This window comes from Ricinus communis, chromosome 5 (assembly GCF_019578655.1).
Source record: "Ricinus communis isolate WT05 ecotype wild-type chromosome 5, ASM1957865v1, whole genome shotgun sequence".
Lineage (NCBI taxonomy): Eukaryota > Viridiplantae > Streptophyta > Magnoliopsida > Malpighiales > Euphorbiaceae > Ricinus > Ricinus communis.
In genome coordinates, this window is record NC_063260.1 from 5,043,772 (window position 1) to 5,114,909 (window position 71,138).

Below are 71,138 nucleotides of genomic sequence, written 5' to 3' on the forward strand. Positions count from 1 at the left end.
GCAGCATTACTGTTTTCCTCATTTGAATTGATAGCATTTGGTATAACCTTGTTACCATCCTCTTCAGTGTCACAATCTGAACTTCCACTACAGTTCTTCTTCTTCTTCTTCTTGCCTTTATTGCTGCCACCAGAAGCCTTCTTAGCCTTCTTGTTAGTTTTCTTGCACTTCTTCAAATGACTGCCACCAGTCATACTCACAACAGAATTATTAGAACCATCCACTTCCATTTCAGCAGCAATGGGAACCAAATCTGGCGCTTCATCATCAACATCCTCATTAACCTCAGGTACAGAAATATCCGTCCCTGATTTAGCAAAATCCTTCTCCAACTTCAAAAACCGTTCATACAAACCAAATAAAACTTTCCTATTCCCCTGAGGACACTCAACAGCAGAACCCAATTCATAAAATTTACTAGAAAATTCCAAATGCAGACCTATTGGACCTAACACAATAGCGTCATCTCCAGAATCAACATCACCCCCGCATTTCTTCACCTCCAACAACTTATCCCCCATTTTCAATAACAAATCAAACACATTACTCTTAATCTTACTCAACAATATCTTATCTTGAACTTTCCCCATGACATCAGCAAAACATCCCAAAACAACACAAACAACATCCTTACTCAGCGGAAGGAAAACCCTAAATTCCTCAATAAAAACAGAAGCAATGTGATAATTAACACCATTTCCAAGCAAATTATCATCATCCAGGAAAGTATAATCAACTAAAACGCCCATCAAACGTTTCACAATCTCCAAATCCCATGAGTTTTTCTTCAAAAGAAGAAAAAAGAAATGCAAAAATTTACGAATCAAGTAATAGAACTTATCTAATCTAAGCCCGTCTATTCCAGTCCATTCGCGACGCATAGTAACCAAGAAAACAGTAAAATACTGAACAGATAGAGAAAATTGAAGTTCAGGAAGTAACGAAGCGAGACGATTGCTGAGATTGGTCTGTGCCGGAATCTTATCGGCATGCCATACACAGTAAAATAGTCCTTTCCATAACTTCTTCATCTCCTCATCGGAGATTTTTGCGGATTGTGAAGGAAGCCAGGTGCTTAAGAGTAGGTTTAGGGTTTTATTCCGGGTTTTGTTGTCGCAAGCAGCTAGCTGCTTTATTAGCGACGGCCCTGCATCCATTTTGATCTCTACGTATCAAATTCGTGCTTTGGTAACACGAATTGGATTGTGGCTACGGAGGTGAATATTGAAATCTCTGGTTTTTTAGGGTTTGTTGCGCCAAAAAGGAAGTGTTTCCTGGATGCTGTTTATATATAACGGTATATATAAAGGCAAAACTCATTTAGTACCCTATTTTGTCGTAACTATGCAATTTCTATCAATTAGCTAAAATATTTTCTCAAATTAACCAAAAGGAGCCTTTTGTTATAATCTTTTCATATTTCATTTATTTTTTTAAATAAAGAAATAAAATGTGTTTGTATCATTCCTTTTCAACATTTTTTACCCACTGTTTTGAATTGAAATGTCTTTTAAAAATTTATTCTTTATTTTTTTGTAATTTCTAATTTTTATGTTCTCTCTTAGAGTCTTTTTTATTTTTTTATTTTATGTTGTTCTTCCATCCTATCTCTAATTCTTTTTCATTGTTTCTTATTTAAAATTAAAAAAAATTATTTTATTAAAAAATAAATTAAAAACATCAAATCGTTATTAATTTCTTATAAACAACAAAGAAAATATTATCAAACTAATTTTAAGAATGTGCTTGTTATTATTTTTATTTTTATTATTCTTATTTATCTTTAAACAAAAAATAAAATATGTTTATTATAATTATTTTATTTTTATTCTTTTTCAAAAAAATTTATATCGTTTAGAAAAATCTAAATTTAAAATGATTCAAATCCGATGCAAGAAAAAGAACTAAAAATATCGTAACTTTTTGTAGATTTATAAAATCTAATAACTATATTCATGTGTTTTTATGGATTCAATTTTTTTTATTCTTTTTAAAAGAAATTTTTATGAATACGAAGCTTTATAATTGATAAATTTTTAATTATTAATTACTTTAATTACTACTGCACTTTTTAGTTATTAATTACTTTATCGATTTAAGATATGCAATAATTATAATATACAATAACTTTTTAAGAAATATTTACATTAAAGAGATTATGAAATAGTATATTTTTAAAATTATTTATTTTTATATTTATTCACGATAAGATATAAACTTTATTACATGTTATTCTTTATTGAAAAGATTTTCAGAGCTTGGTTACCGCAACATTATAATATTTTAAACTAGATATTACCATTTTTTTACATAGATATTGTTCGGCTTCAAATACAATTATTATAGTAAATATATGAAAAGAGAGGCAGTAATCTTAATTTTCTCAAAAATAAGTATGAGTTGACAACATCATATTATATAGGGCTATAAATGAGATGAGCCGTTTGTGAGCTACTCGAACCTCGGCTTTGTAAAAGCTCGTTTGAGATTGTTCGTCAGAATAAATGAGCCGAGCTCGAGCTTAGTGGTGCTCGACTTGTGCTGGCTCGTTTAATAAACTCACGAGCTGACTCGTTAAAGAGCTAACGAGTTGGCTCGTTTAAGGAGCTCACGAGCTCGTATATTAGCTCAATAAATAAATAAATAAGTAGATCATAAAAATTCAACTTTATTATATTAAAGTAACAAGATATAACAAAAATTTAGGTCTGATTATAAATATTCTAATTGAATAATTTTAGTGTTACTTAAGCAAGAGCTAGTTTAATAACATTAAAAATTAAGTTGGCATTTAATTATGTATATTTAATTATTATTAATGCCTTACCAATTTATTTTTTTGTCATAAATTTATTTAAGTAGAATAATAAAATAAAAATTATGTATGAAAATAATGTAATTTTGTGTATAATATAATTAACTTAATTCAATATAAACTATGATATTTTACTATAAAATTACGTAATTTTAGTGTTGAGTAAATAAGTATATATTATGTAAATACTTAAAGATATAACTATAAAAATACGTAGTTTTAGTGTTAAATAAACAAGCATATATTATATAAATGCTTAAAAATATTTGAAAATTATAGTCTATACATTTGTAAATTGACGAAGCATGAGTTTGCAATAGGGATAATTATAAATTTAGTATCTGAATTTGTCAAAATTTGATAATTAAGTGTCTGAACTTTTTAAAATAACAATTGAGTGCGTCAACTTGTTAAAAATAAACGAACAAGTTTATTTTGTAGGTCACTAACCGGTTACTCTACAATAGTATCTAATGTGAATGAAAGATAATGTTTAACATACTTAGGTGGAAGAAAAAAGAAAATTTAGTATTGCTTAGTTAGACCAAAACATCCATTAAGATGAAAGATTAAATAAAATAGGTTAGAGTTAGGGTTTGTATTTTCATATATTGTTCCTTCTCCCTCTTTCATTAATCTCTTTACCTTTCTTATTTTCTGTTTAAAGACAATCTTATAAAGCACTAAAAAAGGGACGGGGTTGGTTCACTTTACTCGTGTGACAAGCAATGCATAATTAAAACCTCTTGGACAAACCGAAATCTAGGCACGAGATTCATGTCATCATAAATTAGTACTGCAAATGGAGGTTGTGATTATTTCAGATGGATTGATCCTCCAATACGTGAAAGAGCTAGGTAAATCATACCTAGATTGCTGCTGAAGGTCAATAACATAGAAGGTAAACTGGAAAGGAATTGGAGAAGGAAAAAGTAGTTATAAGCATGGACAATTTTCTCATTGCTGGTGATTATTCTAAAATGACAATATTAAATGGTTGGGTTAATGTTGATGGCCATAGGAAATAGAAAGTAATTTTTTTACTGTTACTCACCGCTACTTTATCTCCTAATTAAGTGTAGTGTTTATGGTATGTATTTTGAGGCTAGTTATGTAGAATAGAAGGAGAAAAATTATGTAATTTGTTGTTTGATGAATAAAAAATGATAAATTTATACTTTGAAAGAATGATTTGATATAATTTTATTTGTTAATAATATATTGATATAATTAGTGTTGTATTCATTACGAGTTTAATAAAATGCTCAAAGAAAATATAAGAATATATAGTAAGAAAGCAATGACTAGTTTTTACTAGTATGCTCATATATAAAGCAATGGTCAAAACATGTAGTAAGAGCTTCAAAAAGAAACAATAAAATTTAAGACATTTACTAGCCAACATTACCAAAAGAGTGAACAACTATTAATTTGCTAATAACCAGTTCCATTGATTCACATCATAAATTAGTGAGACAAATCAAAGGGATCCCAATTTGTCTACAACTAGTCCCAATTAACATTACATTATACTAAAATAGACACTAATATAAATTGTGCCAAAAATAGACAGAAATGAAAATATAAGTTTTAACAAAATAAACTTATGACATTTGGAGATTCTTTAATTTCGTCCCCTAGCAATGGATTCTTGTGTTCCCATTGAAGGTTCTTGAGTTGTAAAACTGGTACCAGTTTCTCCAGGCTTGCTTTCATTTCCTGTTTTGCATGATCATCATGATTGGTAAAAACATAATCATATGTTAGGTATTTGTGCATTATATTTTAACTAAAGAAATATTTTTACTAAAGATAATTTTACCTCTAATTGAGAAGTAGTAGTAAACTGTTTACCCCATTTCTTAAATTCTGCGTTTTTTATGTCATGAATGATGGCTCGTCCATTGCCTTCTCTTCTTATACCCTCCTTGTAAATGATTCTTTGAGAATTAGTCTTTGATTGCAAATAACTTATCCAACCAAAAAGTACATTATAAGCATATAACTTCTTAACATTTACAAATTACAAGTATTAAAATGAACTGGTATTACTACATTTATAGCCACATGGGCTGTCACTAGATCTGTGAGAACACCATAACCTCTCACTGGTTATACTGTAAATCTAGATATGTATTATTTTCAGGTTTTTCCTTTGATATGGCAATGCATCTCTAGATCTATCATTACTACCCAAGTTCATGTTAGAATTAAATACAACACCTGACGTACATTGATCTTCATTTGCTTAAGTATTAGTGACGGTGGACACTTCAACCTGAGCTGGAATACTTTGTGAACCATTGCATTTCCTTAGGACAACAGCTCCAATAACTCATTTACCACCTTTTATCTAAAATGTAGACAAATTATACAAGATAATATTTAATAACATCACATCTATTCTAAATTAGAAAATGAAATAGATAGACGCTTATTGCAAGTTTTAAAGGTCTGGTTTGGAAGCTTCTTTTAGTCTCTTGCCTTGGAGGTAATGGACCTTGTTAAGTTTTCAAGTTGTACTGCTTGTTATGTTTTCAATATGGGACATGTTTTCTTATTATATCCTTTCTCAAAACATACTTGGCATGTCATTTTCTTATCTCTTCTAGAAAGCTTATATCCACTACTATTTTTACCTTCTTCCTTTCTCCTATTCCTAGCAGGTCTTCCAGTATTTTTTTAAAGGGAGGTGGCTGTGGAAGATCATTTCCAGATTTCTCCTAAATTTTTTGACTATTCATTGGTTGCATCATATGTGCATAAGCCTCTAAATACTTTTCTTTCCTATACCAATTGTCAACATATTGCTCAGAACTGCAATCTATGTGCAAGATTGCACAAATTACATAGGGGGAAGGTGTGCCAGTCAATTGCCATTTTCGACAAGGATAAGTTCTATTTGTAAAATCAACTACATAGGTGTCTCCCTTATACCACACTTCAAAACCACTATCCCCATTCCATAACAAATGACAGTTTCCACTTTTTATATAACTGTCATGTAATTTTTTTCCTAATCCTATACCCAAAATCACCAATCCACTTGCTGGTCAGATCCCTATTGGTATGCAACCTTGTCATTACCAATTTCCTAATATCTTCTAATATTGAGATAATATTTTTAGTCCTAGCCTCAATAATTTTTCTATTAAATGCCTCAATTAGATTGTTATTTATGATGTCATATTTTACCTCAGTGTTGAAGTAAGCTTTGCACTAGTGTCGAGGGTGAGTGTTCAACATATCTTCATAACCTTTTGGTGACGGCCTCTTTAGCTCCTCCATATTCTTATCAAAATGAGGTATGTTTGTTGCCTTTGCACACATCCAGAATTGCTTTCTTTGAAGGTCTTTATTTTTTCCATGCATTTTTCTTCAATTTGCATATAGGTGTCTTGCACAACATCTATGCTCAGTATTAGGCAACATATTCCTCACAGAATCTAGAAGACCCTTTAAACACAAAACTATGAAAACATCATGAGTTGCATACAATATAAATTCAAACCTTACATACATATGCCTAAAATGAAATTAAAATTTTACCTTTTGTTGGTCAATAATGATTGTCCATCCATTACTATCTTTAAAGTGCAAATCATTTTTAAGCTACTGCAAAAACCTTGATAACCAGCTACCTTTTGGTGAATGGTTACGAGCTACGCCTCTAAAAAAAATTAAGTGTTAATGTTTCGAGCTCTAAGTTAGACTCTGCTTCGACAGCTAGAAGACTATTATTTATATCAAAGAACGTTAGGAAGTATACATAAATGGTTAATAAGGAAAGGGTTAATAATATAGAGAAGGTACATTAGCTTTGAGGGACATGCAATGTGAACGAAAAATGGCCTACATTGCTAAAGGGTTATAAGCTATTATTGTGCATGACACTGTTTACCAAATAAGTGTTATGGAAATGAGACAATAATAAAGCCAAGAAGCGAACAAAATTGATGTAATGCCTACCTTACCTGACCAAACAATGCAATATTGACCTTTACTCTAAGAACCAACTCTCTAAAGAAAACAAAATATAAAAACAAAATCATCCAGCCATATAACCAAATATACTGTAATACCAAAAATCCAAAATCATCAAGAACACCAAAAGTAACAGCATGCCAATTTTTGTTGAACCCTTTCCATCATTCATGAACACCTAGCCTAGAATAACATGTCATTCAAACAAGTCGACACACAGATTACACACCATCTCTCACCAAGTAAAGAAAAAGAATATAGCAGCTCATAAGGCAAAATACTATCCTAGGACCAACTTAATTCATGCAGGTAGGGGATACAGACCTAGTTACCTTTAAAGAAAGATTTTAGTATTAAAGAGCTTGATTTTTGAAGGTACTACTTGGCGAGTTGGAAATGGGTAGAGCATTTGAGTTTGGAATAATAATTGAATATGTGATGACATATTCATTATACCAGTCTTTGTTGCAAATTAGCTAGGTGTCGACGTTGTTGTAAGTAGTCTTATTGTTCTGATATTCAACAATGACATAAAGAATTGATTGAGCAAATTTTATCACTGCTGATGCACAACGAATTGTACCCCCTTGAGCATGACATTATCAAATGATAGAAGTGTGAAAAGGTACTAAAATGGTAATTTTTCTATTTGCACAGCTTATCATTTAGCAACTCAAATGTTGTCAATATTGGATAATAGTAATCCATCTCCCTCTATTTCAGATCCCCTTTGGAAAAGATTATGGCATTTGGATATACCTCATAAGGTTAAGTATTTTCTATGGAGGGCATGTACAGATTCCTTAGCAATAAAAGAGAAGCCATATTCTAGAGAAGTAATATTGATATTATGTGTGTTATGTGCAGTTACGATTAGAGTCCTTAAATCATTTGTTAATATCCTATTCATTAGCAGTAAAAGTGTGGTACTGCAGTCCCTTAAGAATTGACGTTCGTGCTATTGTTAATACTTAATTTAGATAATTTATGGGGGATACGATGAACTTATATCCAAAGGATTATATTGAGATTATGATGATGCTGGCTTGGGTTCTCTGGAATAGTAGAAATTAAGTGTGTTTCAAGGACAAACGCAGCACACCAATAGATATCGTTGATATGGCAAAACGTTCGTGGCTGGAATTCAAGGACTGTAAAATGCATCCACAGATAGTCAATAACCTTGCATCGCTGTCAAACTCTTGGCAGCCTTTGCTGAGTGGAACTCATAAAGTTAACTCGGATGTAGCAAAGTTTAAGGATGGGTCGGTGGGTCTAGGTTTTATGTGCAAAAATGAGAAAGGTAAGGTGATGATAGCTTGATCAAAATGAATGCAAGTGACAAACAATAGTACAATTGATGAGGAGGTGAGCTTTTGATGTGGTCCTACAAAGTGGTATAAATAATTGTGTATAGAATATCACAGTAAAGTGTTGGTCGATGGACTAAATGGTAAGAGTACTGTTGATATGTTGTATGAGCTTATTATTGATGACATATCAACATTGGCTCAATTTGTAGGAAATTTTTTAGTGCAGTATGTCCTAGATTGGCAAACAAAGTTGCCCATTTTTTGTCTCGCTTTCAACCAGCTATTGTTTAGAATTCATTTGGATGGATGATGTCCCTCCTAAGGTTTTTGTTCTTATTGCAGATGATGTAAGGTCCTTCTTCTTAGTAATAAGATTATTTCTTTTTTCTAATATGAGCACCTTGCATTGCCTTCTATTTTGCTCAATTTCTTCTTTATCCCTGGTTTCCTCTTCTCATTATTTTTCTATTTTTGATTTTTTTTTTCTCTTTTTCTAGCTTCACGCGTTAAGCACCTTAAGTCCAACAATTTAGTCCCATAAACAACATAAAGGTATTTTCATCGAAATAAAAAAAAAATCACCTTGCCTAATTAATAGTTTGGTCGAGGCAAATTGATTAGAATCACTGCTACTTTTACATAGATGAGGCACTAGTTGTAATAACAAATTCAGGTACCAAATCAGCAGAAATGGGAAAGTTCATACACTATTGGTGTAATTTTTCCAAAGTTTAACTTAAATACTTTGATTTATAAGATAAAAGTAATTATTAGAAACGAATAATTATTAATTTAGAATGATTATAATTTTTTTTTCTTTTTCTTACACCAATTTCGCTGTACTTCCTATGAAACAAACAATCCGTTAAAAGAAAATAAAAGAATCGAATTGGAGACCTCACCACCAAGTCTGAACCCTAGCCACTGAAAATCTCTAACCGCAATCCCCCAGTTCAATCACAGGTACCACCGTCAACAACCAATCTTTAGTTGTTTACAATGCTACCAACGCTGGCAATTTGACCGTCATCTGTCCCGCATGATTACCTTTTTTACCCCTTTTATTGAAAATCATCATCGCCGGTAGCCACCCCTTTCACCGCCGGTATAAAAATTTCACATCTTTCCATATTTTACAATTCTCTTTCTTTGCCTCAATTACAAAAAAAGTTATTATTTATTGGTGCGATCGCATCACTAGCTGAAGTAAGCTTCTCAATTTCCTTTTCCTTATTTTAGTTGTTGTTGTTGTTGTTGGTATTGTTGTGAATATTGTGTTTTGAGCAATTTGTGCTGTCCTTTAATAATTGGGTGCTTGTTCGCATAACCATTTCTGGAAACTTCATTTTTGAACACTAAACAGTGGAATTATATTTCTACCCTAATTTCATATTATGTTAGAATTATTTTTTGGAATTAAATTGCTCAGGTTGAACTCCTTAATCGAAGTTTCTCATTTTTGAATCCTACCTTGCTAATAACAATCAGACATTTTAATTCTTTTATGAAAAGTTATCATAGTGTTTCGAAAGTCTATAATAAATGCAAGAATTCAATTCAGCGAGTTCTGTTTTCGTCAGTTTCTCATATTTGGAAAGGTTATAGTTGCTAGAATTTAATTCTTTCAATTGTTTTTAAAAAAAAGACATTTTGAAAGAAGTTAAATTATGCCACAAATGACATGATTTTGCAACAACTTAATTGAATTGAGTTCTTGCACATGATTATAGGCCAAAGTTTCTTATTTATGAATTAAGGAATATAGAACTAAAAAGAAAAAGGAGGAGACTTTTCGTTGTAATCTTTTAGATAAGCAGAAATCCAACTAAAGCTTACTAAAATAATATGGGCCCTTTCGAATTTTGCAAGCTATTTTGTGGCAACGAACAGCAAATTCTTGACTGACAATTAGATGCTCCCCTTTTCTAATTTTGGTCAGAAGATAACTTTTATCTTAGTAAATTTGATACTGCCACGGTATGAGCTATTGAACTAGTTGCTTATTGTTGCAGTGGAGTTTGGGATTAATGGTGATGCCAATGGTGTCATGGTGGGAACAGTTGAGGTGGACTGTAGTAGGACAGGTGAAGAAAATGAAATTGGTGTAAGTTCTGGTGATGGGGAGTTTCAACAAGATGAGGATGATAAATTGGATATAGAATCATTCAACAAAGATACAATCTCAGATGTAGTTCCATCTGTAGATGTGGTTCCAGCAGATGAGCCCTATGTGGGACAGGAGTTTGAATCTGAAGCAGCTGCACATGCATTCTACAATGCTTATGCCACACGCGTGGGATTCATTATTCGTGTAAGTAAACTCTCTCGGTCAAGGCGTGATGGAACTGCTATTGGTAGGGCACTTGTTTGTAATAAAGAGGGCTTTAGAATGCCTGATAAGCGTGAAAAAATTGTAAGACAAAGGGCAGAAACGAGGGTTGGCTGCAGAGCAATGATTTTGGTGAGGAAAGTAAGCTCTGGTAAATGGGTTGTTACAAAGTTTGTTAAAGAGCACACTCATCCCTTGACACCTGGCAAAGGCCGTAGGGATTGCATTTATGATCAGTATCCGGTTAGATCTTGCTCTCTTGTTGTTCTTTGTTTTCTTGATAGATTATGCATGACTAGATCATATGATTATTTTATTATCATTATTTTTAATGTTTTTGAAAAGTTAAAGGAAAGTTACATGAACTTGACCTGCCTGAAAAATGTCGATTAATTTTGAAGAGTCACATAAGCTGTGCTATTATTTATGATCATTAGACTATATTTCCATGTAAGAAACTCTTTATAGGTATTTTATAGAATTTAGAATAGGATTTTGCTTGCAGAAACATCTAAAGAATCTGAAGAATGCCAAAGTAGCCCTAGGTTACGACAGTCACTGTTACTTAATGCATTCTGTATTTGTAGGTTAAACGCTTTGGCAACCACAAGATTTTAGAGCAGTTTTCATGTTTTCTATCACCAGTCTTTACTTTCTGGTCATTTGTTAGACAACTGTTAATTCAGTCTATAAAGGATTTATGTCGTCAATGATTATGAGACACTGCTTGTATGAATGCATTATCTTCTCTGTTATGCTTGCTGAGTTATGATTGAGTTAATAATTGGTGCTACTCCAATATCCAGTAACCTATGTAGTTCAAGCTTTAATTCCAGTGTTCAATTTAAGCTTTTGTGACTATATAATGGAGTGGATGATTGGGATGAACTGTCAGTTGATGTAAGTACTTGGAATTTTGATATTTTTGATATGGTTCCTTCCTGGTAGAAAAAGACGGAGTCAAAGCTAAAGCTAACAAGGGTTGTTGAATTTGGTATAACTGTGATGCTGAGAAAACTGTTGAATTTTGTCTAGATAAGAACAAGTTCTTCATTAATTTGTGTAGCATACTCATGGGATCATCAGAAGGTGTATAGAAGGTTTTTAAGAAATATGTTTTATTGAAGGTACAAGAAAATTGGCTGAATTAATTCATTTTCATGGGGTTTTTGGATTATAATATAATAATATTCCCAGTTCCTGGCAGTGGTTTTGAGCTTTTTGAGTTTTATTTAAATATTGTACTTCGTCTAGTCCAGCCATCGAATGAAAGATGGATCTTTCTTACATTCAGTAGCACAAATCTTTAACAGACTAGGAAACCAAGTGCTGATTTGTAATTCTCCATATCTATTAATTAGATTGACGATGGATTCCCGGGTCATGCTTTTGTTATCTGTGAGGTGTTCTTGTTAGGGGTGAGTCTGGTGCAAGGTCATCCTATTTTGTTTGCTTTTATTTTCTTTTGCAGTTATAACCTTGCTTAGATGCCTGTTATCTTTGGGCTCTAACCCTATGTTTAGACTAAACATGTTTTCCCCTTGGCATCATGTATCAATAGCTATCTTTTAACTAATTAGTTGTAGAGTTTTCACAAGGAAATTTCCATTGCATGTGGCATTTATCAAGCTGCATTGTGTGCAACTCAGTAACAAAAATTGATTGGGAACTGCCTTATAGTTATACATTGACATTTAAAGAATAAAGGGGCAAGTTTTATTTCCTATATTTCATCCAATTCTGGACTTGTAGTAGGTATTCGATTAGATATTGCAGCAAATTTTTTTATTTATTTATGCTATAATTGTGATTATTACTATAAATTTTCAATCCTGATTGTTAAAATTTTTTTATTGCACAAAATATAGGAGAGCTGCCTGAAGTACTTCCCTCCCCCCCTCCCCCCATATTTTGTTATGACCTTGAGGAAATGAAATGTGCCCTAAACAGGGGATCAGATGGTTTATGCTTTGCACTAATGAACTTAGGGTTTGCCAAGATCTTTTACTAGTTGGTGTTATTATAGTTTGGGATCAGATGGGACTAAAGGCATGTCTGATGATAATTTCTGTTTGATGAAACTGGAACAATCTTGCTCTATATAGCTACTTGGAAACTATCTTTAGTACTTCAGGCATATGGCATGTCTTACTTTCCTATAACATGTTAGTTATTTAGGCTTTTAGGATGATGGATGATGTTTTCGAGTGGCTATATAAATAAGGTGGAAAAAATTCAGAAACCTGCTTCTATGATTTTGTGATGAGCCTCATTTTGGGATTTAGGATTTAGGTTGACTTAAGTGCATATAAAGCCCATATGCGAAGTGGAAAAGGTAGGAGTAGCAGGTACTATTTATGATGTCCCTGGGATTGTAGCCAGGGATCATCAACAAACCTTAGCTATTCGTTGGATCCTTGAAGCAGCTTTCAAACGACATATAAGCTACAGGATAAGCTTAGCATTCATGGTTGTGTTGATTCTTTCTTTTCCTTTGAGGTGCTTATGTGTACTGCCCAGTGTTGTTGAGTTTAGTTTCTGCTTTCTGTACATTTTTTCTTTGTGCCCCCCAAAAAGATTAGTTGAGGTATTCTGTAAGAGAATAATCATCAAATAACCTATACAGAGATTCTTTTGACCCAGTGCTGATGCTAATGGAGTTCTTGCCTAGTTGTTTTGGCTTTCGATGTAGTGATGTCACCTCGTCAATGAGCGACAATGCTGTATAATTTTTGGAAAATGTTTCAAGTAATCCTCTTGGAGAATGGTGAGAGCTGATTTATTAGCTTTCATTTTGTTCACAAAGCTAAGTAATATTAATGTGAAAGGTTAATTTGGCACTACCTATTTAGTTAAAGGTCTTGAAGGAATTAATTAATCTTGGGCTTATTGGAATGATAATGCAAAATCCTTTTCTAATTAGTTCTCACTCTAATTTGTGAATATGCATGCGAGCATGCACTTCTGCATGCTTCTTTTGGATGCCACTTTTCATTATTCTATAGCTGCACTTAATTTTGTTTCTTTAATTTTAATTGCTTAGATAAATAAAAAACTGCACTGCAAATATTATTACAGGAGTACCTGGAAGCATACTGTTCTTCTCTTTATTGATAGATATTTCTCACTGTTTATTGGAACTCCAATCTTTTTATCTCCAGCCAATATGATTTATTTCCATGCCAGCTTAAAGATCTTTGCTGCAGCTTCTTTTTTGTTTACTTTTTCTACTTTTACTAGAATGACCATAAACAAATTTGTAGGCATTATAACTAACAGATGCAATGCAGTTGAGATTTTATATTACATGGTGTTTAATCGATGGTGTAGCTTCTATTAACCTAGCTTTCAGATAATTTTCCAGGTATCCAGTGTGGAAGAATTTAGGTCTAGGTTACAAACTGTGTATCTAAGTTTTGAAAATCAATCCCAACTTTTGTGCTATGCAATTTAAGTGGCCATGATACTGCTTCTGCCATCCCATAGTTGAAGTTCTTAATTCAGCTTCAAACATTCTGGTCTACAAATTAAGCGATGTCTCAGAAAATCTTGTATTATATTGCATCAATTGTTCATAAAAAATTTCATGGAGATCAAAATACAATACTAGAATGTATTAAAGATCGAGCTATCATTATTTGGTCCCTGTTCCCCCCACTCCTCTTTTGCATTGTCAGACATAACAAGGTTAGGGCTTCCAACTGAATAGGCAAAGGGATGTTCCTCCTTTATAAGCCTCCAATCCTCTCTGACCATTGCGGGATTTATGGTACTATGATGTACCGGTAGGCATATACACCAATAGACTTGGAGTGTTTTTGTCCCTTCTAGTTTACTTTTGATTGATGATTTTATCTCTGGTCAGGGTTCTAGGGCCTCTAATGATTCAAAAACTACTAATGTTTTACTCTACAAATAAGTTGCCAATCCATTCATGGTTGGATGACTATGCTTTGACAATCAGTGTCAATTTCTTTCTCATATAAGCTTGCTGGTGTTGATATCATGACATGCCATCTTCTTCTCTAATCCTTCTTTTGTGCCTTTCTTCCTATCATGACATCGGCCCCTCTTTTCTCCATGGCTAAAGTCGAGAAACATTTTGCTTTTTTAGTGGGATATCAACTCTTGTGTTGCCTAATTGAGATATTGATGGTATTGCGACTTATCTTTTAGTTTATTTATTGGCAGAATGAACATGATAAAATTCGGGAGCTATCACAGCAGCTGGCTATAGAGAAAAAGAGAGCTGCAACCTATAAAAGACATTTGGAATTGATATTTGAGCAAATTGAGGAGCACAATGAGAGTCTATCAAAGAAGATCCATCACATAGTAGACAGTGTGAGAGAGATGGAGACCCAAGAGCAACAGAATCGTGTATAGTTCCAGCAATTTTGGTTCTTTTTCACATTGCTGAAGTACAAAATCAACAATTGGTATACAGAATACTGTTGAATAGCAACAGATTCTCATGGTTTAGATGTCACATTCTGACTTGTTTAGTTCCTTAGATTTCCAGGTAGTTACACATTGTGAAAAATGTTCAGGTTAGCAGCATTCATTCGAGTATTAGGCAATACTATGCTCCTATTTATGGAGCCCGTGGTGGCTAGGAGATATAGAGAGGTGATGTATAGTTCTCCAATCCCATCTCTGCATGTTCGTGGCAAAATTGTGAAATTTATCTTACTGAATAGGGAGGCATCAAGTCCCTAGGAAGCCGAACATTACATTCTATTGCATTCTATGTAGAACTTGATTCCAGCTTCTTGTTTTGTATAGCATTAAAATGTTTTTCTTTTTTACTCCTTGTGCTATATTCTTTTCCTTTTTGACCTAATTGTATTTGCTTTTCCTTTTCCTTTGAGGCCATTTAATTTCTCCAGATATGGGTGGTATTTCTTTGTCATTTCTGTATGCAAAAAGTATTTTGTCTTGTAATTTAGCAGGATGGCATTTAGGTCATGTCCCTGTGCCTCTTGTAACTATCCTACTCTTTAAAGCTACATTTCTTGTGTAGAAAGTATGGACTCCCAAGCTTATTCTATTGGGGGGATACAGTCTTCGTAAATTATGTACATCTCCAAAAAGTGAACAACCTGATTGTTGTTATTATTTCTTTTTATAAAATTTTATTTCAACTAAATGTAATATTAAAAATGAGAAGGATATGAAAAGTAAAAAATTAATGTTTTCAAAACGGACCAATCTATAAGTTCAATCGGTCGGATCTGTCGGTTCAACCGATTTGATATGTTGAATCGCCTGTTAGATTAGTCTAATAAAAACTAATTATATTTTATTTATTATATTTTAAAATAGTTATTATAATAAACTAATGATAAATTCTTAATTTTTAATAATATTTAGTAAAGTTTAAATAATTAAATAATAAATTTAAATAAAAATATATTAATAGAATTATAATCTTTATTTTGGTTATCAAGCTTATAAGTACAATAATAAAATAAAAATATATTGTTAAAAGTATTATAAACATTAGATTTAAAAAATAATTACTTTTTTTTTTTTTTTTATATACAAGTTCTAATAATCTTAAATACAAAATTATTCAATCTTTGGTGTTATAATTTTTTATTTATTCTTTTAGTAATCTTCTTTTATGGATATATGGCAACACGCCGGTTGAACTGGTTTTTCCAATTTAGTTAGCTTATGCCGTTCAATTTAGTTAAACCATAAATTTAGTTATTTAGGGTTACTGGTTCTAGGTTGAACTGACTTGTTTGATTCAATTTTTAAAATACTGGTAAAAATGGTATTAATTACTCTGTTTATAGGTTAGTTTCAGTTTGCATAAACATTAAAAAATTTAGGTATTTTAACTAATTTTATTATTATTTTTAGAAATTTTTTACTAAAATACTTTTAATAGACTTTTTAATACATTGATAGGCTTTTTAATATGTTATCCAATTACCTAAATAATATTGGTATAAATTTTGACACTCAAATTAAAAAATTTTGCAATGGGACTAAAAAGATTTTGTATAATAATCAACAATTTCAAAGTTAAAGAAAGTAAGAATTAGTTATAAGTGTTAATATTTATATTAACTAATAAATGATATTATATAGACATTTAATCATTAAACTAACAATTACTAAAAAGAACACTTGTATTACTAAGAGTTAAATACTATTTAACCTCTGAGATTTGGTTTAATACATAAACTCGGTCCCTATATTCTTTTTATGACATTAAAATCCCTTTGAGTTTTAATAAAATTAACTATTACTATCTTTTATGTTAGTCGAATGGCTAAATTAGTAATTTAATATTACAATTTAATCATTGAATTTATTATTAAATATCAAATTCGTCCAAATTAGTTTTATTATTAAATTAGTTTAAAATCTTATTTTTAGCACAAGTTAGTTTTAGTGTCTAATTAAAATAATTTAAAATTTAATATTCTTTACTTGTTTATATCTTTTATTTTTTTAGCATAATTTAATCCTAAAAAGATATAAACTTATTAAAAACACTTATTTTTATTTAATATTATTAAATTATTATGTAGTTTAATTTTAAATTTTTAAATAAATTAAATAGTTAAAATATTTTATTTTTATTAGATACTAAAATCAAACTATATTAAAAATAAAAAATTTACTCGTATTAATTTCATTGAAATGGTTGATTAATAGCTTTATTTTCAACGTACAAGATTATCATGATCTTCTTCATTGATAATGGTGGATTTGTCAATTTCAACATTTGTTTTTGTGAAGCTAATTAGTGTCTAGACTATTTTGCTAGATTCAAACATTATTATTTAATTTAATTTATACTTTTAATATAGTTTAATTATAATGTATAATAAAAATAACAATAGAATGACATTTTTAATTATAAATATAAGTAGTTTTAAAATGTTTAAATTTACTTGGATTAAATTGTATTAAAATAAAATATTAGAGCAAAAGAAATTAATTAATTATTTTAATTAGACACTAAAACTAACTTTTGCTAAAAATAAAATTGTACTCTAATTTAATAATAAAAATAATTTTGGACGAGTTTGATATTTAATGATAAATTTAAGGATCAAATTATAATATTAAATCACTAATTTAGTCCTTCAACTAAAACTCAAAAAGATTTTAATATAATATAAAAATATAGAGACCGATTTATGCATTATACTAAACTTTAAAAATTAAATAGTATTTAATTCTATTACTAAATGGATAAAAAATTCACCTATTAAAATTCTACTTACAGAATGTGTCGTATAGACATCAAATATTTGATGATTTTTTTATTGATGAAATACTAAAATCTGACATAATTATATAACTTTCTATCAGTAAAATTTAAATATACTAAATTCTATTTGTCTCTATTCGCACTTCTTCACTATAAATACAAAAATTGTATACATATATTTCTTTTTGGATAGACAAAAATTGTATCTACTATTGATTATGAATACAAAACTTTTTTAGGAGTGAGTGACAATTCAAATATGGGGAAAAAGAGAAAAAAGAAAAAGAAAAAGGGGGAAATGATCAAAGAATGCAATTAAGAAATTCATATGCTAGAATAGGAATTGTCAACTTTAGAAAAATACAACATAATGTGAGAGGGTTGGAAGTAAATGAATTTTAGAAAATAATGGTAATACATTAATACTACTTCAAAAAAACCAGCAACAGAGCCCCTTGTATCAAGTGATTTAAAGCTCATAATATTCTCCCATAATTTCACTTTCAACCATATACAACATCAAGAAACATTCCTGTTGGCATTTATTGACCTTGAAATCAAGATTGAATACACTTAAATTTGATGCATTTAGGTGTTTAGGGTAGGTGAACAAACGCAATTAAAAAAGGTATATTTCATACATCATTTACTAGAAAAAGATATGTGAACGTAAATCAGTTGTTAGGATTTTTTTGATTATTCTGAATATATTAGGCTTTATCATTATATGAATAATTCGTATAAAAATGAATTATAAAATTTAAATTATGCGTCACTTTCTTCTTATTCGGATTAAAACATATCAATCCAAAACATTTTCCAACTGTTACTTCAATAGATTCCAAATACAATTTCTTGATTGATCCAATGGCTAAGAATACATAAACATTCTGTGAGTAACGTTTACAAGTGGTATTGCAACCTTTGTGCTAAATTCTTCCTCTTTTTGTCCAAATTTGATTCGTAAAAGAAAATATATATTTCGTCAGAAAAGGAATAAAGTTGTAAATTCTGTTCTGTTCCCTTTTAACTCTTTCTTTCTTTGTTCCTCTGATATATATATATATATATATATATTTGACAGATAGTTTGATACTAGCACCTTCAAGAAGCTCCTTTTTCTGGAGAATCCAAACCTAAAACGACTACAAGTACCATAGCGACTGGTTGAAGAAACACTGAAACAACAATTTCATCATTTTGAAAGAGAGAGAGAGATGGAAAAAGCATGTACAGTTGGAATCGCCATGGATTACTCTCCAACCAGCAAGGCAGCCCTCCGTTGGGCTGCAGAAAATCTGATAGATAGTGGAGATATGGTTGTGTTGATCCAAGTTCAGCCACCCAAAGCTGATCATACTAGGAAGCAGCTTTTTGAAGCCACCGGATCACGTATCTACCTACTTTATCTTACTTTACTCACAGGATCCTATACCAAAGAAAGACTCATTGACTTTATGTATATGTTCTTAGTTTCATGCACAGTTGATTTTGATTTTCTTGGTTTTGATGGGTGCAGCTTTAGTCCCTCTTGAAGAATTCAGAGAGATCAATTATTCGAAGCAGTATGGCCTCTCTCGGGATCCTGAGGTTCTTGATTTTCTTGATACTGTGTCCAGGACCAAAGGGGTATGTACATCATCATCCCCCTCTCTCTCTCTCTCTCTCTGAAATTTAGAAGCTATACATATGTATGAAAGTGGTCTACTGGCACAGGCTAAGGTGGTGGCAAAGGTTTACTGGGGAGATCCAAGGGAGAAGTTGTGTGATGCTGTGGATGATCTTAAGCTCGATTCACTTGTCATTGGAAGCAGAGGCTTAGGCCCTATTAAAAGGTAATAATTGCTTCTCATATTAATGACTCTTTTCTTAATTCTTTTCCAGTTACAAAAGAAAAAGAAGAGCTTGAATTTGAGAATTTATTCAAATTAAGACATGTAACTACCTACATACAAAATCAAACATTCAGGATCAAATTCTATAGAGATGAAATTTTATCAAATTCTCTGTTGACCCAGATACATATTGACATGACAGGGAATTACTTGGAAGTGTGAGCAACTATGTGGTGACAAATGCTTCATGCCCAGTTACTGTGGTTAAGGGTGCACAATCATCCAAGCCATAATACTATTTTAAGTGACAATCTCCATGGCAGAGACAGAATTATGCAGATTACTGCCAAATCACTGCATATGCTGTGAGGTTCATCAATGTGCGTTTGGTACAGATTTGGTCTATTTATTTCATGAAAACTCTGGCAATATTATGCTGCTAATGTACACGAAATGTTTAAACTATTTTATCATTAATTAAGGACTTGTCGTTGGCTAAAGTCTTCCATCTTACTTCGATCTTTGATTAATTCACCTGCATTTGAATGTATATGTGCATATATAATATATCGAAAATGATTGGTGCTTAAAATATGTCTATATTTTAAAAAAAAGAAACAGATTATATCTGTCATGTTATATATATATATATGTAATCTACTAACTAATATAATTTCTTTTCTAAATGACGCTCTCTCTATTCTTTAAGGTATTTATTTTTTTAAATTTAGATGTATTATTCTAATATATTATTTTTCTTTCTCTTAAAATGAAGTAATTCAAAGCTTTAGTTATTTAATATTTATATCTTCATTTTTTCCATTGCTCTTTTATCTAAATTTCTTCATTTTTTTTTCCATATCTCTCTCTTCCACATATAATTATTAATTTTCTCAATTCCTAATCTCTTATTTGCGTTTTTCTTTTTTATAAAAAAATCTGAAGCTCTAATTATTTATGTTTCTTTTCTTTATCATTATTTTATTTTATTCATAAGTGACTGTCATTTTTTAAATTCAATTTTTTTATTATTCTTATGTTCATTATAAATTTTTTTATGTGAATTTATTTTTGTTCTCTTCTATTTTTTCTATGTCAAGTTAGTTAAATTCAAATTTATAATCTCTTTTTTTATATACAACTAATATTTTAAGAGATGTTTTCTATTTGTAGATACATCTCTCTATTTTCTAAAATAGTTTTTATGTATTTTGTTTTTTTTTTTTAAGAAATTTAGTATATATTCTAGCATAGTTTTTTTTTTTTTTTTTTGTATATAGCACTCTTTCTAATTTTTTAATTTAATTGTTCTTCTAATATATTATTTTCTTTCCTCTCCTTTTCTCTTAATAATTTGATTAAAAATTTTATCGCATTTTCTATATTAGTCGTCTCCCTAACTTTTAATCATGCAAGTTTTAAATTTTTAAGTTCTTCATGATTTCTTTTAAATATTTTATAAAAGTGAATTAAAGTAAAAAGTATTGAATTTTAAAGTCACTAATAATATGTAAGGCACCGATCACGATGAAGCTTAGTAGCAAATGATTCATGTTATATAATTGTTTAATATGCTAATTTTTATTATATCTTCAAGGAGTTTCATTAGGGTTGAGCATGTATCTCGATGATTCTCGCCGGAACCGAATAATCGTACCGAAAAATACCAAAACTGAAATAACCGAAATTTTTTATAACCGAATTGAACTTATCTGAATTTTTTTTCTATTACGGTATGGTACTGGTTCTTTAGTAAAAATCGTACTATAACTGTACCAGAACCGATCCGTCTTGTACTGATCCAGACCAAAATATAGAACCAAATTTTTTACATATATTTATTAATAATTATTTATATTATATAAATAATACCTATTAAAAATAACTATAATATTAAAAATACTTTATACTCTATAAAAAAATTATTTTATATTTATCATTTTATATAATTCAAGCAAGTATTATTGAAATAATAAAAATACTACATATTAAAAATAACTATAATATTATAATGTACTTTATACTCTATAAAAAAATATAAGTTATATATTAATATATCATATAGTATACTGATACTAATATACATACTTTAACACTAAATTTATAATTTACTATCTACTAACTTAATCCTAATATCTTTTCTTACCACATACTACAAGCATACACCTAACAATTTGAACACACCGTCTTCCTCTTTAGAATACACCGCCGCACCTCCCATTTTGCAATTCAGAAAGACAAAATCTCTAAGGCAAATTTCTGAATAGAAAATCAAAAGGAAGAAGGAAGAAATTCGCTCGCATAGACGTCTTCCTCTTTAGAACACACCACTGCACCTCTCAATTTTCAATTCAGAAAGACAAAATCCCTAAGGCAAATTTCTAGACAGAAAATCAAAAGGAAGAAGGAAGAAATTAGCTCGCCTAGACGTCTTCCTCTTTAGCGCTCTCTCTTTCCATAATTGTACCGTCATTGTTCAGTCCCAAATATTTTTCTTTTTTTTTTATTTTTATTTTTGATGGGTAGATTGCCGGCTGCAACTGTGAAATTTTTTTTATTTTAATGATCACCATCTGTAAAATATTTTTATGCTAGTAGTAACATATATTTTAATAGTTTGTATTTGAACATTGAATGAATTGTTATACTTGCAAGTGACTGAATTGTAAAACAGGTTGTTAAGAATGTGATTGCAATTTTAATTCAGATTTTCATGCTACTTTTTTTAGGTTGGTAATCATATTTTCTCTAAATGTGTTTGATTAAAGATGAGATTAAAGTTGTATTTTTTAAAATTTTTTAGAACCGAAAATAGCACTGAACCGAACTATATTTAATCGTAAAAATTAGTACAATACGGTACGGACCCTTTTATGTTTGGTACGGTACTGGTACCTTCAATTTTAAAAGAACCGAGGTTTGGTATGGTACTGGGGATTTATAGATAACCGAATTGGACCAATCCATACTCAGCTCTAAGTTTCATATATAATACATATTATTAATGTTAATTTATTATTATCTTTGATAATATTTTAGCCCATCATATAGCAGACATTCATATAGTTATATAACAAAAGGAAGTTTGATTATTTGGGGTAATGGTAAATATTTTTAATTAAATGGATATAATTTAGTTTAAATGAATTTTTTAAGGTGATGTTTTACTAATATGGTTTATTCTTATTAGATGTGCTTACAATAATGTGGTAGCCACTATTTATCTAATAATATCTCCTTTTAATTATATATCAAATAATAAATGAACAATAAATATTTATCTGTTATAAAAAAATAAAATATGTATTGATTATTTAATGACTAAGAATAAAATATTTAATCTATAAACTTATTTATTAGTGTTCTATGTTAATGACAATTAGCTATTGTTGGAGTTTTTGGACTTAGTTTAGGGAGGAGATGAGATTTTTTTTTGGTCGTTGGAGAAAAGGCTTAAAGCTTCATTTTCATTCATATGTATCTATACTAAAAATACAAGTAAGTAGTTTATTTAAGAAGATATGTTTTCCTGGACTTAAGCTCTACCCCAAATTCTAAGTCTCTAAAACATTCTAGAGCTTTTGACAACTACAAATTACAAAATATCAAGACAAAAAGATTAAACTAACAACACTAGTATCACAACTATTTTACTGCTATTATCAACACTCCTCCTTGATGCTAGTGCTGCTGATGACTCCAAGTCTTTCTCTTAGCAAGTCAAATCTTCCTTTCTGCAATGCCTTGGTAAATTTGTAAGATAATAATTGCTCTTCAGTTTCACAATGCAGCAATTGAACTTCATTTTATTTTTCTACTTCTCTAATAGAATGATATTTGACTTTAATGTGCTTCATGTTTCCATGAAAAACTGGATTCTTAACCATGGTTATTGCTGATTTGTCGCACAATATTTCTGTAGCTTTATTCTGGTTGAACTTCAAGTTTCTAGAATTTTCCTCATCCATAAAGCTTGATTAACAGTAGCTGAAGGAGCAATGTAGTATGCTTCTGCAGTTGATTGAGCAACTGAATTCTACTTCTTTAAACTCCAACAAACGACACCTGAACCAAGTGTAAAGCAGTAACCAATGGTGCTTTTCATGTCATCCGATGATCCTACCCAGTCACTATTTGTAAAATAAGCAATTTTATGGTAGTGCTCCTCTTGTAAAGTATGCCAAAATCAAGAGTGCCCTGAATGTATCTCAGTACCCTTTTTGCACCCTTGAAATATAGCTTTGTTGGTAAGTTCATGAACCTTGACAACACACTTGTTGCATACATGAGGTCAGGTCTTGTTGCACATAAGAACAACAAACATCCAATAAGACTTTTATATACAGAGGCATCAACTGGTCTTCAATCATCTTCTTTCTTTAACTTATCTCCATGTACTGCAGGTATGCTCATAATTTTGCAATTTGTAAGACCAAACTTCTTTAGTATTTCACTAGCATATTTCTTTTGTTAGATGAATATTCCTTGCCGACATTGCTTGACCTGCATTCCAAGAAAATATACCATGTTGCCCAAGTCATTCATCTCAAATATCTCATTCATCTTAATTCTAAACTCCTTGACTGCTTCAACATTACTTCCTGTCACCAATATATCATCAACATAGATGGATAAAATAAGAATATCTTCATGACCAGCTTAATATATAATGTTGATTCATGCACCTCTTTGTAAATTCCAAATTAAGCAGAAACTCATTGATTCTTGCATACCATGCCCTTGGAGCTTGTTTCAAGCCATATAAGGCATTTTTCAACAAGTAGAACTTGTCAGGTGCTTTCTCTTTAACAAAACCATTAGGCTGTTCAACATAAATTTCTTTTTGAAGCACTCCATTTAAGAAAGCTAATTTCACATCTAGTTGGAATACCTCCCAATTTAGTTGAGCAGAGAGTGCAAAAAGAATTCTCACTGTGTTAAACCTTACTACAGGTGCAAAGGTTTCTGAAAAATCAACACCAATCTGTTGAGCATAGCCTCTCATAACCATCCTTGCTTTATGCTTTTTGATGGTCCTATCGATATTGAGTTTCAAATTAAATACCCATTTTACACCAATCACTTGTTTGTCAATGGGTTTATCCACAAGCACCTAGGTCTAAATTTTCTCTATCATCTTGAGCTCCTCCTCCATTGCTGCTTTTCGCTCTACAATTCTTAATACTTCATCAATGTCTACAGGTTCCAGCAGGGCTAAATTAAATCTGCTGTAGATGCCTTCTAATGTCTTGGTATCTCAAATAATATAATCTTCATCATTTGAATCACCTTCTAGTTTCGCAATTTGATCTTGAGGTGTTTTTTCAAGATTTGTAGGCTGCCTGAAAGTGCTTATTGACATCTTTTCCTAATTCTAACTGCCATCTTCATCGATCTTCATACTCCTGTCTAAAAACAATTGTTGTGTTGCAAGATTAAAATTTCTATACCCTTTTGAGTCACTGTTGTACCCCACCAGAATACCGACATCAGCTCTTTTATTTAGTTTGTCTCTTTTAACTTCAGGCACCAATGCATAAAATATGCTACCAAATATTCTCAATGAGCAACTGAAGGTTTAACACCAAATCAAGCTTCATAAGGTGTTTTATCTCCAAGAACTTTGCTCAACAATCTATTTTGCAGATATACTGCAATATTGGTTGCCTCACCCAAGAATTGCTTTGGAAGATCCTTCTCGAACATCAAGCATCTTGCCATGTTCATGATTGATATGTTCTTCCTTTCACTTACATCATTTTATTGAGGGGTGTAAGTGATAGTGAACTGATGATGAATCCCTGCATGCTGGAGAAATTCTTTAAACTAGAGAGATGTGTACTTAGTGCCATTGTCAGATCTTAGAGTTTTGATGGCACGAGCACATTGGTTTTTCACAATAGCTTTAAACATTTAAAAAATAGAAAACATCTCTGAATTTTGCTTCAAAAAATATATCTAACAAAATCTGGTGAGATCATCAATGAATAACAAAAAATATCTACTTCTATTATAAGAGAGAGTGCTCATAAGACCACAAACATCTATGTGTACTAATTGTAGCATTTCAGTCGCTTTAAAAGCTGGATTAGTTGAAATTGGAGATTGACTAAGCTTCCCTATATGGCATATGTTGCATACACTAGGCACATTAAAAAGCATTTTTCTTGTTTTGAAGCTATTTTAAAGAAGCATAATTTGTGTGTCCAAACCTCTTATGCCAAAGGCATGATTCATCTTCCAAACTAATGAAAGCTTGACTTGTGCAAGCTTCCATTCAAGATAAACGCTTTTATTATGCATTTTAATAGAGAAAAGGTTTTCACCAATTAGATCAATAATTTCACATCTTTTGTTTAAAAAAAATAGGGCCTGATCTCTATCAAGCAATTGCCCAACACTCAAGAGATTATGACTTATTTCAAGTACAAAGAGCACAACAGAAAGTAATTTAGTACCTGATGGAGTTTGGATCACAAAAGCTCCCTTGTCATGTACTTTAAGCCATCTCCCATCACCAATCTTTACTTTGGAGAAATATATTGTGTCTATTCTCTTGAAACTTTACAGATTTGAAGTCATATGGTGAGTGCAGCCATTATCTATAAGCCATCCACCTAAATTTATTGTTGCAGCAGCACACTTTTCTACTATTGTTGTAATAAATACATTTTCTTATTGTGTTTCAGCTCCTTCAATGACTTGAGCTGGTTGAGCTTGAGGTTGCTATTGCTTGGACATACTTTCTCAATGTGTCCAAACTGCTTAAAAGCCTTGCACTGAACACTTGGTCTGTACCAATAGTAGTTTTCAATATGATTTGTCTTTTTGCAATGAGAGCATGGAGGATTGATAGGCTATTTATGGTAGCTACAATCTAAGGCAGTGAATCTATCGATGCAGTCTAGCACTCATGGCGAGTATCAATGTCGTATTCCTCGGGAAAGTGAAAGCCCATAGTTACTTCTTTATTTTTTATTATATTAACCTAAAATGAATGATGAATAATCTCTAAACTAACTAATAGCTACAAGCTAAGTCTAAGGGAGATGCAGGAATGAATGGATAAATGAAATAACCAAGACAAGAAAGCAAACCTAAAGGGAACCTAAACTAGTTGGCAATCAAACAAAAGATAAAGGATTGATGAGTCTAATTATGCTACCCGTGGACGAATTCTTAACTGAATTCGGTTTCTCTCTCGAGATAACCGAATTCTTAAACCTAGTAACCTAAAGTTGGAATCTCTTCCTAACGATTGATTCTTAAATTAGTATTAAGCCTTAATCTGCCTCTATTAAGCTTTGTTAATTCTTATTCCGGCTAGTTAATTATCCTTATCTCTAAGTGATTATTAACCAGTTCTTGCTATTCAAAATTTCAATTGCCAAATGGACTTCTCAATCACATAAAGCAAACTAAAAACTTCAATTCACAACGTCTCATGAATAATGCATTATCTTATTAATACTAAAAGTAAGAAGAATACAAAACTAACTCAAACAATCCAACAATATAATATTAAGCCAACATAGTAAAGAAATCCCAATGGACTTAATCAATCTAGCTAAACATGTTCATGTTTAAAACAATTTAGGAAATCAATTACAATGGAAGAATAATGAAAATGAAACATGTACACCATTTTCTCTCGAATTGGATGAATAGCTCCAAATCTGGATCTGCACTATGATTAATCTCCCAAATTGCCTCTTGAATTGCTCCACTACTGTTTTGCATTTGGAACCTTGCGATTCCGGAATTTTTCCTCTCTGCAACTCTCTCCCGAACTCAGCATTATGCAAAAATTGAACTAGCCGCCAGGGCTCTCTCTTACTCCTTGCTTAGCTAACTCTAAAAGAAACAATTTTTCTTATATAATTGTCTCAGCACAACCTTTTAGTAATTTGTTGTTGCTTTGTGTTCTTGGTCAAGGCCATGCTGGTCAGCATGGCAGAAGTCCAGACCGTGCTGAACATTCGGATCTCAACAATTAGGGTTTCTTCATGGTTGTGCCCCCGCCAGTGCTGAGCCACCACGGGTCGTGCTGGAGGTCATGGTGGCTATGGAAACCGTGCCCAAAATGCCATGTTTTGAAGACCAAAAGCTCATGGTTGGTCACGGCTAGAGTCCAGGTTGTGGTGATCAGCACGACCTTGACCTAGGCCGTGCTCAATGTATGCACTGCGAGCTCTTGTCCGATCTTGATGAATTCCGGTCTGTTTTTGCATGTATTGATCTATAATTGCTCAAATACTGATGATAGTCCTATAAATTCTCTTGAAATGCAAAAGAACACAAAACACGGGTGATCTTGGAATAAAAGCACAATAATTGCTAAGAAAATACACAATAATATGCAAGCAAATATGTGTAAAACTATGCATATCAAGGATATTCTCCTCTTCTACTCTTCTCTCTAGACCCTTGTTGGTCCCTTTTTTCCTTACCTTTTTTTCCTATAAAAGTTCTTTTTGCTGCTCTCAGTTTGGAAACTTGATTTTTGAGATGTATCAAAAGCTTCATTTGCTACTTTTGCTTTCTTTCTAAATGCCTTCCTTTGCTTGACTGCTTGAAGAGCATTTACAAACTAAGTTAGTGTGAGCTGTGACATGTTTCAAATGTCTTCAAGAGATGAAATTTTTGACTCAAATCTCTCTAGAGGAGTCATCAGTACTTTCTCCACAATCCTCTTTTATGGCAAGTCTTCACCCAACAGCTTGACTTGATTGGCAACCTTCATAACTCTATCAATATATTCTTTCACATTCTTAGTGTCCTTCATTCTCAAAGTTCAAATTCTTTCCTCAAATTGAAGATCTGCATTTGTTTTATCTTGTCACTGCCTTGGAATTCAGTTTTCAACTTGTCCTAGACTTGTTTTCCAGTTTCACAAGCCATGATTTTTGTGAAAATGGTCTCATCTACAGCAGCATGAAGTGTACTAAGAGCTTTGAAATTCATGGAAACCTTTTCTTTGTACATTCTAAATTGATTCAAAGTTGGGTAGTCAGGCAGGTTGACCTCCATCTCCGTTTCAACAGCTACCCATAGCAGCAAACCTAATATATTGTTGTTGGTTGCCATCACAAAATTCTGATAAGGTGTTTTAAGTGTTTAAGATTTTATGTGAGTTTTTTTACTTATTTTCTCTCACACACAGAGTCCTACTAAGATAAATGAGAGCTCTGACACCAATTGTTGGAGTTTTTGGGCTTAGTTTAGAGAGGAGATGAGATTTTTTTTATTGTTGGAGAAAAGGCTTAAAAGCCTCACTTCCATTCATACATATTTATACTAGACATACAAGTAAGTAGTTTATTTACTCTCCATGATTTAAGGAGATTTTTTTCATGGACTTAAGCTCTACCACAAACTCTAAGTCTCTAAAACATTCTAGAGCTTTTGACAACTAAATTAAGAATTAAAAATTACAAAATATCAATGCAAAAAGATTAAACTAAACAACACTAGTATCACATTTATTTTGATGCTACTGTTAATAGTTATCCATATCTAACTTAAATTATAATAATTAAAATTATCATTTTCTCAGTTTGAATCTTTTAGCAACTACAATGTGTGATTGATTGTTGGGCATGCCTAAGGCTAATTACCTCAAATAAATATAATAGATGCAACTAGCTAAGTAACTCTTACGAGATCCTAGCTAAGTCTTACCTAGTAACTCTTACGAGAAGACCCTAGCTAAGATCCCCTTCCGATACTTGTAAGATTGCACTTGAAAAGACCTTTAGATCGAACGCTTTGCAAATGCGATTTCATAGACAGAAAGAACCAACCCGGCCAACCTACCAGGTTAGTTGCTCGGATGACTAAATCATACCCGCCCCCCGTGTTACCTAAATGGCAGTAGCATGTTGGCATGGAGCTGGTGATAGAATGCGTGATAACTTAACTTTTAATTTAGATGATTGTGTTGGTAATAAAAGGACCTAGATTACCCTGGGTTCTTAGTTAAGCTGATACAATTTTGCCAAATTACTACGCAGAGCTAATTAATGAGCTAAAAGGTAAGCAAATAATGAGTTAAAAGATGCAAAATTGAGTTGTGAGCATATAAATATGAGCAAGAAGTATGTGATTAATGAGTTGGAAATGTAAAAATGAGTTTAAGAAAAGCTAAAAGTTAAATTACTGTAGGTTAAAAACAGTAGCGTAAAATGTAAGCTAAGAATTTTTTTTTTTATAAACTATGAGAAATTTCATTAACAAAAGAAAATGAAAAAATTCACATATTACATGAAGAAGTGACACAGAGTAGAGAAAAGAAAAGAACTAAAATAAAATGAGGCATTAAGAAATCATATCCAAGCTATAAAATCACTTGAATGCCTAAACTGCAGGTTTTGCAAGGTTGTCTGCAAAACCATTAACTTCTCTAGAGATATGACAGAAACAACACTTCTTGATCTGAGATCGCAAATTGGTAATAGCATTGAACTCGTTGTTGATGTTCCAAGAGGGTTCTGAATTGATGCCATTGATCTAGTTACTGCTAATAATGAGTCTGATTCAATAGTGATTGAAACATCTTTTATTTTGTGGTTATCTGATGCAAGGCTCAGAGCCTTTTTATTGCCAAAACTTCAGCCGTATTTGAGAAAGAAAGTCTGATAGGACAAGAGAAAATGCATTTAACCATACCATTAGCATCTCTAAGTACTCCTTCGATGCTAGCTAATCTCGGGCTGCCAATGCATGAACCGTCAGTATTTCATTTGAGAATGTTTGGAGCTGTAAAAGCCCAACTTGCTTGGGGCGAAATTCTATAATGGAGTCAATTGAAATAAGTAGATCTTGGCTTGTGAAGGGGGAATCCAAATTTGACGTTTTAATCTAAGTTTCTGCTCTTGCCAATATCAAATAAAATAGGCTATCCCATTTGATTATTTGTGATTGAAAAATCCTTTTTGTTTCTCTCAAGCCAAACCGTCCATATATTTGCAAAGAAAATGATACCCTGTATTATTCTTTGATAAGATCCATTTACTAGGAAGTCCCAAGAATCGTATAAGCTCTTTATAGAAGAGGGCATACACCAGGTGATACGCTACCATCCCACTAATTTGTATCAAGAATCTATGATGAACGTGTAATAGGCAAGGAGATGGTATGTGGTTTCGACTGTGGTATGACAGAAGGAGCAAAGACTTTGATCAACATGTATTAAACCTCTATTAAGAAGAACAATTTTGGTATTTATTCTGTCTAACAGAGTAAACCATGCAAATTTGTCCACTTTTGGCGGGACCAAGACATTCTAGAGGCCTTTAATTTGACAGAGAATAGTGCCAAGAGGGGGAAGATTGAGGTGGTAGTATAGCTATAGTTAATGAATACTGACACGGTAAATATTAAATAATTAAATATTAAAGTACATGACTTACATTAAATAATTAAATATTAAGAAATATTTGAAAGCTTTAATCGAATTAGAAATCAAGAAGTCAAGAGTCGACTAGCGAGTTGCTGGGTATCTATTTGTATATCCCTCGGCCTATCTTGTTTTTCAAGAGGCACTCTTTTATTTATAAGCATCCATGGCTTGTAGAATAAGTATGGTATATTCTACATTTTTGGCTTGATCCTTAATTAACTCTCCATCTTAGGAGCATGTACTATTTTTTCCACATTTTGCACATAATGATAAGGATGTAACTTCCTTATTTACTTCGTTACTCTTCTCAACTTCTTGTCCATATTTCACTCAATTTCCTTCCTCTGGTCAGTTATCTTCTTTACATAATAAATGTACTTTTCTTTCTTGAATATGTTTCACTTTCATACCACTTTGTTCTTGGCTGACACTTATATTTCTTTTTTCGCATTTCATAAGAATGTGTTTCAAGCTTACAGAAGTGTTTGTAATCGATTTTTCAGCTTCATACTTTTTCATTTTTCACATACCAATAATTTTTAAAGATTATTAAATCTACTCCTGACTAGTGGACTGAGGATTTATATATGGGTCAGGAATTCAGATATGTGCTAAAATTTAAGGGCTTAAGAATTTAAATAAAAATTAAATAGGCTTTCTCTATAAGCCTGACCAGATTTATCAGACTTGAGCTAGTGCTAAATTTAAGTGTAAATAACTGTACGTTAAATTGTACCAACTCTTACATACTTTATATTTCATATAATACTTTTATAAAATTATTGTTAATGTTTTGAGGTTATTTTTTAGATTAAAAAATAAGTTTATAAAACTATTATATAACGCATCATATTGACAAAAATGGATACAAGTTAAGTTAGGAAGTTTTGACTTCTTTTCAGCAATTATATGTATCACATTAAAATCAAAATAAACCTTGGATCCGTGTGGCCTACTTTGTTGGCTGCTAATTCATAATTAGCCTTGGATCATCTACCACGTTAAGCAATCCTAAGTTTATCTTCTTGATAACTCTCATGTCACTTCATTTAGAAAATTGACATAACTGTCCTAACATTTATAATACTGTGAAGGTGAGGGGGCGATACATAGTGATAAAGACTTACTAAGTCTTCTACTATAGATTAATTTAAATATTAATATTAAAAATTTAATAAGTATATATTTTTAAAAAATAAAATATAAATATGATTTAATTTTAAGAGTTTAATTTTATTACTTTTTAATTATTATATATTAATTTAAATAATTTTTAATAAATTTATAAATATTTTTAGTGTTAAGATAATGATAAATTTTTTTTTCTACAATAATTTTTTTTTAAATAAACCTAAATAACTTTTACATTTTATATTGATTATTTGTATAACTATCAATAAATAAATCTAATATATTGTTAAGAATATATATTATAAAAGTATATTAATATAATTAAATAATCATACAATATATAATAATTATATTTAGCAACCACTTTCTTATTTTCTATTTATTTTAAACTTTTTATATAATCGAATGATTATGTTTATCTATGACGATGTTAATCAATTAATATTTAGTTAATATTTAGTTAATATTTAGTTAATTTGAAGATTTATGAGAATTATTTTCAGTTTTTTTTTTCTATTGATCTATTATTACTTGTTGAAGAATATTGAAAATACTATAAATTAAATTTTGTGCTGAAAAATTATGTTATGAATAAAAAAAAAGGAGGACTTAGTTAGATTTCACAAATTTATCTTTAGCACCATTAGATAAAATGCACTAAGATCTTCATCAAGCAAATTATAAGAAAAAAAGAATATCTCAAAAAATTATTATTAATATTATTTCTACATACACTATTACATACAAATATAAAAATTTAAATATTTTATTAGATGGTTTTATGATGTCATGCTTTTCATTAGATTTTAATAAATAGTCATGTTAATGTCATATTTTTTAAATAATAATAAGTGAGTAATATAAATAATAAGAAGCCAAGTAAAAGAATGAGAGGATATTAATATAGGACTTTGAAGACTACGTGGAACAGTCGAAGCTCATAAATTTAAAGAGAAAAAATGGAAAGAAAAGAAAGATGAAAGTTTTTATATCTAAAAGGCAAAGACCATTTCTTCAGGAAAAAAGTAAAAAGTAAAAACCATTATCATAATTTGTTTTATAATTTTCATCTCTTATTTACAGGTGTTATTGTGATACAAAATCGTTTTAAAGCCATGAATGTAATTTTATAAAAGATTTAAGCTTAAAAGGAAATGTTTGCGAGTTTTTGGAGATAAAAATATTATTAACTTACTAACTCTTTTTCTTTTTCAATAAGCTATAAAAGTTTTCGTGTAGGTTTACTATAACTTTAAAATTAGGTAGAATTTATATACAATACGTAAAATTTATAAAATACTTGAACTGTATTTTAATTAAAATTAAATATTAGATAAATTAAGTAAATTCGAGTTAATATAATTTAATTAGGGGACTAATATTATAATTACTTCTTCTTCATAATAATAATAATAATAATATACATTAACCTAATATTAATAGGAATAAAATTAATTTGATTCTAAGAATAAGAATAAGAGTACAAAGAGATAAAATCCTTCAAGAAAAGGTAATGAACAACCCAAAAAACCAAGAAACTGTGATTATTCAAAATTGTGCAAGTAAGCACTAATAATAATCAATATAAGGGTAAGCCTCACAACTTAAATTTCATCCAATATTAATCCCTTCTCTCCATATTTAAAAAATAAAAAGAAACTTGAAAATAAAAATGAAAGACTACAAATAGTTTCAACAGAAAAGCTTAATTCTGTGATGAGACATGAAAAGTCTTATTAACAAACACCATTCATTTTCTTCTTTTCCATGACAAACTTCTTCCAAACCATAGTCACTTCCCTTTGGGTCTCTAACGCAGTTTTCTTGACGACGACATTGTTATCATCATCTCCGCAAATGGAAACCTTACTCAGAAGTTTAGACGGTAAAGAATCAAGCTCATGCAACACTTTCTGGACGTCATTGAGAAGGCGTTCTGCTAGGGTGCGAGAGAAGTCTTCCCTTATCACCACCCGCAGCACGGTAACGTGTTGGGCATCTGGGGGCATGGTGTAGGCTGGAATGATCCAGCCATACCGCCTCAGTAAATCAGTAAGCTCGAACTCATTGTGTTGGCTGTTGTCTTTCAGAGAAAATGCTACCAGTGGTACCCCAATATCTTTTGACACGATGTTGAAACGTCCTGTCTGCTCCAATCCTTCTTTCAGGACTAGCATGTTGTCTCTACAGTTCTCCATTACGTTTTTGTATCCCTAAGAAATTACATTAATAGAGTATCCTATAGTTAGCGAATAGGTAAAGTGTAGAGTCCACTAATATGCTTGATCTGGGTCTAACCAATATCAAATGGACCTAATATCAGAACTAGCCACTTAGTTGGTTGGATCTTAACCATTATAAATTACTTATATTTCTTATTTTTCACCAGTATCTAGCAATATGTATATAATGTTGGACCTACCTCAAAACCCAAACGGATTAGTTGATAGTACTGAGCAATGACTTGACTAGAACCTGCAAAAGTACCAAGTGAGTTTTGAAAATTAATGGTTTTCTCAGTAGGTACTAACATTCTGATATTGATGGGAGTAACTGCTTTAGCTGAGCATACCTTTGGAGAAATTGAGGGTGAAAGTAGGCTGATCAGCTCCAAGATAATTAATATGGAAGATGAGCTCTTCAGGCAAGTCTTCTTTGCTCCTCCAAATGATCCAACCAATCCCAGCATAAACAAGTCCATATTTATGGCCACTAACATTAATGCTCTTCACTAATGGCAATCTAAAATCCCACTCAAGCTCTGGGTAAAGAAAAGGTGCAATAAACCCACCACTTGCTGCATCCACATGAATTGGAGTATTCCATCTGCACAACAGAATTGCATTAAATCATTAGACTCACATTGAAATTCTTACACATTGTAAAGATGTGTGGTCACAAGTACGTGCGGGGGCGCACATACACAGATATATGCAGAAAGAGAAAGAGTACCCAGTTTTCTTGTTCTTCTCAACCAAAAGATCATTCAAGAGCTTGACATCTTCAAATTCTCCATTTAAAGTAGAGCCAAGAATAGCAGCTACGCAGATTGTGTTTTCATCAACCATTTCCACTGCCTTTTCAGGGTCCATTACATAATAGTTCTCCCTTAGCTTCACCTCTTTCAGCTCCACCTCAAAGTACCTTGCAAATTTCTCCCAGCAGACCTTCATATAAAGGAAAATTATATATTAGGTTTTTCCTTTTACTTTCTCTTTTTTTTTTTGAAGATTAAGGAAAAGGAGGAATACTAACTTTAACCTTACTTTTAATGGTCTTTCTACATAAGAATTTAATTGCCATTTTTGTAACCATTAGGTTTTCAGACTATCAATTTCAGAAAGTAAGGACATGGAGTTCCAAATGAATATACGTGCCCCTATCTTTTCTTTTCATTTTTTCCCTATTAAAGTTTATGGTCATAATTTTTCAGGGTCATCAAGAAGAAACTTGAAAACATATCTTAGGCATTGCCTCAATACAAGTTCGAGACATATATAGATGCAAGTGGATAATACAAATTAAGGCCTAACACTAAGTGACAATATTCATACCTGAACATTGGCACCGGTTACAATGTTGGGACTATCATAAGGCTTTCCCTCGGCTTTTCTCCTGTTCTGCCACTTTCTCTTAAATGCTAATCCAGCAAGCATTATTGCCTCTGAAGATCCAACAGTCCCTACTCCAACTGCAGTCTCTGAGTCTCCAAGTGGTGCGTTAAAAAGATGTGCTATCATGTTGACACATCGATTCTGTACGTGCAGAAATTCACAATACAAGCTTCACTACCCAACGATACTTAACTAGCATCTTAACCATTATAAGGTAAAACTATAAAGTGAGACTCTCTAATATTAGACGTCAGGATTCAAATTTTATTAAAAGAATCCCTTCCCAAATACTAGAAAAGCAGAACACCAAGAAAAAGATACTTTAATTGAAAGTAGAGCTTATGGATTCAAAATGCAACAGGGACTTGCCTCCACCGTCTTCTGAACTTTTCATATATATTTTTCTCCTATTTGCTCTTATATGTATATTTGTGAAAAGATTAGCCTCCATTCAACATACATCCAATCTCCTCTTTTAATAGACATCAGGATCATCTATATTATGCAGGATTTCCACCTCTTATTTTTTAATTCTTTTATTAGTATTTAAAAAAGAAAATCCAGAATTTGTTTCCATGACATGAATCTTCCGATTAGTTCGTCAAGAATCACCCTCTTCATTTACCCTTCATATCATGCATGAAATCTTAATAATTGCATTTAAATAGAATTTAGAAGTAAAGATTTGCCTGCAATTCAGTGGTGACAGGATACTCATCCATGTCAACATAGTTCTTATTGACGGAAGACATGATAAGCTTATCGCACTCAGGCTCCATCCATGTAGTAACAAAGGATGCCAGGTTAAGCCTTGGATTTCCATCCAACATTAGCTCGTCATTAATGATTTGGTAAGCTGCCTCTTTAGGAATGGAATTTTGTGGCATCTTGAACCTGAAAAGAATCACATTAATTTCACTTATAACCAACTTCTAATTGGGTTAGTTTAACTTGTATAAATGCATGTTTTTACAAAGAGAGTTATGAATTCAACACATCATTTCCCTAATTATAAAAGACAAGCTAATTATGCCAATCAAACTTGGCCTGAAATTGAGATGATCAAATTCAGGAATTGCACACACTCTTATATTTGCATGTTTATTGTCTATAATTTGCATGTCATGAAATCGTAAAAAGTATAATGGATTTGGAGCATTAGTTATATAGTTTTTGTTCATTGGCAACAGGGTGATTTTCACAATCTACAAACCTGTAAACTTTTCAGTTCGAACTTCCGTTTTGAGCCCAACCAAAGAAAAAAAAGGATGATTGGATATGTCTCTTACCATTCTTTTTCTGCAATAAAAAAAAAAATGGAAATGCATGCAAGAAATAACCTGGGAAGACAAGTTCGGACATATCGAGAGGCGAATGTAGAATGAATAGAGACATCTGTGTCTAAACCAGCCTTAGAGAGAGCCATGGTGTGTGTGGGGGGGTCTGGATGTGTGAGAGGAAGTGAAGAAAAATAGGATAAATTATATGAGGAAAGCCAGAATTGGTAACCAGGTAGCTTTTGGAGTGTTTATTAGTTATTGGAGGGTGATAGTTTCCTAATGAATCGCAATTTTTTTTGCTTTAAGTGTAAGTGATAACCACTGATATCGGTTCGTTGGATCAGTTCTTGTGCCCACTTTGCATGCAACAATTCTCGGGTCATAGTCTTATTGAATTGTTTTTCATTTTCAATTTTCTTTTTATTTAACTTCAGTTTGTGGTTAATTTTTGTCTATCCTTGCTAATAGGCGTAGCCCCAAATGTTTATTTAATTTACATATTAAATTAATATATATATATAATCATTTTGAATTACTAATTCTATAAGAAAAGGTTAAAAGTTTTTAACGACCGATTTTTAATTTTTAATGATAAAATTTTCTCTCATATTTTCTTATAGTTATTGACTTTAGCATTGGAAGTCTTGCAGGACATTAGGTCCAAGCTCACCCATGGTGAGCTCTTCTCACTTGCATTCGAGTTACTCTCTCTATCCAATTTGATAGGTATTTTTCGAGTTACTTTCTCTATCCAATTTTGATAGCCCTTTTCTTTTTTTGAAAGAATTAATAGGTCATTTTCAATTTGCATAAAATTTAAAAAATTTAGTATTTTTCAATTAATACCACTAATTTTAACCATTTTTTACTAAAATATCTTTAGTAGATATTTTAATAAAATAAAAAGCAATTCAAATATTGATGGACTTCACAATTTATTTATAATTTTTTATATTCAAATAAAAAGAATTTTGTAAAAAAATTAAAAGTTTTGTATAGTAATTTACAATTTAAAATCAAATAAGTAGAGATTAATTATAAATTATTTATATTTATATTAACTAATGAAAAATATTTTAGACATTTAATTATTAAACTAACAACTAAAACAAAAAAGTAGTCTATACTTTTAGTCAGACTAAAAAGAAAAAATGATCTATTAAAATTGGATAGGGAGAGCATTACTTTTTAAGAATTATCATTTAGCATCGTTTGTTGGAATCAAGATTCTTTCTTTTAATTTGATTGATTTTCAGAATAACAAGACTACAAACGAAAATACTCCAACTATCAATCGCATGACCTCAATAGGGACAACCCTTGACGTATCATTTCCTTTGCATGACCCTCCTATCATTCTAACACCGCAGTCCAGCTTTGGCTCTCGAGGGCATTCCTTGTTAGCTCAAATTTCTAAACTTGTACACTGTAACAACCCTGGAGAAGGATCCACCTTTGATACAACCTATGAGGCTGTCAGGCAGACAAACTCAATTTCATTACCACCAGCTTATGAAACTGCCATAAGATTTGGTTATTAGCACTGCCCTTTCATAGTTTCAAAGCCAATAACATCATGTTATTCGGGAGACCCTATCCCAGGTAACTACACTTAATCCTCAAGCTCCAGCAGTTGACCAGAATAATCCTAGGACAGGATCTAGAAATGCACCTCCACTGCCTCCTTTGAATCCAACTACAAAAAATAAATATAATGATGGACATCAAGATAACATAAGAGTATGAAGTTGAATTCCAACGACAAACGGAAGCTGATAATATAGTTGAAGACATAAAAAAAACCAAATATATATATAATTAAAAAGAAAGTTTACACACAGAAAAAAACTTCAAAACATAAATATAAATATTAAAAATCAAAATAATTCTTTTGAGGGATTGTGATGTGGATTATAGTGTAATTCAAGTTACACCAGCAGAAACAGGTATAACTAAAGATTTTAAAGAGGTACGACTGATAGAGAACCTAGAGAGAATAACACTTATCTTCTCCTAATCCTTATCAATGTAAGACAGATTTTCCATTAGCATTTTTCTTTTTTGCAAGATTTTGATCAGACAAGAAAAAAAAAAGACTAATAATATCTCAAATCATAGTTTGTTTAGAAAAGAAATGATCATTCAAGAGTCAAAATCTTTTTTTTTTTTATTGGATCATGACTTAGATTTCAAGAGAAGAAAAGAAAGAAAAATAGAGAGAAAGTGAGTGAGTGTTGTTAGTGACAAGAAAGAGGGAAAAGTGTAAAAAATTGAAAAGAAAAAAGTCAAGTAAAAATACGTACAAAAGAAATATTTGTAAAAAAGAAGAAGCAAATATTACATAATTTTCTCTAGAACCTATCAATTGTGAGCTTTATTTTTATTTTATTGGGCTCAATCAACTAGCCAAATTAAATATAAAGAGCCAGTCTATTTTGATCAAAGCAAATTAACCTGATTCCTATTTTTTTTCCTAATTATCTAAACATCACCAAACTTTATAACTTCTAACAATTTTAACCAGTATTATCAATTTTATCACAGATAATTTTCTTTTCTAAAATACTATCTGACCACCAGAAGTGACGATTTTTGCTAATTATATAATTTTTTTTATTAAAAGAAGAAAGGAATGAGTCGACAACAGATGCTGACTCATCCAATAAACCTGAACGCACTGTTTTGATGTTATTAACAATAAAAAAACAAATTGAATTACTCAAAGTTATGAAATCCCTACCTCTTTAGCACTATCTTTGACAATCTACAGAGAGAAAGTGGTTGTTGAGCTAAGGTTTATGATCCCTGAAGGTTTATTGTCCATTTAATTATGATAGTTGAGGAGTTGGGAGACGTTCGATTAAACTGCTGCTCCACCATTGTCACTTTATCTCGAAGCTTTGGCGGCAACTAAAAGACAACTCGGAAAAGGTACATTTTTTAACTTTTGAACATGTATTAATGTAATGCAGGTTGTTAAGAGAATATAATAATATTTTAGAGGTCTGAGGATGATAAATAATGAAAAAATAGTGTTTATTCAAGTTGTCTAAGGTTTCAAAAATTGAAAAAATAGTTTGTTTTTTAGTTTCTTATTTCTAAATAATAGGACTAAAAGAATGAAGTCATAGGTCTCTAAGCTGGTTTTCTATCTATTTTGCTATTTAAAATATACATTATGCATGGCTTAAAGGGTATTTATACTAAACATGCATAATGGATAACTATACCATTAAAGTTCACCATGAAGGAACATTTGTGGGTACTATGTTAGGGATTATAGAATATGTTAATAGGAAGGTTGCTTTTTTATTATTATTTATGTTATGAATGTGATCCAAATAAGAATGGTTATCTGGATATTATTAGTGATTTGAGGATTTAGGCTATGATAAAGTCATAAAAATTAGCTTACCGGGACAATGATAAGAACCTTTTTTGTTTCCTTGAAGATAACAAAGGAGTGATGGATATACTCAAATGTATTAGAAATGGTTCTATTGGAATGTATGTCAAAGTTAATTGTAGAATTTGGAGGAGAAATGAGGTTGTAGGTAATGATGAAGTACAAGAACATGAAAGAGGTCATGAAGATGATGAAGTGGAAGCTTATGTTTTAAGAGGTAAGGAAGAAAATTTTGTGCAAGATAATGTAAATAACAGTAAAGATCTTGAGTATATTCCTCTTGACAATAGTGATATTGATGATGGTTTAGAAGATGAGGACTTCAGCTTTAAGGATGAAGAGCACTTGAAAGCTAGGTGGAATTTGAGATGGGTAAGAGAACATGAATATGATTTTGAAAACTGTGACAACAATGAGGCAACAAATAGAAAGTATGAGGTGCGGTGACTATTTTTAAAGAGAGATATTTTATGGATTAGTATGTGTATACTACCTTAGGAAGGACCCAGTTAATTATGTTGATGGATTTTATCATGGAGCTTAGAACTTGGCTGCATATTAACAACCACTAACACCCTTAAATGGATCAAAACAATGGCCTAAAGTGACTAAAAATCCATATATACCTATTTGTTTACATCAAGCAACCTAGGTGGCTCAAGATTAATAGAAGGAAGGATCCTAAATAAGATTTTTTTTTTAAAAACCCTAACAAGACGCCTAAAACTATTGTTAAAATGAATGTGAACTTTGGAGATAACAAGAGAACATGTCCTAATAAGAATGCTGCACCATAACTTCTGTTGTACCAAAACCTAAGGTATGGATCAAGCTATATATTAATTTATGTCAATTGTTCTTAATTATATTGATGCTTGTTTGAGATTAATTCATGTTAATTGTCCTCAATTATATTAAGGGAAAGCGTGAAAGGCTTAAGAAAAAGGACACTGCTCAAGCACACAAGATAAGGACAAGGCCAGTAGTAAGGACTGCTAAATCAAGACTAAGAAAACCTGGTAGACTAGTTAATCCTGAGGTGGTTAATGAGTTTAAAGAGAGATATTAAGTGTATTTGTTAGTTATGACCTATGATAGATTAAATGTGGTTTATGATGGTTAACCTAGGTCTAATATCTTCTCAAAATGGTGCTTTATACTACTTGCAGACTCAACAAGGATATGATGTGAGGATTTTTGCTGATAGTGGAAATGTGTATTCTAGAGTAAGTATGATAGATTATATTGTTTATTTTTATATCATATTGTCATTTAATGCAATTTGTTTTGGTGGCCTTCTTAGATACCTAAAAGTAATATAGTCAACTTTATCACTAGTGAGGTAGCAACAACAATTGCTGCTAGAGCCATTTCTAGTACACAACCAGCAAATGCCCTTGATAGTAGGGCCATGACTAATGCACAACAAGCACTAAAAGTTGTTGCTAGAGCCACTAGTAGTTCATAGCCAGCAACAGCATCAACATTGGCAACCTCAACACAATATAACTAAATTCAAAGAGGCAAGGTAATTATTCAGCATTGACTAGCAGCTTCTAGCATATAACATCTACAATAGCCAGAGATTGATTGTGTCTAATCCGCCAAATGACCAATAATGACCTTTAGCATGAACTTATTCAACTTAACCTGATTGCCTTTTATTTTTGCTCAAGTATATTGTTAGAATATGAACTTGAGGCTGTAGTCAGGCAGTTGTATTATTTTATTTCTTCGACTTCCATATTTTATCAAAACAATCCAAAGTTACTACTTTATGTTAATCTATTAAGTTCATTTTGAAATTAATACTCACATATTTAATACACACCCACATTTACAAAAATATTCATATAACCAATAAATTGAATTTTCAAGTGCAACTAAATTTCTTACTTTTATGCCAAAGACAATACGTATTGACTATAGGTTGACTGCCTACTCATAATAGAACTCATGAAAATATTATTAAACTAAAAAAGGACCCTTTAACCAACAACATTGTCTTATAATTCTCAACAGATTATCACCATTTTCTCCTTCTATAGTGTAAATTATTTCTGTCCATTTCCATCAGAGCCTTTCCTTTCTTAGCATCGTATAGCTTCAATATTAAACCTTCATTCTCATCCTTGTAAACATTAAGCTTCTGCTCCATAACTTCAATCTTTGCATCTTTGAGCTTCAATATTTTTTTTAGACAAATTTTCTTTACCACTATCTCAATTAATAATTCCTTAATTCTCGTAGTCTAATTGTCTTCGATCCATTCAAAGCATTGACAATCTTACAAAAATAGAAAAACAAACAATATTATCTTAACTTATAATTTCAATATGTGTAAAATCATCATGCATATCACATGTTGCCTCAATCGACTGCGAAAGGACCGTTGATCTAGGTTTTCTGAAGTATAAGATGTTAGCAACTAAATGCTACCATATTTGCAAGTGGACCTTAGCAACAAAGCAACTGAATCAAAGCTGGTACAGTCACCTCCTCTTGAAATCTACATTCAGAAAAAACAAAGACCTCTTTCAAATTAGAAGCTCAAATTGGAGAAAAAGTAAAGAAATCCTAAATTAGAATCTTAAAATTGGGGAAGATAGTGAGTGTTAGAATATAAGCTCAAATGTGTAGATAAGATGGTAAGAGTTTTTTTTAACTTAACTAAGGTCTCCAGTTTGAACCTTGGGTATACTACTGTATTAAAACTCTTAAGGTAGTGCTTTACCACCCGTAAGAGTCCTACTTGACACGATTTAGATTTATTCTAGATACATGTACACCAAAAAAATATAAGCTTGAAATGGTTAATTTTATTGGATGAGTCAACATCAGATGTTGACTCAATTCTTTTTTCTTAATAAAAGAATTTCAACAGTCAGCATAAACTGCTACTTCTGGTGGTCGAATAGTATTTTAGAAAAAACCAAAAAGGATATTTTTTGTGTTAAAGTTGATAGTACTAGTTAAGTTTATTAAAATGTGTAAAGTTGGGTGATTTTTAGTTAATTAGGGCTTCTTTCTATTTAAATGAGAGCCAAGGTCTCTCTTGTGATAAGTGGAGGAAACATTGTCTTATACAAAACTTTGTACTATTAAAGAGCACAGTTTACAAGCAAGAGAAGGACTTGGTGCTTCTAATAAAATTGAATTGAAATAATATTTTTCATACAATTGAATCATCAAAATCAGGTTGTCGTTTCTGTGCTTAAATCCAATTAAATTCATTTTTGTGTTCAAGCTTTTTGTATGTGATCCTTGCTAGTTTAGATTGATTTCCTTAATAACATTAAATACCTTTCATTTGAGTGTAATTTCTTAGCTCAGGTCTTGAAAACTGTAAAAGATGCAGGAGGTATTACAAGACAACCTCCGATTGGAAAGGGAACCTCTATGACAGAATAAGCAGAAGCATTCTCTGCGAGTCTTATCACCTCTAGACTTAGAGAAATAGAGTAAATTCACAAAATGAAAATCTTGATGTGAATAATTATCATTAGACGAATTAGAAACATTGTCTAACCGAAGTTATGTGAAGAGATAAATACTCATATTGCTAGGAATGAGACATCTAGATTTGCTATGCTAATCTAAGATAAGCACTATGTTGGAGAGAAGAAGGAGATGAAAAAAACTTCTCTTTTTTTTTTTAATCAAAACATAAAACTTACATCATATTTATGCTAACATTAAGACCTAACGCATAAGATAAAGACTCTTCATGAACCCAACTCTCGGCTTTCTAAATACATAGCCATTAAGTAATTATTTCATGAACCTTGACATAAAACTTTTCATATAACAAATAACTTTTAACATTCTAGTAGTAAATACTTCAAAGATTAATTAATTTAAGTTTAAATTCCAATACTCCTCTTTAAACTTAAGTCTTAGTTATTCCAAGCCTTGCTTTTAATTTTATAAAATTTTCAAACTTTAAAGACTTGGTGAATATATCAACAACTTGATCTTGGGACTTCACATACTTCAGTTCTACTTCCTTCTTATTAATGCTTTCTAAATGGTACCTTATGTTTATGTGCTTGCTCCTATCATGAAAAGTAGGATTCTTCCCTAATACTATGGCTGACTTGTTATCAATAAAAATTTCAGTTGCTTCTTTTTTTCGAAAAATCAAATCCAACAACTTCCTTAACCATATAGCATAACAAACACACACAGCAGCTGTAGCATATTTTGTATTACACGTTGAAAGAGTTATGATGGATTGTTTTTTCGAACTCCATGTAAACACAACATCTCCAATATAAAACACAAAACATGTAATACTCTTTTGATCATTAACATATCCTCCCCAATCACTATCACCATAACCAACCAAACTGAAATTTCCAGAAGCTGTGTAAAGTAGTCTATAATCTAAAGTTCATTTACCATATATCAAAATCCTTTTGGCAGCCTTTATGTGTGAACTAGTTAGTACCTCCATATAACGACTAATAAGTCCAATTTCATAAAGAATATCAAGCCTAGAATATGTCAAGCACCTTAAGTTACTAACAAGCTTTCGATATAAAGTAGGATTCACCTTCTCACAATTATAAGAGTTCTCCATATTGAATTCTTTCAAGACGTTCTTTGCATAGCCGTTTTGAGAAGTAAAAATGTCTTCATCTAATTGTGTCACTTCAATTCCAAGATAATAGGACATGAATCCAATATCTGTCATCTCAAACTCTTCAGCCATCTCCTTCTTGAATTCTTCAGACATTGTTAAATTATTTCATGTAAAGATTTAATCATCAACATACAAGCAATTAATCAAAATATCATTATTCTCTTTCTTCTTGACATAAAGACATATCCTTGAGGACACTTTATGAATTCTTTCTTTCTAAAGTAATCATCATTTCGGATGTATCATACTCTTAATGCTTGCTTCAGGTCATACAAAGCCTTCTTCAACTTCAAGACTTTATTTTCTTGCCCTTTAACATCATAACTTATTGGTTGTTCTATATAAAGATCCTCTTCAAAATACCCATTCGCAAAGCTGAGTTTACATTCATTTGAAAAATTCTCCATTTCTTTTGAGCAGCTAATGAAATGATCAATCGAATTGTCTCTAAATGAGGAACTAGTGCAAAAACTTCATCATAATTTATGACATGTCGTTGGCTGAATCCTCTGCAACAAGTCGAGCTTTGAATTTCTCCACCTATTCATTTGCATTCTTTTTAATTTTATAATTCCATTTCACTCAAACAGCTTGGCATCCTTATGGAAGATTTGACAATTTCCATGTATCATTCTTCTAAATTGCTTTCATTTCTTCATTCATGGGAAATCTCTACTCTTTATCTTGCATTGCTTCTTCAAAATCTATAGACTCTGATCCTGAAAAGATAATAAAGAGCAGTATCATTAATCTCGTTAGTGTTTGCATAAATGTTATCAAGACTCTTATCTTAAGATCTCTTTTAGAGGAACTTGGAGTATCATGATCATCACGAACAAGTGTTGGAGTTCTAAGAGGTGAAGGAGGATGCTCATTAACTCATGTTTGGCTAGACTCATAATTAAGAAAAGGAAAGAAATTGTAGTCCTCATCTTAATTTTCTTAATTAAAAGAACCATCTTTATCAAATTTGACATCTCGACTAATAACAGTTTTCTTGCTCTTTGGATTTATATAGTTTGTAGCCTTTGGACTTTGCATCATACCCAACAAACACAAGCTTCTCACTTTTATCATCCAATTTAATTCTTGTTTCATCCGAAACATGAACATAAGCTACTCTTAGATGAGTAAGAGTTTACTTTTTTCCACTCTATTTCTCCTGCGATGTAGACTTTTGTAACCCACTCGTAGGACACTTTTTGGATAAATAAACTGAACAAGCTACAGCTTTAGCCCAAAATTCTTTAGGCATGTGTTTACTCTTCAACATACTTCTTGTCATGTCAAGAATAGTTCAAATCTTTCGCTCCATCACACCATTCTGCTGAAGTGATCTTGAAATTGTCAAGAATATTCGAATGCCACGAGATTCTTAAAAATCATCGAATTTTTTTGAAGTGGATTTGCCACCACGATTAGTTCTCAAAATCTTAATTGAATATCCACTTTCTTCTCTAGCATCTCCTTGAATTTCTTAAACATATTAAGAGCTTCTGACTTATGTTTTAGAAAATATATCGAAGGCTTTCGACTATGGTTATCAATGAACAATAAGAAATATCTATTCTTACCAAAAGAAGGTGGATCTATAGGGCCACGAATATCATTATATACCAATTCAAGAGATTTTAAGGCTCTTAATAATGACTCCTTTTGAAAGGTGTTCTGAATTGTTTGCCGTATAAACATTCTTCACACAACTGCTATGGGTGATCAATGAAAGGCAAGTCGTATACCATTTTCTCTTTCGTTAACAACTTTAAACTATCAAAATTTAAATGACCCATCCTTTGATGCCAGCGCTAAAAAGGATCTAATGAACATACTTTTAAGCATTTGACACAATCAGTCTGGATTTTGAAAGTAAACATCCTGTTCTTAGACATCTTCACTATGGCAATCAGATTACCTTAGAATCTTTCATCATCAAAGCATAATTCTGGAGCATGATCTCATATATTTTCTTTAAAATCTAACCCAAATTCAATATGTTTGATTTAAGTGCAGGCACATAATAAAGTTGAGTAATGAACTGAATTTGATTCATCCTTAGCTTGAATGAGAATAAAACATCTTCCTTTAATCATAACTTTTCTATCATCTCTAAAAAAAATAACTCCTTTAAAAGATTCATCAAGAGACACAAAAAAGTCTTCTTGCATATCAAATAATTGCTTGCATCTGTATTTAAGTACCATGCCACTTGACCTTTTTCTTCACCTTTATCACATGATAGTAATAAAGTGTCTCCTTCATTATCTTCACCTTTAGCGCAATAAAACTTTTCTTCTTTGACACATAAATTTATGCATTCAGATTTGAACATACTTTCACAATTATAACATTGTATATTAACCTTACATTTTGAGGTGTAATGTCTATATTTTCACAATTGTAACATTGCACATCAACTTTTGAATATCCTCTTTTGGACCAATTACCTCTGCCATGTCCTCTTGATGCTTGCTTCTAATTTGAACTCTTATCATTATTAGAGTTTCTATCAAACCTCCCTCTTTCTCTTCCTCTATAATTACTACATTCATGACCGCGACCATGACTTCTACCTTTGCCTCTTCCTCTCTGAGAATCTTCATTCCCATCTTCTTTCTCTTTTCAAGACAACTTTGAGAGAAGCACTTGAGCTTGTGGTTGCTTCTCAGTCATCCTTTCTTCATGAGCTTGCAATGATCCCATCAACTCATCAATAGTGATAGAGCCTAGATCCTTTGACTCTTCGATGGCAATAACAACATAATCAAATTTTGAGTGTAGAGCCTCAAAATCTTTTTAACTACTTGAACATCATCTAGTTTTTCACCATATCTTCTCATTTGATTGATAACAACCAATACTCGAGTGAAGTAGTCTGAAATTGATTCAGAACTTTTCATCTTAAGAGATCCAAACTAGGCTCTCAAGGTCTGATGGCAAACTTTTACGACCTTATCAACTCTTTTAAAAAATGCCGCAACATCTCTTGTGCTTGGTAGTTGCTACACCCGAAACTTTCTCAAACATTTCACCTAAGCACGAATGTATCAACGTCAATGTAGTTGATCTTTCGAGATCTATGTAAAGCCTCCCTCTAAGCTTGATTCAAGCCTTTGTCATTTGCAGGTTATTTAAATTCTTTCTCAATAAAATTCAATGCATCTTCTGATCCTAGCACAACTTTCATTTGAATACACCAATTATCATAATTTCTGTGGTGACTTTTGGACACTGAAAAGGGATCATTCGTCCATTCATCATTTTTTATCACTTACTTTCTTTACTTTTTTTATTTTTTTATCACTCACTCTTTTTTTATGGCTCTAATACCACTTTATTAGAGAGGAGAAGGAGATGAAAAGCGCTTTAATATTTCTTTTTTTTTATATCAAAATACAAACTTACATCATATTTTACTAACATCAAGACTTAAAACATAAGACAAAGACTCTTCATGAACCTAACTCTTACCTTTCTAAATATATCATCATTAAGTAATTATTTCATCAAACCTAGATATTAATGCTATGTTTGGTTTATTGTAATGACCCCTATAATGGAATGGGCATTATATTACATGTGTCATTCCTTTGTTTGGTAAAGAATCATTATGTAATGATAATTACTTAAATAATCATTACTTTCAACCATGTATTAGCCAATACATCAACCAGCAAAGGATATCTCATTATATTACTTTTTTTTTTCTCTTCTTCATCTTTATTTCTAAGATTATACTTCTTCTTCTTAAAAATTTCCAAATTTAAATCCTAGCTCTCAAATTAAAAATTTAAATCCTCTCTCATGTAAGGATTTCTTCCTCAATCTCTCTTCATCACTCTCTATCTTTCTCCTTCATTCTGATTCCTGGACCAAATTCTCAAAAAACTTGGTTCTTCTTCCTTTCATCATCATCTCTCTTTGTTGTAGTAACAAATGGCATTAACAGTAGGTTATAGTCCACAAGTCACTGCCTCAAGTGCTCCTTTCTTCGTGCTTCTCTCATTTTTATGCTCTTGTCGAGGTAAATAATTCTTGCTTATTTTCTTATTCTATTTGGTACAAAGAAATAAGGTGTAACAGATTATGGGCACACTAAATCTATTTCTTTTTGTGTATTCTTATGAACATGAAAGAATTCATCTAACTGAATTGATTACTATCTTAGCTAATTCTTGTAAATTCCTATTGAAAATCAGAGGCGATACCATCGATGCTTAATAAAGGTTATACGTGATTTTATTTGGGAACACTACTATAAAGTTTTATTCTCCTTTCATGATTTCTATTTGAATATAATTGAGAAAGTGGTGGCCTACTGTCAATGTCAGTATTATACTCCTCTATAATTTAAGTGATGAATGAAAAGGACACGGGCAATGATTTTTATATCACCATCTTGATTGTAGCTAATGTTTGTATTTTATTGTTTGACATGTGTGCTATGGTTTAATAATATGCATTTGTATTAATGCTGTAAAAACTTATTGTTTTGGTGTCTTTAGGCAGAGATAATCAAATTCAACTTACCACCACTTTCCTTTTTAATAATCTTGAATGTAGTAATTTATATTATCATTCTAATTTGCCTCCCACGTTTTGCATTATGCATTTGATGTTGTGCAATTCATTGTTCTCATTTATTTTGACAATGGCAATTTTAAATGTGTCTTAAAGAATCACCATTTTTGAAGCTCTGAGCTGTAAGTCCAAATGGAAAAAAATTAAAAACAAATGAAAAGAGCAATGGGGATAATTAAATTGTGGGGTTATCCTTGTATATTAATTTTTTCAAGATATATTAACTTTAGTTGTCTAGATTTTGACAATTATCTTTCAGATGTTTGTCCAACATTTTGATCACCTTTTGATTTATATTTTTTAAAGTAGATTTGTTGATGAGTTATTTTAATTATAATATTGCGCCACAAATTTCTATATTATGATATATGTAACTCTATTACTTTTTAATATTAACTATGTTATTATCTTTTGTAATGCAGCAATGTCAAGTTCTATTTAACCAAAAGGATCGGAAAAAAATATAAGGTCACAGACATTCGATGAAGAATCTAAGCTCATTGAAACTCTCATTTAGTTGCAAAATTCTGGGAGATTTAAAGCTGAACGTGATTTCAAAGCCGGACATTTCAAAGTTGTGGAAGATCTTCTTCAAGTAAAGTTACCAGGACATGGAATTAAAGCAAAGCCACATATTGAGTCAAAATTAAGGATTGTAAGAAATCATTTTGGTGTTGTACATGACATGTTAGCTAGCAACAATTGTATTAGATTTGGTTGGGACTTTGATCGGAAATGCGTGATAATAGAAAATGCAGTTTGGGAAGAATATTTAAAGGTACATTTTTAATATATATACATTTATGTTTATGTTTAATTTGAAATTTTTAAGGCATGCATATGTATATGTTTATATAGAGTCGTCAAGAAGCTGAACCATTAAGATTTAAGGCACTTTTCCCTTTATGATGAGCTTTGCATAGTATTTGGGAAAGATCATGCTACAGGGAAAAATGTTGAAGCACCTACTAATATTTTGGAGGAGTTAGAGAATGAAGCACCTGCAATAAATATGTCAATGAGAATGTAATTGCTAATCATAATGGAAGTTCTACATTTTTCTTTAAGACAAATGAAGAGAGCTCGAAGCAAAAAAAGAGTAGAAGTGAATTCATTGCAAGCTTGTCTAAAGTGATTAAGGAGTCTACAACTATTCTTAGCATGTAATTTGGAAAAGCAACTGGGAGGCTTAGTCGAGCATTGGAAGATAGTGATACTAATGACAAAAGATTGATGATTAACAATAAATTGACAAAACTATCTGGTCTTGTTATGTTGGAGCGACACAAAGCAACTAGAAAATTTGGTTGTGATTATGAAACTACTAACATATTCTTTCCCATTCTTAAGAATGAAAAAGAAGTTTGGGTGAAAGATTTACTTAATGGAGATACTTGAGCATTGTGGAGTATTTGTATGGTGTTGGACATTTAGTTGTATTATTTACTTTAACATTTGTGTCTTAAAGAATTTTTATTTTTGTCATGTTTATTTTAGTAGTAATAGTTAAGGTAAACTTAATATTGAGTTAGTTTGATTACAAAGAATGGACTTTTAGGGCCAAATTGTCCACTAACTTTTTTTTGCTATTATAGCATTTATATATTGCTATTCTATGTGTTATGTTAGAGTTAGAACATTTTTAATGCTTATATTTGTTCATTCTTGTTCGTGAATTATTTATAATATTTTTTAGATGTTTAATTTTACTAGTATTATAATTTTCTTAAGATAAGTAATTTTACTAATATTATCATTTTCTTAGGATTATAAAATTATTTATATTTTTTATAAACTAATTTTTAAAATATAATTTTTTATGTTATAGATCATAAAGAATTATTTGACAATTACGATTTATTTTTTAATATTAAGTTTTGATTTTTTATTATAGTAATAGTGGATATACAATTATTGAAGAAATTAAAAATAAATTAATAAATTTAAATATAATTATATTATATTACATAAATATATATATAGATAACGAAATATAAAAATGTAATAGACATTACATTCACTTATCACTTATATAACCAACATGGAAATAAATAATAAATACATTATATTCTATTACTTATTTAATTATATTATTTAGTTGATTACATTCACTCCCATTACGCTCTACCAAATATAATTTATACTTTTTATATAATAAACGCTCTACCAAATATAATTTATATTTTTTATATAATAAATAATTCTTAGTATTTTAATAGTAAATACTCCAAAAATTAATTAATTTAAATTTAATTTCCAACACACTATTAATCATCTCTGTTGTTGGTAATTGGTTTTGAAGATCAATAGTTTTTCTCTGGTTTATGCACCAATAACAACAATAATAATAATAATAATAATAATAATAATAATAATAATAATAATAATAATAAATAGTACACAACAAAAGATCCATGCTTCAAATTACGCCATACAAAATAGCTGGGAGTAGCAGGCACTCAAAATTATAAATAACAAATTGAGAGCCATACAAAATAAATCAAAACTTATGATTTCTCCTGGAAAAGAAGCAATACCCACTCACACATATTGATGAAAAGAAATCATCCACTAAAAAGGACTTCATATTCATATAGATTGCTTCTGTGATTGACCTCTCTAACAAACACCATTCATCTTCTTCTTCTCCAAGACAAACTTTTTCCAAATAGTTGTTATCTCCCGTTGCGTTTCAATAACACTCTTCTTTGCTGCCTTTGTTCCATTCTTTTCTTTCTCTTCAACAATAGCAATCTTTTCACGGAGCCTGGAAGGAAGAGTATCAAGCTCATGCAGAACCTTTTCAATATCAAGAACAAGCCGCTCTGCGAAAGTGCGCGAAAAATCTTCTCTAATCACAACACGGAGGACAGTAACGTGTTGAGCATCAGGTGGCATTGTGTATGCAGGAACAATCCAGCCAAACCTCCTTAGCAATTCAGAAATCTCGAACTCGTTATGGCTGCTGTTGTCTTTCAGGGAAAATGCAACTAGTGGTACACCATTATCCTTTGAGACAATGGTGAATCTCCCTGTCTTCTCTAGTCCGTCCTTGAGAACCAGCATGTTGTCTCTGCAATTTTCCATAATGTTTCTGTATCCCTGCAAGTGACAAGTAAAATATTTCTTGTTAAAAGGGCAGACTATTATAGAGAACTGAATTATGGGATACATGTATTAACATGTAATAATTTGAGAGTTAGATATTTTTCACAGTAACTGGTGATATCATGGATCATGGCACTGTAAAATTCTTCTAAATAGGTATGTTGGACTGACCTCATAACCCAAGCGAATGAGTTGATAGTACTGAGCAATGACTTGGCTAGAACCTGCAAAAAAATGGAAGAAAATTTAGGTTTTACATGTAAAAGAGAAGAGAGTTGGAAGAGGATGGTCAGTTGAGATTTACATGAAGGGGGTTTGCAAAATTATTTACCTTTGGAGAAATTGAGGGTGAAGGTAGGTTGATCAGCTCCAAGATAGTTGATATGGAAGATGAGTTCATCAGGCAAGTCATCTTTGTTCCTCCAAATGACCCAACCAATTCCAGCATAGACTAGTCCATATTTGTGCCCACTAACATTGATACTCTTCACCAATGGCAATCTGAAATCCCACTCAAGTTCTGGGTAAAGAAAAGGTGCAATAAATCCACCACTTGCTGCATCAACATGTATTGGAGTATCCCATCTGCAAAAGAAAGATATAAAATATATATGACATTAAAAAGTCTGCAAGCAGGCACATTAACATCAACATGGATAGTGGTTAATCAATAATCATCATTGAATGGTCGAGTGTCTGTCTGTCTTATAATGCAAGTAAGGATATTTCAGAAAAGAGAAGTTAAATAGAGGAAATACCCAGTTTGCTTGTTTTTCTCTGTCAAGAGATCATTCAAGAGCTTTACATCTTCAAATTCTCCATTAAGGGTGGAACCAAGAATAGCAGCGACGCAGATTGTGTTCTCATCAACCATTTCAACTGCTTTCACAGGATCCATCACATAGTACCCATCTCTAAGTTTCACTTCCTTCAACTCCACTTCAAAATACCTTGCAAATTTCTCCCAACAAACCTGAAGAAAAGAATTGTGTGCAAATTATTTATCAACATTGTGATATAAATTATGATTCATTCTTTAAGTTATTATTTATTTGCTCCGTCGTATATTATGTATATATAATCATCCGCACCTGAACATTGGCACCAGTGACAATGTTAGGCTTATCATAGGGCTTTCCCTCAGCTTTTCTCTTGTTCTGCCACTTTCTCTTGAATGCTAATCCAGCCAACATTATAGCCTCTGAAGATCCTACTGTTCCTACTCCAACTGCAGTCTCTGAATCTCCAAGTGGTGCGTTAAAGAGATGTGCTATCATATTAACACATCGGTTCTGTATGCACAAACAATCATAATTATGACTTCACTACAATTTTTTAACTTTACTTGAAGTGCGTGTGAACCACAATAATTAATTGACCAACAAGTATTTTAACTTTTAAATGTTTAGTACTTCAACATTAATTGGACATTTGATATGTTGCTAGTAGTTTGCTAATTAAGGTGAGGATATATTGTTGCAACAACTATTTTATTTTTTTGGAGATTCTTACCTAAATTTGATATACACCCCACAACTAATAAGAAATTTGGTGTATATTCTACAACGTATGTATGTATGGATGTTTTATATTTTAGTATTGGATGATTGACACTCATTTTATAATTTAAAATTAATAAATATGTGTCAATTATTTAACACTTTCGTGTATAGATGAAGAAGTTAACCAAACCTAGGCAAATTTTTTTTTTTTACACCATTGTGTTTATCCTTCAATTAAGCATTAGATGCTCAGCTTCCCCGAAACAAAAACTTTTGTGTATCAGAATTCATATTTTCTTTACATTAGACAATTTCAGTTTGAATTATTTAGAATAACAGTTTCATACTTCGTCCTTTTTTTTTTGGTATTTCAATTATCTAGAATAATAGTTTCATACTTCTTTCTTTTTATATTTATATTTCTACTTGCGCCTGTGGGTCCAATTTCGCCATCCATGCCCAGTATATATTCATATAATTTTCAGATTTCCTTCATGCTTTATAATTAATGAGTCCACATAATCCCACTTTCATTTTTATGTAAAATAAAGAAAAACAAGCATGTGCATATTTTGCTTGTCTAAGATTCCAGAATATTTAAAAGCCAATAATAATAATAATAATAATAATAATAATAATAATAATAATAAAAGGTTAGCATTGTATTGCATACTAAGTCAAAGGAAAAGAGACAAGTTGATGATTCAAATAAATGAAAAGAAAAAAAATGAATAGAGGTTGTTGTTTCCTTTTAAATATTCTAAATAGCGTAAGGTCAAACATCTAAGCAAAGACAATCCTCATAAACTCGTCGCCCATTGTGACCTCAACTCATCCATTACGACTCTGATGGACCAAGTCTTTTGTATGAAACATTTTTTTTTTATTGAATAATAATTTAATATATAAAAGAATTAAAATAAGAAAAATTAAAATAACCATTCCAAAGCTCTTCTAACAATAATAATAAAGTACATACTAGCTATTAATTTTTCTTTTTTATCTTAATCTTCTCAATAGGATTTTTTTTTTTTCAATATTTTGTAAAATTTATATGATATTTTTGCTCGACCGCTCAAGTGAATTTGTGGATCCGTCGCTGTTTACGGCGTCGGCCAAAAATTCAAGCTTTGTTCCATAAGTCCATGCACGCCACTATCCCAGCATGTCTCAGAAGAATATCTTAATCCTGTGCGCAGGCCACTTTCCCAGCGAATCCCAGAAAAAATATCTAAATCCTAGGGCTAAGAAATGAGCGAGAGCGGACCCATTTCTTATTGAAGGACAGCGAATCCAAACCTACACAATAAGGTCATAATCCGCTACCCACTTACTTCTCTGGATAATGTTTCATCGCCAATAGGGCATCCGATATGTCACGTCAAAATTATCATTTCAATTAAAGAGGAAGTTTTGTCAAAAAAGAAAAATAAAATTAAAGAGGAAATTCTGCCTATGTACTACGGACACTATCTGTAATTATATATAAATAATTAGTGATATGAATTCTTGAATTTATTTTATTGTATTAAACTTTTATAATTTTATTTTTATTTTTATTAATAATCTTTTAAAAAAAAGTAAAATAAAACTGTAAAAATTCAATGAAATAAATAAAATATTTATAAATTATGTATAAAAAGTTTTAATTTAATAAAAATAAAAATACAAACATTGAATGAAATAAATTAAAATAAAAACTTACAAGTGCAATAAAATAAAAATAAAAGTATTTAATGGCCTATTAATGAATTTTACTGAAGTAATTTTCTTTACATCAATAATAGGAGACCAAGCTGATGTTTAACTCAAAAAAGAAAAAGAAAAAAGAAAAATAGAATGGTTAGCTTGGTCGATCTTCTATGATTTTCAATCTGTTTGATTATTAACATTAATTAGGAAATAGATCTTATAAACCAAAAAAAAAGGGGGAAAAAGGAAAGAAAAGGAATCGATTGGCCATTAATTGCTCATACCAATCAGGTTAGTATAAAAATCATAAGACCGGCAGTTGAGGCCTGACTGTCGGCTATCATGAAAAAAGGTAAGCTCTTTATATTTATATTTGACTTTTAGAATGGCCTTTTACTTCTTCTCAAAAAAAAGAAAAAAAAGAAAAAAAAAAAACAAAGAATGGTATTATTAATTCGCCGTCACCTTCAAGCCCAACTACATTTACTTATTTGCCTGTTTTACTAATACTTTCAACGGATTCAACACGCCGAAGGAGAAAATAGAATTCGACTCGAAATCATAATTGAATAATCCTTTTAGAAAGGTTTATTGGAGCAAAGAAAATAATGGAAAAGAAAAGTAAAAAACGATTTTCTTTTATCTCATTGGGTCGAAAACTTTTCAAATTCTTAGAATTTAATTTTAAAGTTTATGATTTCATCATTAGGAGTAAACATAGAATAATTATTCTTATTCAAAATTAAAGATAATTTTAAAATAATATAAATTTATTATGAGTAAATATTGAAATAAAGAGTATTATAAAAATATTATATTTTTGAAATGGTGAATTTGTTCACCTACCAGGTAAAATTTAAATTTTCAGAAAATGAGAAAATTTTAAAGGTAAGAAAGTTTTTTCAAATTTCTAAATTTAGATCACTTCTTTATTTATCAAACAATAAATTTAAGCTTAATCTATAAATTTTATAAAATTTGTTATTTAAAATCTTTAAATTCAAACAAACCTCCTTTATTTTTCAAATATTAATTTTTTTTATTTGAAAAGCTAAAATAAAAAAGGAAGAAAAACTACGATATTACCCATCTACTATTTTTATCTTTATTATAAAAAATAAATAATTATTTATCATATAATCATCCGATCAAGGATTGAAATGTATCTTTTTACAGATTAATTAAATAAAGAAGAATAAAATCTTCTAATACCCTACAAAAGAATTCATTAATATTCTTCAAGTTAATAAACAACCTGAAGCCCATATCCATTTCTCTACTTGAGAGATAAATATTATAATTTATACAGTCTTTAAGTTAGTTAATGAATTTGAATTCTAGAACCACTCTTATAAAAGTGGTAAGACAGTGATGCGCACTGGTAAAAGCATAAGCAAGTCTTTCTATTTAAGAAATAGAAATTAAAAAAAAAAATTAAATCTCCATGTCCCACCATTATTGATAAAAGACAACCGTGTGGGGCCAGTTTCTCAAAACGGCATGTATGACGTGGTGCATGTGAAAGCATGAAAAGGAAAAGTTTGGATATTAAAAAAAATTAAATTTAGGATTTTATTTGATAAATTGATCTTATTAAATTATTTTTATTATTTATTTTTGAAATTTACCTTAGATTTTTTAAATGTAAATTTCAACTCAAATTGGTTAAATTTTCTATTTAAAAATAATTATTCAGACTGAGTCACCGACAGATCTTAAGTAAATTTGTGTTTTGATTTACATGGAGTAATTTTCTTAAAAAATATATCATTCCAAACAAAAGCAATCATTTTTTTTTCTTTTTACTGTTCAACTGTTTAGTTCTCTTTAGCATGGATACTGAGATCAATTTTTCCTAAGAGAATGATATTTAATTTGATGTCATGAAAAAAAAAAAACAGTATAATTATCTTTTCCACTACTTTCAATTAAAAATTTCAGTTCAATTTTCAACACAGGAGGTGGAGAATTTCATAACCTCAAAGCATTTCAGAAGAAAAAACAATGGCAAAGTAACGTATATCTCAAGGCATCAGAAGGCGTGAATAATATTTCAACTTGCAGCCAATTAGGCTTAAGCAGTAATTACTAATTAGGCCATCAATTATTATTTTAAAAAATTATTAACGTAATAATGAATGCAGTTTATTATTAAACTAAAATCTAGTGAAAGGTGAGAGATGATCTGACCTGCAATTCAGTAGTGACAGGGTACTCATCCATGTCGACATAGTTTTTGTTGATAGAAGCCATTATAAGCTTATCACACTCAGGTTCCATCCAAGTAGTCACAAATGACGCCAAATTCAATCTTGGATTTCCGTCTAACATTAGCTCATCGTTTATTATCTGGTAAGCTGCTTCTTTTGGGATCGAGCTCTCCGGCATCTTAAACCTGAAACACAAAAAAGAAAACATTAATTAATTGATTCCATAATATATTCATCAACATGTTGAGTACTGACAGGATAATTGTGTTAATTACCGAGGAAGTGAAGCTCGAACATATCGGGAAGCGAAGGTTGAGTGAACGGAGACGTCGGATTCGGAAGCTGTTTTGGAGAGAACCATGGCGGAGAGAGAGATAAGAGAGAGATCTGGAAGAATGGTAAGGTGAGGTGAGAAGTGGTGGTGGACTGGTGTGGGTGAGGCTTATTTATAATTTGGAGAAATGATAAAAGAGAGGTGAAAAAACGGAAGAGAATAAAGGAGAAGATGAATATGGTGAGACAGCTATTAACTTTAGCACTTTAAAGGCCATATGGATATTTATATGCTGAATTTGTATTAATTAGTAAATTAATAATTTAATTTTTGATTTAGTTTATTGAACATTTGAATTTTAATTTGAATTTTAGTTTTTTAAAATCTAAATATTTTAAATTTTAATTTAATTTAATATATATTTTAATAATTTTAGGTATATATATATCTAAATTTAATTTAGAGCGTACCAGGCAGGATCATTACAGATGGAAAAATATTTTTTCGAGAGTTTTAATATAGCTGCGTAGTTAAAATTTAAATTCAAGATTTTAATTAAACTAACAAAAACTCTTATCATCAAATTTATATTGTTTTAAAATATTTTAACATTATATTTTAGTATTGAATTTTTTTTTTCAAAACGTGTCAAAAAATATTAAAATATATAAAAGAAAAATTCAGATGCCTATTAACTAAATTATACGAATGTTAAAAGAGTGTTAAAATATAGTGCAGAATGGGTTGGTGCCTCGTCTTCTAGGGTTGAGGATGGGAAATTCTTGAAATCTGCATAGCCTGCTCAGGTGGCGCCAAAGGTTAAAAACTTGTCTTTGGCGTCTCCTCGGGAATAACTCAAGTATTCAAACTAATTTGTTTAGAAGAGGGGTGTAAGCTCTCCCCTTCGCGTGCGTAATAGTGATAAGCAATTTGTAGAACATTTTTTGTTTTCTACCTAAAAGCTTCTCTAGTGTGGTTTTTCAATGAGTTAGGCTACTTCCCTTCCTCATTTGGTTTCGCCTCAATTTTCTCGATGGTGGGAAGCGATCTTTGCAGAATTTGGAGACAATTATAAAGTTATTGTATTGGAGCAGATCATGTACTTGTGTTGGGAGGTTTGGAAAATGTTGCAACTAGTTCATTTTCAACCAGGTGGATGATAGCCTTTGTTGAAATTGCTGGAAGAGCTTTTCGAGGTTGGCATGAAGAGCTTTTCGTCCCATGAGAGTGTTACGGACCAACAGCCCCAGCATTCCGTGGCCCCTAATCCCCAGAGATAGTCCCCTCTCTTGGAAGGTCTTCGTAAATTCTATGCTTCGTTTAGTCGAATGGTGTATGGTGTGTGTGGCAAGAGATCAGCAAGTTCAACTCTTGTGAGTGAAGCTCTAGCAATAGAGGAGGCAATCCTGGTAGCTAGACATATGGGCATGTATCATATCAGTTTTGAGTAAGATTTTGTTGAAGTTATCCAAGCGATCTTAAATGCTTATACGTCCCTTGTGTGGGAGACTGAGGCTATTATTTCAAATTTGAGATGTTTAATTTTTTATAGATCTCTTTTTTCTTTTGTCCACATCAAGAGATCGGTTGATTATGTAGCTGACTTTGTGGCAAAGGCTTTTTTTGCTCGTTCCTGTCCAGCTGATTGGTTTTATAATCCTCCGTCTTGCTTGAACAAGTTGTATTCGAATGCCATTGGTGGTGCTTTGAATTTATGAAATCCAATTTCGATTAAAAAAAAACTAAATAGCCAAAATTTAGAGCATAAATATACATTAGCCGCATTTAAAAAAAATAATTAATATTTCTAAAAACAAAATAGAAAATAATTAAATAAACTAAAGTAAAGTATCAATTTACATTTTGATTGATTTTATATTTTTTAGAATTTGATTGGAATTATTAATGCGTAGTATTCTTTCTTTTATTATTATTATTATTATTATTTCTGTTTGATCTCTTTTACAGCAAATTGTTTATTTTTTTTCTTTTACTTGCTATGAAAAATAGAACAGTGAAGAATGTGTATTTTGCATATATGAATTCTGAGTTCTTTACAGGAAGATGATTGATATATATACATGATTTGTTTGATTAAGAAATCTATTCTAACGGTTGCCTAACGACTCTTTCTGCTAAGGGTATGGGTTGAAGTGACCTTTCCTGCTTTGCAGGAAAGGTCGCTCCTTTTACCCTAAGGTCTGTGATGATAGGTCTGCACAGGCAACCTAGCTTGTGCAGCCTCTAAGACATCTTTTGCTTCTGACTTTCTTCCTTTTCCAACACTCCTCCTCAAGGTGGGTTCAAATAAGTTTATTGAACCCATCTTGCTGAGGATTGAATGATGATTCTGCCTATCCAGGGCCTTTGTGAATATGTCTGCCAGTTGATCTTGACTTCTGACATAAGGAGTCTCAATTTCTCCTTTTTGAACCTTTTCCCTGATGAAGTGACAATCAACTTCAATGTGTTTGGTACATTCGTGGAATACCAGATTTGATGCTATGTGTCGAGCAGCTTGGTTATCGCAATGCATTTGCATTGGTTCTTTACTTTCAATTTTCATATCTCTGAGGACTTGTTTGATCCAAATAAGTTCGCTTGCAGTGGATGCCATTGCACGATATTCAGCTTCAGCGCTTGATCTGGCCACTACGCTTTATTTTCTACTTTTCCAAGTCACCAAGTTGCCTCCTACAAAGACACACTAACCTGTTGTAGACTTCCTGTCACAGCTTCCAGCCCAATCTGTATCAGAAAAACTAACTATATTAGAAGTATTGTTCTTCTTCATCCAGATTCCTTGTCTGGGAGTTCTTTTGAGATATCTGAGAATTCGGTCTATAGCTTCTAGGTGACTGGTGCGAGGAGCATGCATGAACTGGCTCACCATACTAACTACAAATGAAATGTCAGGCCTAGTGATAGTAAGATAAATCAGTTTTCCTACTAAGCGCTGATAATGCCCTATGTTTGTTAAGAGTTCTCCATCTTCTAAGTTAAGTTTAATTTTGGTTTCCATAGGAGTGATAGCAGGTTTAGCACCTATTTTTCCAATTTCTTTCAAAAGATCAAGGGTATATTTTCTTTGAGATAGGAATAAGCCTTTACTGGATTTTGCCATTTCTATGCCTAAGTATGACAGCTGACCAAGATTTTTGATGTCGAACTCTCTTTTTAGACTTTGTTTGACATTCTCTATCCCTTGATTATCATTTCCTGTTATTATGATATCATCAACATACACCAAAATAACAATAATGTGATTGTGAGTATTTTTCACGAATATAGATGAATCAGATTCACACTTATTGAAATTAATGCTTAATAAAAAATGATTGAGTTTGGCATACCATGCTCTCGGGGACTGTTTTAGGCCATAGATAGCCTTCTTTAGCTTACATACTCGAGAAGTGTCTGAGGTTGACTTGTGTCCAGGAGGAAGACTCATGTAAACTTCCTCGTCTAAATTGCCTTGTAGGAAGGCGTTCTTGACATCCATTTGGAATAAATTCCACCTATTATTGATTATTATTGAGAGAAGAATTCTGGCGGTATTCATTTTGGCCACTGGAGTAAAATGTCTCTTGATAGTCAACTCCATAGGTTTGAGTGAAGCCCCGGGCTACAAGTCTGGCCTTGTATCTCTCAATGTTTCCATCGCTATTGTATTTGATCTTCTATATCCATTTGCATCCCACGGATTTTTTATTTTGAGGAAGAGGAACAATACTCCATGTATCATATTTTTCTAGGTCAAAAAGTTCTTCTTCCATAGCCTTACACCATTTAGGGTCGGTGTTGGCTTCATAGAAATCTATGGGTTCAGTGTGATTTAAGATCTGACAAAGATAGTTGTGATATTGGTTAGATAAGACATTATAGGAAATGAATTTCTGAATTGGGTATATTACCGTATGAGACACATACTCTCTAAATTTTGCAGGTGGTATGGATTGACGAGTGGATCTTCTCAAGGCAAATTCTTCTTCTTCTTGAGGTTGAGTTTCTCCCCCTGAAGGAAGCGTCCTTGAGACAGAGGGTGACTCCCCGTGACACTGATGATCCTGATCAGAGCTGCTAAGAGGTAAATCAGAGTTAAGCGGAAATAATGACTGACAGGATTCGTGAGTGAAGTCAACACTGGTAGGACTGGTGAAGTGAGTCTCGACGAAAGTGACGTCACGAGAGATATAGGTTTTGTGAGTCAAGGGATCATAACATTTGTACCCTTTTTGAGTGGAGGAATATCCTAGGAAGAGAGTTTTGATAGAACTTTTATCAAGCTTATATTGGCGTTTGACATGCACATAGCAGGTGCAGCCAAACACCTTAAGGTGGTCAATTTCTATTTTTCGACCTTTGAGAATCTCTAGGGGGCTCATATTTTTTAAAATGACAGAGGGTAAACGATTGATGAGATAGGCGGCGGTTAAGAGGGCATCCGACCAAAAAACAGAGGGAACGTTATTTTGGAAAAGAAGAGTGCGAGTGACATTGAGAAGATGTCTGTTTTTGCGTTTAGAAATACCATTTTGTTCGGGAGTATTAACACATGTGGTTTGATGCAGAATTCCATGCTATTTAAAAAATATGGAGAAATTTTGATTTATGTATTCCGTACCATTGTCGAAGCGAAAGATTTTTAATCTTGCATTATATTGAGTTTTGATAAAATTAAAAAATTCTTGGAAACGTGAAAAAACTTCATTTTTTCCTTTTAATAAATAGATCCAGGTGGTGCGAGAGTAATTATCGATAAAAATAACAAAATATCTAAAATGATTGTATGCAGTAACGGGGACAGGTCCCCAAACATCAGAATATATTAGATCAAAAAGGTTTTCAGACATGCTAGATGATAATGAAAAGGGTAATCGAGAATGTTTAGAAAATTTACACACATCACAATTACTAAAGTTCAAATTGTAACAAAATAATTTATTTAAAACATTGTCGGAAGGATGACCAAATCTTTGATGCATTAGCATGCCTTGGGTGGGAGTGGTTGAAACAAAACATTTCTTGGGAGGACTATAAAGATAATAAAGGCCATTTTCTAGGTGTCCTTCACCAATCGTCGTCCAGGAAACTCAATCCTGTCCCATCAGGCTAGGAGGGCCCGAACCTATGGGGTTGTTAAACTAAGGCCTGAAGCTGGGCCAGAATTTCTGTTTTATGGGCCTGGTTGAGTTGTTGGGCCTGGGCTATTGTGTGGGCCTGACTGTGCTGCTGGGCCTGTCAGGCTGATGGAGTAGGATGGGCCTGTTGGCCCATCTGTTGTCCTAACTGAGTGGGCTAAGGTCGAGATGGGCTGGACCTAGTGAAATGGGCTTGGAATCTAGTTGGGCCGGTCTCCATCTAGGTCGGGTCAACATGTCGCCGGGTTATCAACTCGGGTTGGATGTCGGGTCGGGTCGAGAGCCATTCGGATCCAGTATAAATTTCTCTTTTCCTTAACCCTAGCCCCTCATTTTCTACATGTAAGTTTCGGCTCCCTAACCCCTCATTTTCGACATGTAGGCTTCGGCTGCCTCTCTTTTCTTCTCTTCCCCCTCGTCTCATGTTGCCAGCGCCGACGCCTTCTTCTCCCCCCCGAGACGGTCTCAATTGCGGATAGAGGAACCGGCATCCATCGCGGGAGTGACCCTGCCTTTGGCAGTGGTCACAGCGAGCGATGATGCCTAGTCCTCCTTGTTGTCGGGATATGTTTCTTCGGGAGACATAGGCGTGGTTGTCATTGAGATTTGAAGGAGGGTTCATGGTGTTTCTTCGTGTGTCTTCGCGTTGAACACTAGCAATCACTTCGTCGATTTTTGGAAGGTCGGTTGCAAGGAGGATCTGTGATCTCAAGCTTTCATAGCTTGAGTCCAGACCTCCAAGGTAAGTGTACACAAGATCCTGTTCTGATCTTTTTTGAATTTTATTTGGGTCGTTTGAAGGCGGAAGATAATTTTGCAACTCTTCCCACCTTGTAAGTATCTCTGTTGTGTATTGAGATGAGATTTTTGTTCCCTGATTGATTTGGGATAACTCTTGTTTTAATCTGAATATGTGCCCAAAATTGTGTTGATGACCATAAAGACTCTGCATGTTTTTTCAAATTAATTTTGATGATTCCATTAAGATGCAGAGACGAGAAATTTGAGGTTCTATAGTGTTTGTGAGCATTGACATGACCAAATGGTCAGTTGTCTGCCACTCCTCTAATTTTTCAATTTCTTCTTCTGTTGGTTCTTCTGATCTTTGAGGCTTCGGCTTTTGCTTTGTCCCTATGATGTATCCCAATTTTTTCCTGCCACTGAGGGCAATAAACACTATTTTTTACCATTCGAAGTAATTTGAGTTTCCCTTGAGCGTGATGTTGGTTAATCTGTTATTTTGAGACATGGCTGAGTGGGAAGGGATTTTTAGGTAAGTGATGAGCACAGGTTAAACCAGCTCTGATACCATATGAAAAGAACAGTGAAGAATGTGTATTTTGCATATATGAATTCTGAGTTCTTTACAGGAAGATGATTGATATATATACATAATTTGTTTGATTGAGAAATCTATTCTAACGGTTGCCTAACGACTCTTTCTGCTAAGGGTATATGGGTTGAAGTAATCTTTCCTGCTTTGCAGGAAAGGTCGCTTCTTTTACCCTGAGGTCTGTGATGATAGGTCTGCATAAGCAACCTAGCTTGTGCAGCCTCTGAGACCTCTTTTGCTTCTGACTTTCTTCCTTTTCCAACACTTGCAATAGGATATTCATTTTCACAAAAAATTTCTGCCATTTTCCTTACCTTATTTTATTTTCTTCTTAACATGTTCCCCAATGCCAATGTTATACAAAGGAGCGGCCATTATTGAATGTGTAATTCTGGCAAGTCTTTTTGAAACGTACAGTTTATCCAAGTAATCATTTCGATTATTTTGCTTTCGAATGACAATTGGTTTTGAAGAATCTCGACTAGTCTTCTATCCGTGGAAATCTTTCTCCATCTAAATCAATCATAGCTGCATCCAATTATTTTTCTTATTTTGAAAGATTACCAACAAAAATTTTACTTTCCTCTCTATTATTGTTGTTCATCAGATCATTTTTTTTAGGTACTGCTCATCATTTTTTAGACTGGGGACTCTTTTTCTTTTTGAATATTTTTTTATAAATATAGAGAATAACCTTTTTTTTATATTTCTTGATTATAGTGAATTTTATTTGTATTATTAATCAAGTTATATTTTTAGTTTTTCAATAAATGAAAGATTTTAAAAATTAATAATAATTTTTCACCGTGTTATTAGAGAGCCAAATTTATATAATACTATGATATATCAATACACTTATTACTTGTAAAAACAAGACGGTTTAATTTCTATATCAATTATCTACTTTATATTTATTTTCAAATGTTTATATTTTCTGTGTCAGTAGTGTATTTTAATATTTATTTTAATTTTAGTATTCAATTCAGTTGAAAAATTGCAAAGTGATTATAATTTTGATGATAGAAAAAAGAATTAAATCAATATTGGAGTTTCTAATTCATTCCTAAAGAGAAATCTTTTCTTGCCATTCTAGAAAATTAAATCTTGAAATCTTTTGATAATCACATCAAAGGACAAAAATAAGTTAGGAACAAATACAAATTTTATTTGTTAAATCTTTCTTCAATTCTAGAAAAAGATATTAAATAAGAAAATATGTTTGATAGATTATATATTTATTTACTTAAATAATATTATTCTTGATAATAGAATGAGACAATAATTTTAATATCGGCTGAGTTATATTATTTTTGTTATTGAAATTATAGACACATTAATAATTTTTAGTTTATAATTTCATTAAAATTTAAAAATAAAATTAATATTAAGATATTTTTTAGAAATTTAAAAATTAAGAATCCGTGTTTAAAAACATCTGTAAAATATATAATTTATTAAGTAATTAAGTGAAGTAAAATTTAAAGCCTGTTTGGTTCAGCTAATCAATGCAACTGGTAGCTGGTGGCTGATAGCTGGTGGTTGATAGTTGGTAGCTTTTGGCTCATAAATTAAACTGTTTGATAGAATTTTATTGCCGGTTGTTATTAGTGTGTTAAATGACTATTAAATGTATAATATATCATTAAATAAATTTTATTTTATTTTATTTAATGACACAAATTAATAAAAATAACTTATAATAATTAAGAAATTTATAGTTAATTTTTTTAATTCAATTATATTTATTATTATAATATATATAAATTTTATTTATTTTAGAATATAAAAATGTAATTATATGAGGTCAATTTAAAATAATTATTATTAATAAATTTTAATAAAAATAATAGTGTCTAAATAAATAAAAAATTAAATCAGCTATCAGCTGATAAAAAATAACTCTAAAATAGAGCTGATATAATCAACAGCTAATTGAGATTAAATTAACTATTAACTACTATTTTTTAAATTTTTACTAAATATTTAATATAATTATTCAATGAATATATATCAATCATATGAAACTTCTAAACCGATTTTAAATTGATATTAAATTTTCAGCTCAGACTCTCGAGGATTAACAAAATATACGGTCTGTTTAATTGCCAAATGGGAACATTGGTACGGGGGAAATTAAAAATCCAACGGGTCATGCAATTTCTTTTCTTTTCTTTTATTGTTTTTATCAGACGCGTAATGTAATTATGTTATCAAATAATTTAGCGCAATTCTAATATATTTTTAAACTCACACGTGCATACGGACCACATATACTAAAATAGCCCATCACGTGCGACCGCTAACCCCGCCTACGAGCTTCTCCCATAATAATATTATTAATAATAAAAAAATAATAACGAAACCCACAATGAACTTCCCTTTTATTTCTTTATTTATTTTCTGGAAGACATGGAATCCATTAGAAAAGCACGAGGTGGAATCAGTATATAAAGTAGTAGATGAGTTGTCCTTGATAGTTTGGTTCAACAAAATGGTCTTAATTTTGGTGCTGGTGCAAAGAAAATATTAATTACAGGACAAAGAAATGTAAAAAAAATTCGTTTCTTTAAGATTCACGCTATTCTTCTTTTCTTTTTTATTTTTGTACACTGAATTCTGAGTAAAAACTATATAAAATATTATATTCTTAAAAAATATTATTTTTATTATATTTTTGCATTCATTTTTACTTATAATATTTATACTAATTTTTATTTAAAAATTATATAAAATATTAATATTTTTAAAAGATATTATTTTTATTATATTTTTGCATTCATTTTTATTTATAATATTTTATTTATATTAATTTTTATTATTTTTATTGTTATTGTCACTTTTTTTTGTTTCTTTTCTTTTTCCTCAAACGAAGAAGGACGATGGTTTTTTTTTTCTTAACAAATAACTACTTGGTCTTTTTTTCATTTTTTATTTTTTTCTATAATCTTTTATAAACTTTTCTTATTAATGACTCCATCCTTATAATACTTTTAAATTATTTCTTATAATACCAACTTTATTTATTAATTTATTATCTTCTTCTACTCATCTTAAATATTAAATCAACTTATTTATTTAATTTAATCTCTTGATCTATTAAAAATCTAAATTATTTTATTATTATAATTACTAGTATTGCTCGTCACACGCGTTACATATGCAAATTATTATTATAATATATTAGTAAATAATATAATATTAGATATTAAATAATCATACTAATGAAGTATTATAATAATAATAATCACATGAATTAGTATATCAATAAAATAAAATTGAAAGTATCATTTTTTTTATGACTTGTCTTCTATTTTTGCAAAAATAATATTGAATTATTTGAATTCCAACATAGGTATATATATACAGAGAGAGTTATATATAGTAATTCATCAATTTCTTATAGGATGAGGAATGTATATGAAATTATTAAAGGAGTAGGATTAAATTAGACTAATCATTAATTAATTCTAGATTAAAAAATTAAATTAATCACATATAGGATTAGAATGAGATTAGTAATTATCATTAATTCTAATGGATTTTAGTCAATTTAGAAATTCTCCCCTCCTTTGTGCTTTTAGGATTGGAAGAGATTAATCATTAATTAATTATATTAGAGTGTAAAAATTAAATTAATTACATATAGAATTAATATAAGATTAGTAAGGATATTTTAGTCAGTACAAGAATCCCTCCCTCTGTTTTTGTTTTTATATTACATTATAAATTATTATTATTATTATTCTCTTTCAAATAATTTTTATCTTTACTATTGTTATTTTTTTATAGAACTTTTACAGTTAAAAAATTTCATACCATTTAATCATTCATTTTATATAATTGTTATGTAACACAGACTTGCACTTTAAGAAATAGTCTACCACTTTCTTCCTTGTGTAATTAGCATGCATAACATCTTAAGATATATTTCTTTTAATTATTTTTTTATTTCAATTTTTTAGTGGTGTAAGAGTTATATGTAAATTGTATTTATATTATTTATATAAATTATAGGCTTAATTACTTATTAAATCCTGAACTTTATATTTTTTAATAAATTTATCTAATTGTTTCAAAAAATTTAAAATGAACACCTATGCTTTCAATTATTTTCAAAAATACTTTTCAGTAATAATTTTTGAAATTTAACAATGAAGAAAATGACGTTACAAGTTAATTCTATTTAGATGTAAAATATGTGAAAGAATGCACATATATGAGATTTTTAATGGTCATATTATTAAGTCTAGGATAAATTCTTTTTGTTGATTCATAACTATTATTGTTTTAGTAAGCACAATCAATTTCTCATATTAGTTTTTTATTGTAAAACTTTAAAAATTATCATCATATAGTATTTTTAAGAATAAATTAAAAGAATAGACATTTTTTTAAAATTTTTTAAAAGAATTAGATAAATTTATTAAAAAATGTAAAGTTTATGATTTAATTTATAATTAGGCCTAAGTTATATAATAAGATAGTAAGAAAAATTAAGAATTTTGCACTTCATATACAAAGATATACTAAATATATACCAGCTGGATACTATAAATATACTAAATATATACTAATTAGATACCAAAATATGTGAAATATATACTAATTAGATACCAAAATGCTAACATATACTATACATTTATAATATATATTTAAGGTATATATTTTACTGTACATTTAAAAAAATTAAAACATAATTAACATATATGTAAAATAAATCATATACTAGTTGTATATTAAATGTATACCAAATATATAGAATACATATACACAAATCTGTAAACTGTATATCATTTACTGTAACTTTTGCTTGTATTGTTTTAAAGATATAAACGTAGTGAGTATATTATATATAAGGATCATATATATAAAATAAGTTAAATATATTCCATTATATTCATTGCTATTTGAAAAAAAAATCTAAAATTAAAATATGCTGAAATAATTTAATCTTTGATTACTAGGTACTGAACATATACTTTACATATACATTTTACTATAAATTTATTAAAAAATATTATAATTATTTTCTAATTTTTTAAAATATATATATATATATATATATATATATATATATATAATTAAGACCTAATTACAAATTAAATCATGATCTTTACACTTTTTAACAATTTTGTATAATTATTTTAAGATCTTAAAATAAATACTTATTATTTTAATTTATTTTTAAAAATAAAAATCAATAATGTTAATTTAAAGAATAATAATTATGAATCAGTACAAATAGTTTATCCTAAACTTAAGAATTTTACCATTAAAAATCTCATATATGTATATTATTTTACATATTTTATATCTAAATGCAACAATTTTTTTATTAACCACTAATTTTTATGTTAGTAAGCTAAATTGACTTGCCATGTCATTTTTCTCATTGTAAAGTATTTTTAAAAATAAATTAAAAATATAAGTATTTATTTTAAAATTTTAAAACAATTAGATAACATTATTAAAAAGTGTAAAGTTCATAACTTAATTAGTAATTAGGTCTAAAATAAATTATATTCTTAATAAATTCAACATGATATAAACCCAAATTGTAACTTATAATTTATGATTCATCATATTTCTCAAAACATATTCTATTGTTTATTATAACATATACTATTTTATAAATATTATCATACAAAAATGTTATAATTTATAGTTTTTTATTATTTTTATAAATTTTTTAACAACATAACTATCTTTTGCACTTACTATAAAAGTGATAAAATCTAACTTTTATTGATATTAAGACACAAAGACTTCTTATTCCACGAGAGCAAAAATACTTTTATTATACTATATGCTTTCCAAATCTGAAAAAAGAATTGGAAATTAATAATTATATATATATATATATATATATGTTATAATTCTTATATAATATTATATTAATATGTATAAATATATATCTTGTGTATATATAATTTATAGATAGTATAATATTAAATTAATAAATAATTTAATAACTAATATAAATAATTAATATAATATTAGAAGTCATTTATGCACATAAAAAGTTAGTCCTTTAGAAATAGTTGCAAAAAGAGTTAATTAAGAATCTTAACTAAAAATACGTAAATGAATTAAAGGACTTTCTATAAATTCTTTTTTTCATTTGAATGTCATTTAGTCTAAAAATTACACTTCTAACATTACGTAAGCAAACTGAAATATTTTTACAGTATTTTTCAAAATAAAAGTTTAACTAACAATATTTTTAAAAGAAAAACTTATTGACAGTAAAAATGATATTCTTTATTTTTATGCTTTCATTTATTTTTTTTTAAGTTAATGGAGTGCTATT

The 71,138-nt window shown here is 30.7% G+C and overlaps 5 protein-coding genes across 7 annotated transcripts in view; 2 read left to right on the top strand and 3 right to left on the bottom strand.

Moving 5' to 3' along the window:
- Positions 1 to 1,290, bottom strand: part of LOC8258736 (ribosomal RNA processing protein 1 homolog) — a 2,030-nt gene extending 740 nt beyond the window's left edge. The window contains exon 1 of the mRNA XM_002528463.4: positions 1 to 1,290. This exon is cut by the window's left edge and continues 740 nt beyond it. Coding sequence (XP_002528509.2) covers positions 1 to 1,157 — 1,157 coding nt within the window. The 5' untranslated portion in view covers positions 1,158 to 1,290.
- A 7,627-nt stretch (positions 1,291 to 8,917) lies between these two features.
- LOC8258738 (protein FAR1-RELATED SEQUENCE 5) lies at positions 8,918 to 15,249 on the top strand. Of its 3 annotated transcripts, none has more exons than XM_015724956.3 (3): positions 8,918 to 9,217; positions 10,125 to 10,684; positions 14,633 to 15,249. In XM_015724956.3, exons 2-3 carry the CDS (start codon positions 10,160 to 10,162, stop codon positions 14,825 to 14,827), a joined length of 720 nt encoding a protein of 239 aa, XP_015580442.1. In that variant the 5' UTR covers positions 8,918 to 9,217; positions 10,125 to 10,159; the 3' UTR covers positions 14,828 to 15,249. The 3 variants fall into 3 exon arrangements, with proteins under 3 accessions (XP_015580442.1, XP_048230267.1, XP_015580441.1); XM_048374310.1 differs by having other exon boundaries at positions 8,920 to 9,075; XM_015724955.3 differs by having other exon boundaries at positions 8,921 to 9,318.
- A 3,513-nt stretch (positions 15,250 to 18,762) lies between these two features.
- On the top strand, positions 18,763 to 20,013 carry LOC8258739 (universal stress protein PHOS32). Its single transcript, XM_002528466.4, has 4 exons — positions 18,763 to 19,070; positions 19,198 to 19,307; positions 19,395 to 19,513; positions 19,716 to 20,013. The coding sequence occupies exons 1-4, from the start codon at positions 18,896 to 18,898 to the stop codon at positions 19,804 to 19,806; spliced, it is 495 nt and encodes a 164-aa protein (XP_002528512.1). The 5' UTR covers positions 18,763 to 18,895; the 3' UTR covers positions 19,807 to 20,013.
- A 13,546-nt stretch (positions 20,014 to 33,559) lies between these two features.
- LOC8258740 (glutamate decarboxylase 1) lies at positions 33,560 to 37,195 on the bottom strand. The gene is made up of 7 exons (XM_015724945.2): positions 37,000 to 37,195; positions 36,349 to 36,553; positions 35,600 to 35,800; positions 34,998 to 35,212; positions 34,618 to 34,871; positions 34,468 to 34,520; positions 33,560 to 34,258 (listed from the first exon to the last, which is right to left on the bottom strand). The coding sequence occupies exons 1-7, from the start codon at positions 37,083 to 37,085 to the stop codon at positions 33,782 to 33,784; spliced, it is 1,491 nt and encodes a 496-aa protein (XP_015580431.1). The 5' UTR covers positions 37,086 to 37,195; the 3' UTR covers positions 33,560 to 33,781.
- A 14,727-nt stretch (positions 37,196 to 51,922) lies between these two features.
- LOC8258742 (glutamate decarboxylase) lies at positions 51,923 to 58,606 on the bottom strand. The gene is made up of 7 exons (XM_002528469.4): positions 58,356 to 58,606; positions 58,061 to 58,265; positions 53,768 to 53,968; positions 53,435 to 53,649; positions 53,008 to 53,261; positions 52,848 to 52,900; positions 51,923 to 52,670 (listed from the first exon to the last, which is right to left on the bottom strand). Exons 1-7 carry the CDS (start codon positions 58,439 to 58,441, stop codon positions 52,188 to 52,190), a joined length of 1,497 nt encoding a protein of 498 aa, XP_002528515.1. The 5' UTR covers positions 58,442 to 58,606; the 3' UTR covers positions 51,923 to 52,187.
- Between the last annotated feature and the right edge of the window lie 12,532 nt (positions 58,607 to 71,138).

What these genes read in the sequence shown, in the direction of transcription:
- LOC8258738 (XM_015724955.3), top strand. An exon ending in GCATTTATGATCAGTATCCG is followed by an intron (nt 10,685 to 14,632) that starts GTTAGATCTTGC and finishes ATTTATTGGCAG; the next exon opens with AATGAACATGATAAAATTCG.
- LOC8258739 (XM_002528466.4), top strand. Translation starts at nt 18,896, where the DNA reads ATGGAAAAAGCATGTACAGTTGGAATCGCCATGGATTACTCTCCAACC. An exon ending in TTTTGAAGCCACCGGATCAC is followed by an intron (nt 19,071 to 19,197) that starts GTATCTACCTAC and finishes TGATGGGTGCAG; the next exon opens with CTTTAGTCCCTCTTGAAGAA. An exon ending in GGCTTAGGCCCTATTAAAAG is followed by an intron (nt 19,514 to 19,715) that starts GTAATAATTGCT and finishes TTGACATGACAG; the next exon opens with GGAATTACTTGGAAGTGTGA.
- LOC8258740 (XM_015724945.2), bottom strand. Translation starts at nt 37,085, where the DNA reads ATGGCTCTCTCTAAGGCTGGTTTAGACACAGATGTCTCTATTCATTCT. An exon ending in CACCCTCAATTTCTCCAAAG is followed by an intron (nt 34,521 to 34,617) that starts GTATGCTCAGCT and finishes GTACTTTTGCAG; the next exon opens with GTTCTAGTCAAGTCATTGCT. An exon ending in TAATCCGTTTGGGTTTTGAG is followed by an intron (nt 34,259 to 34,467) that starts GTAGGTCCAACA and finishes GTAATTTCTTAG; the next exon opens with GGATACAAAAACGTAATGGA.
- LOC8258742 (XM_002528469.4), bottom strand. Translation starts at nt 58,441, where the DNA reads ATGGTTCTCTCCAAAACAGCTTCCGAATCCGACGTCTCCGTTCACTCA. An exon ending in GTTCGAGCTTCACTTCCTCG is followed by an intron (nt 58,266 to 58,355) that starts GTAATTAACACA and finishes TTTGTGTTTCAG; the next exon opens with GTTTAAGATGCCGGAGAGCT. An exon ending in CACCCTCAATTTCTCCAAAG is followed by an intron (nt 52,901 to 53,007) that starts GTAAATAATTTT and finishes ATTTTTTTGCAG; the next exon opens with GTTCTAGCCAAGTCATTGCT.